This window comes from Pyrus communis, chromosome 10 (assembly GCF_041283825.1).
Source record: "Pyrus communis isolate YQ-2024b chromosome 10, ASM4128382v1, whole genome shotgun sequence".
Taxonomy (NCBI): Eukaryota; Viridiplantae; Streptophyta; class Magnoliopsida; order Rosales; family Rosaceae; genus Pyrus; species Pyrus communis.
This window is the reverse complement of record NC_142574.1, coordinates 17,710,177-17,780,944: the sequence shown is the minus strand read 5'-3', so window position 1 is coordinate 17,780,944 and position 70,768 is coordinate 17,710,177. Positions and strand designations below refer to the sequence as shown.

General features: G+C 36.9%; 5 protein-coding genes and 3 pseudogenes across 11 annotated transcripts; 4 read left to right on the top strand and 4 right to left on the bottom strand.

Annotated features, from left to right (window-relative positions):
• Nucleotides 1-4,265: 4,265 nt before the first annotated feature.
• On the top strand, nt 4,266-10,566 carry LOC137728252 (translation initiation factor IF3-1, mitochondrial-like; annotated as a pseudogene). Its single transcript, XR_015952637.1, has 8 exons — nt 4,266-4,604; nt 5,055-5,133; nt 5,979-6,077; nt 6,669-6,722; nt 7,162-7,230; nt 8,278-8,340; nt 8,430-8,741; nt 10,052-10,566. The product of XR_015952637.1 is annotated as a translation initiation factor IF3-1, mitochondrial-like (transcript).
• Nucleotides 10,567-16,222: 5,656 nt separating this feature from the next.
• Nucleotides 16,223-25,448, top strand: LOC137727956 (uncharacterized). 2 transcript variants are annotated; one of them, XM_088677298.1, is made up of 14 exons: nt 16,223-16,549; nt 17,036-17,704; nt 21,261-21,342; nt 21,448-21,504; nt 21,776-21,831; nt 22,368-22,602; nt 22,790-22,873; nt 23,137-23,211; nt 23,829-23,912; nt 24,178-24,242; nt 24,314-24,497; nt 24,658-24,746; nt 24,819-24,933; nt 25,018-25,448. In XM_088677298.1, the coding sequence occupies exons 2-14, from the start codon at nt 17,103-17,105 to the stop codon at nt 25,057-25,059; spliced, it is 1,770 nt and encodes a 589-aa protein (XP_088533424.1). In that variant the 5' UTR covers nt 16,223-16,549; nt 17,036-17,102; the 3' UTR covers nt 25,060-25,448. The 2 variants fall into 2 exon arrangements, with proteins under 2 accessions (XP_088533424.1, XP_068322920.2); XM_068466819.2 differs by having other exon boundaries at nt 24,314-24,554.
• Nucleotides 25,449-27,009: 1,561 nt separating this feature from the next.
• LOC137727926 (putative 26S proteasome non-ATPase regulatory subunit 3) lies at nt 27,010-30,704 on the top strand. Its single transcript, XM_068466793.2, has 9 exons — nt 27,010-27,258; nt 27,356-27,444; nt 27,605-27,795; nt 27,898-28,035; nt 28,145-28,281; nt 28,385-28,439; nt 28,513-28,623; nt 29,485-29,724; nt 29,922-30,704. The coding sequence occupies exons 2-9, from the start codon at nt 27,366-27,368 to the stop codon at nt 30,432-30,434; spliced, it is 1,464 nt and encodes a 487-aa protein (XP_068322894.2). The 5' UTR covers nt 27,010-27,258; nt 27,356-27,365; the 3' UTR covers nt 30,435-30,704.
• A 471-nt stretch (nt 30,705-31,175) lies between these two features.
• On the bottom strand, nt 31,176-34,457 carry LOC137729864 (uncharacterized). The gene is made up of 5 exons (XM_088677405.1): nt 34,121-34,457; nt 33,076-34,015; nt 32,734-32,812; nt 32,566-32,647; nt 31,176-31,627 (listed from the first exon to the last, which is right to left on the bottom strand). The coding sequence occupies exons 2-5, from the start codon at nt 33,203-33,205 to the stop codon at nt 31,487-31,489; spliced, it is 432 nt and encodes a 143-aa protein (XP_088533531.1). The 5' UTR covers nt 33,206-34,015; nt 34,121-34,457; the 3' UTR covers nt 31,176-31,486.
• Nucleotides 34,458-35,334: 877 nt separating this feature from the next.
• On the top strand, nt 35,335-42,117 carry LOC137727814 (putative ubiquitin-conjugating enzyme E2 23). 4 transcript variants are annotated; one of them, XR_015952236.1, is made up of 9 exons: nt 35,335-35,458; nt 36,283-38,345; nt 38,902-39,048; nt 39,486-39,977; nt 40,363-40,432; nt 40,515-40,654; nt 40,794-41,105; nt 41,395-41,699; nt 41,831-42,117. XR_015952236.1 is itself a non-coding variant. In XM_068466646.2 (8 exons), the coding sequence occupies exons 2-8, from the start codon at nt 36,315-36,317 to the stop codon at nt 41,644-41,646; spliced, it is 3,444 nt and encodes a 1,147-aa protein (XP_068322747.2). In that variant the 5' UTR covers nt 35,335-35,458; nt 36,283-36,314; the 3' UTR covers nt 41,647-42,117. The 4 variants fall into 4 exon arrangements, 2 of the variants coding, with proteins under 2 accessions (XP_068322747.2, XP_068322746.2); XR_015952235.1 differs by having other exon boundaries at nt 35,336-35,458; nt 36,272-38,345; XM_068466646.2 differs by having other exon boundaries at nt 41,395-42,117.
• Nucleotides 42,118-42,678: 561 nt separating this feature from the next.
• LOC137727816 (transmembrane protein, putative (DUF1279)) lies at nt 42,679-44,537 on the bottom strand. Of its 2 annotated transcripts, none has more exons than XM_068466648.2 (2): nt 43,918-44,537; nt 42,679-43,038 (listed from the first exon to the last, which is right to left on the bottom strand). In XM_068466648.2, the coding sequence occupies exon 1, from the start codon at nt 44,384-44,386 to the stop codon at nt 43,931-43,933; it is 456 nt and encodes a 151-aa protein (XP_068322749.2). In that variant the 5' UTR covers nt 44,387-44,537; the 3' UTR covers nt 42,679-43,038; nt 43,918-43,930. The 2 variants fall into 2 exon arrangements, with proteins under 2 accessions (XP_068322749.2, XP_068322750.2); XM_068466649.2 differs by lacking the exon at nt 42,679-43,038 and adding an exon at nt 43,574-43,795 and having other exon boundaries at nt 43,918-44,527.
• Nucleotides 44,538-45,646: 1,109 nt separating this feature from the next.
• Nucleotides 45,647-48,458, bottom strand: LOC137727526 (transcription factor ABORTED MICROSPORES-like; annotated as a pseudogene).
• Nucleotides 48,459-57,738: 9,280 nt separating this feature from the next.
• Nucleotides 57,739-62,484, bottom strand: LOC137728251 (transcription factor ABORTED MICROSPORES-like; annotated as a pseudogene).
• Nucleotides 62,485-70,768: the final 8,284 nt, after the last annotated feature.

The window sequence follows — 70,768 nt, the reverse complement described above, 5'->3', positions numbered from 1 at the left end:
AGACCATGGAACTGGGATGGGGTCCGGGTCGGGTCGGGCTTGGGTTGTTAAGTTGGGTCGAGTTATTAAGTTAGGCCTGGGTTGGATCCAAGTTCTGGGTTTGATGGGTTGGACCGATTTTGGCTAATGGACCAAGGGTGTTGGGCCAGTTTGGTTGGATTGGGTTTTGGGTCGTGGATAATAGGTTTGGGCTTAGTTTGGGTTACATGGGTCAAGGGTTGGGCCAGGTCATTCAACTGGGCCCATATATTGGGTTGGGCTGGTTTTGTGCTGGGCTTGGTTAAATCCAATTGAACTATCGGTCGGGTCGGCCTAGTTGACTAGCAGGTTGCCGCACCCAACGAATGAGAAAGATAAATTTTGGTCGGGAAAATTCCTGAGCTTCGATCAAGGCCAACATTCCACCATTTTCGACGTATAAATACTCAAATTAAATTTAGGAAGACAAGCATTCGAAATATACCTATTGGAGACCGTGACATGGCCAGAGTTAGCCGGAAAACCACACGAAAGTCGTCAGATTTCTCACCGGAAACTGGGAAAATTTCCAGGGGTGTTTTCTGCATCCATTTTCTTCCAAACCAAGTACTAAGGTTAAAGACAAGACTATATCATCTTTAAAAAGAGAATTTGGATGGTCCCGAAGCTTACCTAATCGAAAAATCCGAGAACTCACTAGAGTTCTCCATTTCCAGTTTTTCTCTGATTTGAGTGCGGGTCCGAGAATTGTTCAATAAGTTTGGGCTTAGGGAGGGAGATGGGACGAGGTGAGGGTGATAGTGGTGCGGTTGTTGTGTTGTTGAATGTGTGCATGAATGTGTGTGTGTGGTGCTCGAGAAGAAGGAGATATATCAGAGATAAGAGTAAGAAAGATAATGAGAGAACAAGGAGAAAGAGATTTCTAGAGAGAGAGAAGTCACCAGAGAGAAAAAGGACACCCCAGAAATGGGGAGGGGATATGCCATGTGTCAACACATGAGTGGTCCAAAGTGGAAAATATCTTTACTATAAAAATACCAAAATGCCCTTATCATTTTGAATTTCGTAAAATCTTTGTTCTAGCTCCAAATTCAATTTTATTTACGCCCACGCGTTCGTAATGGCACAAGAATACGCCAATGAAATGGGTCTTACGTGACATGACAATGCAATCAACAAAAGTCAAAGTTTTTGCCTCAAATGGCATTTTTGTAAATTCGCACATTAAAATTATAAAAATTGTAATATTTGGGGACGGGTTGTTACATACATCATTCTGATGAACAGGGGGTTGGACCCACTTGAGATGTATATGGTTAAACCCAAATCCATAGTACCTTTAGGGTTACGTAAAAACGTCTTTAATGTCAATTCAGTTGTAGCGTGTAGGCACAGTGCTACATCTTTACCAATAGATCAATAAAGAATGAGATGTCTTTCCTTATCTAATGAGATAAGTACAATAAAGTGCAAGTTGAACTTAGATATAAAATTTCAGGTTCCCAAACCTCTTCAAGGGTCTCATTTGCACCTAGCATGTGAACATTCATGCGTGTACTCAAAAGCAACACATTTTGAGTGTGGTTTGATATATGGACTAGAATGCCATTAAAGCAATGCTCGAACTTCAGGTCAAGACATGAACAAGTTTACCCAAGGTACTCCACATCAAATTTTTATTTCAAGTGTGAAGCAGTTTTCTCATGCTCTTCTAGAGTCTTAGTGAGATTTATATGTCATCGATATAAACTGCAACTTTAGCAAATCCAGAATACTTCTTAATGAACATGTAAGTGGCATAGTTTATACCAAATGCGCCCAGATTGTTTCAAGCCATAAGGTGAACGCATCAATCAAGTTGAGAGGGTGTTCTATAGTCTAGAACTATTTGATTATTCGAGAATTTACATGTAAATCCGTGTATCAATATTCTTATGGACAAACCCTATAACTATATTTATATTTTCACACCCTGATCCCGAGATACATCCAGGTTCGACATGTGACAACAGGATGTAGAGGTGCGATAAGTACATACAAGATACATAAAGGAACCTAGAACTGATATCTTAATAAAGTGTACTAGTGGGGCCTCTCCTATATATAAATACATAATATTCGTACAACAAAATACACTCCTTCACTAGGGTACCATGCCCGTAGGCTCCCAAAATAGATAATCTAAAAGAATACAAAAAAGTGTATAAGGGTAAACTTATTGCTTCAAGCTCTCTGAATCAGCATTACGTTACTACCCCAACTTGCTCCTCGTATCTACTCAATCATGTATGCACAATCGCCCCTACACCATGGGAATGGTGCACCTAGCAAAACAAAACTCATATAAGCTGCAAAGCTCATACGAGTGGCAATAATCCAATGTATGTGAAAATAAAACAAGTCCATCGATCTCAATTTAGAACATCAATTCATAAAATCCTTTCTTTGTGAAAACATATCAAAACTCGTTGGAAATCTCGAAGGAGTCGCATAAATATCCATCGCCTTTTCTAGATTAACCCATATAGGTTCTCAATCCTGGCTTTCTTAAATCTACAAAAGATTAAGGCTAGAGTGACACAGTTCGGCCGAAGCCTACGATATGTAACCAAATAGGAAATAGTCCCTTATTGCAAATTAACCAAGCAGGAGAATTTTTAAAACATTACAAGGTAGTGGTCATCCATCACATATTAACCAAGCATGATCACTCCTAAAGTACGTATGAGCACCTAGCTACTGTTGTAGAAAAGAGTGATTGCTCATCGTGGATTAACCAACAACCATTAGAATAGTATTATCCCTCATTGCTGATTAACCCAACAGGACCAACCATGTACCACACTATGACATTGTGCAGACGCGATGCCATGTAACTCAATGACAGTAGGGTAGCGCACTAGGCCGATCACATTTCACAATCATTCCAAATAGGCATAGCTAAACACATTTCATTAAATAGATTGATGGCTAAATTTAAAAGCAACATTTCAATAGAAAACACATATACAAATTCATGCCATATCCACAAAGTATATTAACATGAGAATTTTCATGGGTAATAACATTATCACATATATTAAAGTCACTCAATTAAAGTCTGCGCCATATCAATCTAACACAAAGATCGAAGTGCTCAAATATGACCAATGCCTAAAACAAAGTACAAGTTTCATCTTAGAACTCTATAGATAAAGAATACGTAATTTTAGACCACTATTCTAAAAATATCCGCCTAGACCACTATTCTAAAAATCCTTGCCTAGGCGTTAGACACCCATTAAGTGGCGGTCAATTACGGAACTATTTATAGTTAACTTATACTTGCCACGAGGCTAACTTCATCATGAAACAGTGTAAACTGGCGAGGGAACTTAGAAAACCCTAGAATGGTGCAATGACGATTTGTCGTCAACAGAGGTCCGATGACCTAAATCTTTGCTGGGTTTTGTTGGAAATGTTGAGATAAGTTAAATTTTGATTGTATTTTCTTTCGCCATTGAAAATTTCATTCTGAATCAAAAAATTCCCGAATTTGAACATTTCCAAAAAGATTGGGTGGAAATTGAATCAAGATTCCAAAAATTTTGAATTTCAATATGACATTTCCAATATGTATCAAACTTAGTTCGAAATATTTTAATTTTTTCATAGTTACTTACAAATATGATGTATTTTGTAGTTAACTTATGTATTCCTAATCCATATTTAAGTCATAGTTTTTCTATTTAATCATGCACTTCTATATAAAAAATGATAAGAATACTAGTTTATTAATTGTATTTATATACAAGCATATACCAAATATTAAAAAAAAGAACAAGAAATTGTATATACAAAAAAGTTCAACAATATCCACAATCTCGTAAAATATATCAATTTTGAATAATGTTCTAAAAATTTCGAAATAACTCTAATTTGAAAATTTTTGATCAATCTAAAAATTCTGAATTGAAAATTTTACCATCTGTACAAAGGCATTTGGTCCCAAGAAAAAATTTAATTTTCTCTAGTGCACATTTAAATTACATATCTGAACAAGAATCTATAAATTCCATTACGTTAAATATCTAACGGCTCATTTTCAAATATGTTATTTAAATGTGCATTTTTAATGTGCACTAGAGAAAAAATGAGAAGTTTTGAATCCACTAAGAAAGAAAAATAAATCAATAATTCAGTAAAAAATGGGCCTACACCTAAGCCCATTATCCACAATTTAGTCTAAGCCGACCGTCTAATAACCGGGCCCAGTTTTAGAAGACACCCAATCCGCTTTTCTTTCCTTGCGAAGAAGACTTACCTCGAATCACCCTGTCAAGTTCTCTCTCTCTCTCTCTTTCTCTCTGATCTCAAGTGCCACAATTTGATATTTGTAACCAGCATAAAAAAAAATGGCGTTTTGGAGTTGAATCGGCCAGCCGAAGCTTTGACAGTTGTCATACTAGTCCAAGACTATCCCTTACGCCACTTTGATCAACCCCACTGCTTCACACTTGAAAGCATGCGTGTCAGAAATCCCAAGTTTGATCCCTCACAATAGACCTACTGATTTCGGTAGTAAAGTCAGGTTCTTTGCTGCTTCCATCTAGGTAATCGTTCCCGCATGGCATTTGATCATCTAGGTATTCTAAATCTTTATCCAGTTCTCTGGGGTTTGATTTATTTGATTGATTGTGTTTTGTGGGTCATTTGGATTTATGAAGATATTGAGGAATGAGTAATAATAATGCATAAATGATTAGAATGAGGTGACTTTTCACTTTGATTTGTAGATAGACATTAGGAATATGTTTTCTTTTTTTTTTCTTTTTTGAGGTGAGCAGTTTAGGTAGAATTTTACATTTGGTATCGAACTTTCCATCTAAGGGAGTCGAACCTGAGGATTACTATTAGACCGCAATGTTGAGTGGCTATTTGGTTTTTTGTTTTTTGGAGGTGAGCAGTATAGGTGGCATATTATTTGGGTTTATGTTTGGGGTAATTGGTGAGATATGTGGGTATTGATGATTTTGGTAATGTTGAATGATGTGTGGTCTTATTCATGTATTGTGCAATTTCAAACAAATACAAAGAAGGTAGAGCAGAGCACGAGCGATCCGCGTATGAATGAGAAGATTACTGCTAAGTTTGTTAGGCTTGTGTTGGATGAAGGTAATGTATTTTATAAGTGATTAAAGATTTTTGATTTTATGCTTATGCACTTTGTTTTAGGTGTTTAATGGTTTGCAATTATTTTTCTAAATTTTTTGGCGCAAATACTTGTATTAGGAGGAAGCAAATGGTATTCAGGCCAAAACTAACAATTTGCGAAGAAAAAACAGAGAAAAGGAATGAAAGAGAGCGAATGGAAAGGAGTATCAAATAGTTTGGTGCCATTGATTGTAGAGAACTAAGAAGAAAAAACTAACACTTGTTATTGGAAATCATCTTCCAGTGAATCACCGCCAGTCTTGTGAACTGGCAGTTCTAAACTAAATGCTCAAAGGGAGTGATAGAGTTTTGAGAGTTTTGAAACCGTCAAAAGGAGAGAGGAATGGAAAAATTGTCCCTGTTACTAAAAGATGGTGGTTTCAATGAATTATGAGTTGTATTGGGGTGGCGTAGGATTGTAGGAGTGTAGTGGACCACTATTAGATGCCATTCTAATTTATTTATGTGTGCATAGCATTTTATTGTCTCAAGGCGTGAAGCTTTGGAACGGGCAATGAAACTCGACCTTGATTTAGTTGAGATAAACAATTTTAATCATGTAACAATGCCTAATTTCCTTCATATTAATGATCATTTTTTGTTTCTTTTTTTACTATACAAGACAGAGAGGGGTTTTTTCATGTCACTTTCTTCGTCATTTGGTCTATGATATTTAAGTCTATGATCCATATCTGAATGGATAACTTATAAAACATTTTTATTCTATTGCAGATTGGATTGATCTACTCTGAAAATAAGCTAGTTATCTTATTGATTACCAATAATTTTTGTTGTATTTTCCACAGGTTGAAACCAGGGCCGATCCTCCTGTTTGTAAAATCATGGATTTTTACAAAGAGAAGTACAAAAAGGAATTAAAGGAGAAAGAGAAGCTTAAAATTAAGGTAGGTTATGGTGTATATTTATGCCTTTGCCTTTGATGTTAAAGTAAAAAAGTATATGATAAGTCTTTCTCCATCTCTCTCCCTCTCCTCCTCTAACTTTAGAATCAAAAGAAATCTTTTATTTGGGTATAGATTTGGGATGATAGTATTTTTGAAAACATTGTGTAGTCCATTTCTTTCTTGCTTATATGCAATTTGTGTTTAAGTTACTGAGTTGGGAGAGGGAAAAAACATCCCATATTCTCAACAATGTAAAATTTGCACTACTGATCTTTTAATGGCCATGATGATACTAAAAACTGGTCACAAGTATAGTAACATTGGTATATCGATACCTCCATTCATTACGCTCTATAGAGTTAAATAAGCATTATACCTTAGATCCACTAGATGCCAATATGGACTTTAGTTTTAAGTTAAATCTATTGAAAACCCATATAAGTAAACTGCATATCGTTCCAGCGCAGTCCACTTCTTTCTCGCCCCTCTATTTTTGTTTTTGACCTTTTCCTAGCCTTTCCTATGACGTGCTAGAATTTTTATTTTGGTGATGTGATGATAGTGTTTTAATCAGATTTGTAATCTATACAGTCCGACAAGACTTTGCGAGCAGATTCTAAGGAAGTGAAGTTTTCTCCAAAAACTGTAAGTTATCTCTTCAAGTGCCTTGTGTTTTCTTTCACCATCAATGTATACATCTTTGAGCGAATGTCATTTTTTTCAGATTAATGGAAAATATGTTGCTGATGTATGGGTTGTTTAGAGATAACAAGAAAATTGAACTCAAAATAAAGAATTTTTATTATAGCACCTTTTTATTCTTATAATTAGATTTAAACTAAGAGCTAAATATTTCTCTTTATAATACTTTATAAGTATTGGCATTCGTTGCTATACCTAGGATATATAATATACAGTGGGTATGCATGCCATCTCGCTGGCTGGACCATTTTTGGGTTTTCTTCATTCTACGCTTTATTTTTTCATCTCTTGATGAATATGCTGATTATACTTTAGTATCAATGTAGCAATGTTATGATTTCAAACAGATTGGGAGTTCTGATGTTACTACTACTGATTTTAGGAAGCTAAGGACTTAAAGATGAAAGTTGATATGGTGAAGAGATTTATGGAGAAAGGTTACCGGGTGAAGGTACTTATCCCTTTTCCTCTCCTTGTAAAAATTACAAATGCCTTCAATTACCTTTTGCATCAGAAAAATCCTATTTGACAATTCCAATAAAATATCTCAAAGATGGCCGACCATTTACACATTCTTCTGAAACTTTGCATCACTTAAAAGTTCAAATCCAAATAATTGTATGTCACAACTTTCTATAACTTTTAGAACTTGAAGTTGAATCTTGTTAAGATTTTGCCTGACTTGTTTGGATTTGTCGGTGACCTCCTGTGATCTGTTAATGTTGCCTAAGATCAAGGTAAGATTTATGTAAAGGTAAAACTGAATTTGCATAATTTTCTCAATGCTCCGGTTCAAACGAAATTTCAAATATCAAGGTTATAAAGAAAAACAATGTCATGATGATTCTATATGCACCACTCTCTTTAATGGAGGAGTTAAAGTGAGACTTTGGCATTGGGGGAGATGAATGTGCAATTTTTTTTCCAAATTTCATGCTTGCTATGGTAGATGTTGTGTATTGGTTTATTCAAGTTTTCCTCAAAAATGCATTGCAAAAATAGAGAACTACATAGCTTGTTCACTTAAAATTGACTCCTAAAATAGTGAACTATGAATGCAAAAGGGGATTTGTTTTGTTTAAAATCTACACATTATTATCACACAACGAGCTTTTGAAAGAGTTTATAGGATCTTTGATAACAATTTGACCCTTTTAAAAAGTGCCAAAAGTTACATGCAAGCGAACCCTAGAAGTTGACCCCAAAAAAAAAGCTGACCTAGAACATAGAACTGTTACATGTTAATTTCTTGATAAGATCAATTTCTAGATATTTTGCTTATTCCATTGAAATACATATGTATTTCTCTAGTTTTATTTATTACTACACCTTGTTCATATGTATATTTGTCTAACCGAACACCTTGTCGATTCATGGGATAAGTTCTGTTGTCTTACTAAATACATCTGTTGAACATGGATTTATCACAGCATCCTTAAGTTAAAGTTACTAGAATTAACTAATATTTACCTGATTGTGTTTTATGGATCTGAAACAGTGTATTGCCTCGGATGCTAAGAATAAGGAGTTGGGAGAATTGTTTTCTCGTCTCACTGTGTTGGTATTGCTAGATGCTCTTTTGTCATTGTTTTGTATTCATTACTGTTTGCCTTCCTATTCTCCCACTCTGAGTTAAACGACCATTTGCAGATAGAAGATGTAGCTCTCATCGAATGTGAGCCAACACTAGGAAAAAGAAAAGAGGCATTTATAATGGTTAAGCATGTGAAGTTTGGTCCATCAAAGAAGGGCGGTGTAATAAAAAAAAAGGCTGTTGAAAAAACTATAGCCTTGATGCTCAAAAGAAGGGTAGTGATGATGCAAGTGGTGTTACTTCACAAGTTGATATTCCGACTGTGCCACGAAGAGCCTCCTCTCAATCAAATATTAGTGATCCAGACATATTGCATGTCACACCTACAAGAGCGCACACAGCTCCACTGCCCTCACAAGAGTCTTCTTGTAAGACTCAAAATAAATACGAAAATAATGAGTTAAGGAATCCTTACTTGCCAACAAGAGGAGTGGATAATAGGGACCCGAGAATGAGAGAGCCCCATACTTCTCAAAGAACAAGGACACCAACAGACTTGCCCTTCTCACCAACAAGAGGCATGGATAATAGGGGCCTGGGAATGAAAGAGCCTCACACTTCATATCAAAGAATAGGAACCCCGACGCCACCCTTCTCACTTAGATGAATGCACCTATATTTAGAAACTCGAATCCTCCTCCTAATGATATCCCCAAGCAAGAACCATTGAGTCCAAATGATCCCTGTACTCCAGGACTTGGTTTTGGGATATTTAGCAATCTGAAAGGTGATGCTCCCGTTAGACAAGGTGTATTAGAAACTCTCCAATCAAATTCAAACTTGCGCGGTTCAAGATCTGATAGTAGCCAAAGACCAGGCACAGGTATGGACAATGTTGGATAGCGAGGATTCAGTATCTTCAGTAGAGAAAGCTCAAGTGAGACCCCAAACAGGATACCCAAGCCAAACTAGGATGCATGCATAATATTTATATATGATGAAGTGATGATTATTTAAGAAATATATTATTATTTGTATGGTTGTAAAATAATTAGTCATTGTATTAACCCATTATTTTGAGATGACCAGAGAATTATCTTCCCCTTAAAAATTTAGATGTTGTGCCTAGTGGGTTTGCCAAATGAAATTTTGAGATGATAATCTACATAATTCATAAAGTAGGCAATTTCTGCAATGCTTTTGGTCTTACATGTTTGTTTATTTATTTAATTAATCTTTATTTTCATTTCTTTCTCTATCATGCTTGTGAAAAAGCTTGAATGAAAGGTTTCATATTCATTAATCTTTTGCATGTTAATAAACTGCAACTGGAATCTGAATCAGTAAAATCGATTCTTGTCAATAAAATGAAGGATGAGTGTTCGATGATTATTTTGATGTGTTAAAGAGCATCTTCACCTGTTGGTGGAGGGTAATGACAATTGGAGGGTAAGAGCAATAAAAATTGTCCTTGCTTTTCACTTTAAACAGTAATTGTTTTTGTGCAAGTTCACCAATTTGGAAGAATGAAGGGCAAGAGCGATTACTAGGCTTATTATAATAACACCTAACATATTGTTAAATAAACCCCACATACTTAGTACACCTCACAGTTGCTTTTTTAATTAAAAATCATCTTAATACACCTTACTTATTTTCCCATAATACCTCACAGCCTATGTTATCTACATGCACACCACTTTTTTCAAATATTATAACACTTAATTTTAATTTTCAGGGAGCGTGAGGCTTGAGGCATAATGTCTTGGCCACGAGGTCGAAGGTGGTGGTGATGGCATGAGCGGCGGCTGAAGTTGCTGCAGCTTTCACTGCTCATTAAATTGGGAATGGAGTTTACTGCTTCACCATCTGAATCACACACTAACATCTTAGAAGTTAAACATCTTTATGGACACCTAATTTGAATTTCCTCAAGAAAGAATCAAAGCGAAGAGCTTTTTATATAAATTTGGTGGAGGAATCGAATGAACTGTTTCGGCGAATTAGATACAACGAAGAAAAACAAAATATTCTTGGAGAATTTTTGACATACTAAAAGGTGATTTTAATACAAAGAACTTGGAAAAGGCTTTGTGTTTGTGGTTTGGTCAACTTGGTTTGACCTGTACACAGATAGATACCTTTAAAACACTAGAAAGCATCTTGGTATAGTGGTAGAAGTGCACAAACTTGATGATTTTTCTGAATTTATTGACTCATGATATTTATAATGAATTATGGGATTGAGTAGAACTTCGAGGGGCCATTGCTTTTGCTCTCACTCTGGAATCAGTTCATGGTCTCTTAGAAGGACATGGCCAAACTTAGGGTTGGTTCGGTATGGTATATCGAATTGAAAATGTGATCCCGAATTCCGAACCCCAAACTGACCATTTTTGGGACGGGAATCCTAAGACCGATCCAGAATCAAAATTTTGATATTCCTGAATTTCAGTATTTCGGAACAAATCGGGACTGAATTATGATTTTGGGTTTTTGGGTTAAAGCATTAGATATTGGGCGTTTGAGCTGAAATTTAAGCTTTTGGCCTGAAATTTTGTTAGCCCAATTTCATATCAATAGAATTTTGAGCTATTTACTTTATACCAATTTAAACTTTCATAGCCCTAATTGAAATACCAATTGTTCTTAAAATATAATTCATTCATATCAGTTCAAATTGATGTTCCAAAGTTCTAGACTACTTAACTTCATACTTATATTTCTATATATTCTACTATCAAACTACTTAAATTCAACATTCAACATCAATGCAACAAAAATAAAATAAGTTAAGTAACAAACCCAAAAGCAAAAACATAAGTTACAAACCAAAATTCCAAAATAGAATAAGTTAAGTTACAAACCAAAAGAAAAACAGACACTTAAATTAAGTTCATGAAGATTGTTTTCCCCTTATGCCCCTTGCTCTTGTTGATGGTTGTGGTTGTTCCCTTGTCGTGCTTATCGTTGTTGATTATTAACCCTTTCCCCCTTCTTGTTGATTGAGCTTTTCCCTTTGATGTTGATGGTTGAGCCTTTTCCCTTGAAATGGGTGCTCATGGAGGTAGTGATTAACTTTGACATTGTTGAACTTCAACTTGAGGTGGTTGAGGAGATGGAGGTGACATTTTATTTCCTTGTTTTGGATTCTCCTCCTCACCTCCCAAATTAGGCGTCCCTAAAACAATAATCCACAAAATATTTAGATTGAATCATAACAATAGATAATGAATACTAACAAAATAAAAAGGGGAAATTAAATTCTTTACTTACTTTTTTTCTAAGTGGTCAAGTTTCTTGTAGAATGTGAATTCATTGAGTGTAGGCTCTTTGTGGAAACAAAATATATTCCCCCTAAGTCAATCACTAGTACACACTAAAGCCTCAACTGTTTTAGGTGTTAAGGAAGATCTAAAAAGATCGATAACTCTCGCACCAAGACTAAGGGCATTCTCACTAGTAACGGTGCTACTAAGAAGAGCAAAAACATCATAAGCAACTTTACTAAGAGTGTGATATGTACCATTATTTCCTTTCCATCAATCCAAAAGATTGAAACCCTCATATTTAGGCTTTGATGTGGATCATTAAAACAATATCAATTTCATTGGCTATCTCATTTTGTTGTGTCGCCACTCTCTTTGGTTGGATCTTCCTTGTCATCCTTTTCGCAACATCAATCTCTACCACATCTTCCCCATCATCAACTCCAACACTTGATCTTTGCTCCACATTTGAAATACTATTACTAAGGCTGCTCCCTCCTTATATGCATTATACAACTCAGTTATATTTCTTTTAACCCATAATTTCACCTCCCTTATTTTGTCTCATCCATAACCGAGAGCTCTTCTAGATTTGTCTCCAACATTTTGAATTTGTACCTCGGGTTAAGTGCTTGGGCTAGAAAGAGAATAGGGTTCAACTTTTCAATGTCATTCCAATATTTGTCAAACTTGAGTTTCATTGAAGTAGCCACACTTTGCAAAGTGGCATTAGAGGTGTTTAAAATTTGTTATTCAATTTCCACTAGCAAAGCAATCACTGTGCTAAGTAATAAGTTTAATGTTGGAGCAAAGGTTTCACTCAAGGGTTGCAAAGCATCATAAAACTTTTTGAGAAAGTTAGCAAACTCACCAACCTCTCCCAATCATCCACCCCCGAAGGACCCACTTGATTGGCCTTGTTGTTGCTACCATAGTGGTTATGTCACAATTAAGAATCTTATGTTGGACGTTGGACCATAATCCAACGGTTAATAGGTCTACATAACTAATTTAAGGAATGCTTGGAATATAAATAAGATTAAGATTTAGTTGATAGCTATAGCTTGTACCCCTAGTAAAGTTAATATATTGTGGATTTCCTTGGGGAATAAGGGCTCCTAATTCTATCCTATTTGGAATGAGATTTGGTGTATCAAATTATCCTTTTACTGCAAGGAATCCTAATGACATTATTATGAGAAGATTCATTAGGGTTAAGTCCATATAAATACAAGGCTAAGGTCCTTACTCACAACACACAGAAACTCATATGAACACCCCATTAGTTCGAGTATAAAGGAGTGTTGAGTGTGCAGAAGACTTTGGTCAACTAACATATTATTCCACAGGATTCCTATACGATTTACACCGAAGGAGAAGTCCATGGTTGAGCCTATTCTTCACAATTCTATCAAAGATGGTTCATCTTTCCTACATGCCATGTTGACTTCGAGTACTTTATCAATTGAGCATAATTTATGGATTCTTTTAGGTTTGTGTTTTTAGTTGTATATGAAATATATAAAGTCTAACATCTTCTTCCAAATGTATGGTAAATATTGAGGATATGTTCTCCCTAATAGATAAGTGTAAAGTAATACATTATCTTCCCCTTTGTTAAAATACTAGTCATGAATTGAATCCGAATTCAGCACTTGCACAGATGCACATTGAGGGCCAGAGACCTATCTTTTGCCTTATTTTGTATGGTGTAATCATTGAGGTTTGTATCATACTATAGACTTTGGAAAACTGTATTTATAATTGAAGGACCAATAAAAGTATAGAATACAAGAAATAAAGTTTGGCCATTTGTAAGGTTTTAATAATATACTAAAAATAGTAACGTCGTTAGTTTTAAATGAGTTTGTGTAGTCAACGATGCTCCTTGTTGCAGCCTCAGTGTCCCCTGTAAGGGCATTCCCTCATATGCGATTCTGTTTAAATACATTAAAATTTCATATCAAATCCTTGTTTATTTACTAAGAATCGTACACCTCAATTATTTGCTAAGAATCCTACAACTCAAGATCAATATTATTCTTGTGCTTTAATAAAGATAGGTGTTAGCCTTATACTTCAATCAATAAAGCTTTTAATTTTGACAAAAAATAGCGACTAGGATTTAATCAATAAAGCGTATGTGGGGCATGCAACATTGTGTAGTTTCATTTGTCTTATGCTTTAATCAATAAAGCTTTTAATTTTGATAAATTTTCTTTAATTATGCATGTTATTATGGATGTGTGTATCCAACCCTATTTCGTGTTTCCAATTCCGCCGTTAACTCAAGTGCCTCCCTTCAAATGACAGCCAAATTTGCTATGGTATGAGAACCGCAGGCGGAAGAGGCAACTAGCAGTTTTACAGTAACATACATTATTGCTAACAAAAATGGTGACTGGAGGAACCTAACAAAAAAAAAAAGTAATCCCTAAAAAATGAATAAGAACGGAGAAGCTTAAATAACGCAGCAAAAGTATGCTTAAATAATTATCGATGTCATTGAAATCACTAAAACAATGAAAAATATGAAGTCTTGCCTCATGTGAAGCTTCTGAAACATCTATTTCGTGTTCTATTCGTCAAAATAATTTTTCTCAATCAACATACTTATAGTTTTATTAGTTAGGGTTTGTTCAACAATGGAGGGTGGGAGGGGTTTTAATAGTTGAAGATAAATAATATGTTATAAGTGATTCGGGGTGTATTTATAAATTTTTTATTTTTTTAAAACCTAATAAGGTCAACCAATGAAGAGGGGGTGATGTGTCTTATATGTACAAGCCCACCTACATATAGCACGAGGCCTTTTGGGGACTCACTAGCTTCGGATTCCATCAAAACTCCAAAGTTAAGCGAGTTCGGGCGAGAGCATTCCCAGGATGGGGGACTCCCTGAGAAGTTCTCGTGTGAGTTCCCAAAAACAAAACCATGAGGGCGTGACCGGGACCCAAAGCGGACAATATTGTGCTACGACGAAGTCAAGACTGGGATGTGAGCAATGATGAGCTCTAAATGAATATATGCATGCTCATATAATTCAACCATTTCAATCACATAATAACTCACATGAACTTACCTGCGCCTCTATAGGATCATTTGGCATAACCACAAATCTCATCACAATGCAATATTTAAATATAACACATTTAAATCATAGCATGCTATGCATAATCAATTTAAAACATTTCTGAAAAATCGTAAGGTATACACACAATAAAAAGGAAAAATACCCACTCACCCTTGTTTTTTGCCCATCCAGGTTCCAGTAGTAAAGTTTTCATACCGACGAGGATTATTGGCAAATCTTGGGGTAGACGATTACCATCGATGGTATAATTCTCATCCTATTTTACTGTACTATACTTATGCTCTATTATCACGTGTGAAATGGGTTCATACCCGTTCAATGCGCACTCTTGTACTTAGGCACTTTTAGGTTTAACTTTATTCACATCTTCCACATCAATACACTTTATGGTTTCGTCACCTTCCAGGTGTCTGCCAAAACAGCTCGATTCGGAGTCCTAGTGGACATCTCAGGTCGGGGTGTGTCATTTAATATTAAAATTTAATGTGGGGTGCATTCAATATTATGTGATGCTAATATAAAAAGCCCGATTACTAGTCACAAACATATTATTTTTTTTAATTTTTATTGTTTCTTCGTCTTATCCCCAAAACCATTATCATAGTAAATTTTTAGGTAATTTTAAATGTTTAATTTGCAAGTTTGTTTAATTTTGTAAGTTTTTAAAAAAAATTTAATTAATTTAAATTTTTTGGGGTAAGTTTTATGATTTTTTTTAATTTTTTAGAGTTTGATTAATCTTAACCTTTGAATTGAATATTTTATTTATTTTTAAATCAAAGGCTCACAAAGAGCCATGGGGGTGAGGAATTGGGAGTGCTGGTGAACAACTCATGGGTTGGACAAATCTAGGCTTCATATGAGGCCCCCCCTGTTTGTTGGGCTTCAAGTAGGGCGCAAGCCCTTGGAATCGTTGAAGGGGCATCTGCCCTTGCAACTGCCTTTAACCTAATTGCCTCCTATTTTGTAAACTGCTAGAGGAGTTTTTTTTGGGATGAAAGGTAACTTAACCCAATTGCCCTTGCAATTGGGTAACTGGTGGAGATGCTCAAATAACAATTCTCTATGACATGCGAGTGGATTATATTCTGTCTCACATGACATGCGAGTTATCCATTCATTATTCTTTTTCTTGAGGAAGTTAGGAACTACGTACATAAGAGGGAGCAAGATTCGAATTCCTTTGTAACGGAGGGGAAGACGTCTATACAAGCCGATGAAGCCTTTCAGTGGAGAACGTGGTAAAAGATTGTCTCAGTCCATCTCAACGCAGTAAGTTTTTTTTAGCTTCGGACGTTTGTGCAGCGGTGAGTTTGACTAGTAAACACAAATCCAACCGAACCGTGTTCAACCTAACACAATTCGTGTAGTGGTTTGTTTGACCAATAAACCAATCAAACCGAGCCGTGTCCAACACAATTCAAACCAAATAAAAAGTTTCATCTCAATTATGAAGGATAATTCTAGACATAATTAAAAAGGAAAGAGTGCGGAAATCACTTCCCAATTCCATATAAAAATTGAAAGGATCATTGGGCCCTATGCTAATCCACGCTTTATTCAAGGCTCCGAACCCGGTTAAAACAAAGCAACCTAATGAGACCCGGGTCCCCATTACACATCACGTGCCTCCCAAATTGTCAGCCCTTTACCAGTGCACATACAGTTAGCCCTAGCGCGAGCGCGAGAGAGACACCCTCTCAAATTCAAGCTCGGACCAAATCCTCTAACTTCTCAATTCAAAACCACACAGAGACAGAGTCACACAGCTCTTCCTTCGTCCGCGTCCGCGTCTGCGGCTCTGCAACTGCAATTCTACTCTTACTTCTTCTTCTCCTTCTTGCTGTTTCTTCTACTCGTAGCTCCACTGGAGGTAAAGATTTCGAGCTCGCAGTAAAACCCTAACACCATGTTTGTTTATTGATTTATTTAGGGTTTGGGTTCGGGAGATGGTAAAAGGAAAAAGTGGACTGTTGGTGCAGGTTTTGCTGCAATTTTGCCACTGTTGGAATTCAAAAGGCTGATAATTTGACTGTAATTAGTTGCTTTAATTTTGTTTTAATCTGCTTTTTGAGTGTTGTGATTGGTAATTTGAAATCTGGTAAAGATAAAGGTTTTGGTTACTTCAGTTGTTAGGTGTTATAAATCTGGACATTTGATAAATTATAGTTCCATGAGAACTCAGTTTATTGGAGATATGTTTCAAAATTTGATTTTATATTGGGTTATTCGGTTTGTGCAAAGTACAGAAACTATAGAGTTTAAAATGTTTAAATTTGGTTACTTTTGGCTAACTGCAGGCTTAGTGCTTAGAAGCTCATTGTTCTGCTCAGTGATTTTTTATTGTCGATTGTTGCAGATATCGCCAGATCTGAGGTTTATCTGTGAGGTTTTTTGTGCTACATTCTGATTAGACGACAGGTCTGATGGATTTTGATGAGTATGATTATTTAGAGAAAACGGTTGAAAATCCTGAACCCCCGAAATCAAAAGAAACTGTGAATGGTGGTGAGGAAGCTTCAAAATCTGGAGAGAAAGGTCGCAGCCGAAGTTCAAGGCATAAAGGTCATGAGAAGGGTCACGATGAGGAGCGTCACTCAAAGCGTTCAAAATCAGGAGATGAGTCCCATGAACGTGGTAATCATAGGCACAGAGAGAGGGGATCTTCTCGTCACCGCTCACAGTCCAGAGACAGAGAAAAGGATCGCCACAGGAGTAGCCGGGATCATAGAGGTAGGGAAGACAGAGAAAGAGAGGAAAGAAATGGTAAGGAGAGAAACAGGGAAAGAGACAAAGAGCGGGATCCCGATCGTGATAGAGACAGGAGAGAACGTGACCGCGAGGGTGACAGGGACCGGGAGAAGGAGGGTGACAGGGACCGGGAGAAGGATAAAGAGCAACCACGTCAAAGCAGGAGCCATTCAGAAAGGCGTCGAAGTGATCGGGATGAAAGAGAAAGGAGCCGGGAGGTGGAGCATAAAGAAAAAGATAAGGAGAAGGATTTGAGGGAGCGGGAAAAAGAAAACAGGTATTCTTTCGATTCATATAGTTTAGCTTTGTGGCAGTTAAATTCTCTGTCAGACTATAGAATTGATTTTTGGATGACCATCATCCTTTGTAGCAGTGGAAATTATTGATGGCAACTGGCAAGTCATTGCATGAGCTTATTACTATTAGTGCTATTAATCGCATGGAGGAATGATATTGCTTCTCATAATAATGCGCCTTATTTTGGGAGAGGATGTGTGGGCCTATTTATAAAATGTTGGATGGTGCTCTCCTTCTGTTCCCTGTTGATTTAGACAATAGTTCCTATGAGAGACACAACGCAGCCCTTTTTTTAGATATGCATTTTGAAGGGATTGCTCTTGGTAATGCATTAGTGCTTTTCTATTTTATGAATCAGGGATCTAAGGGATGGTAGCATTAGCAGTCCAAGAGTATATTATGCTTTTACTTGAGGATCAAAGAGTATAACATGCTTCAAAGAATAATGCACCTCTAAGACCAACTCCAATGGTTAGGGTTAATACCTAATTTTTTAAACCAGAAAATTTAATTTCTAAGCCGAAACAAATTTTTTCCTCCAATGGTTTTGGCCTAAAATTTTAGCACGAAATTATTAAAGAATGATTTTAGCCAAATTTTATTTTGGTAACTTTTTTTTTAAAATAAAATTTATGTAGATTATCCTAATTTACTTTTATGAACATTTTCACATAAAAATATTTAAATTCCAATAATAAATGAAAAATCACTAAACCTACCTCATTCTTACACATGTGCACCAAATGAAGGAACATGAAAAACCGCACAACCTACCCATTCGTAAACACAAATACATGTGGATAGAAAGCAAAAAAACGGAAGACTTGTTTGACAAAAGTGAATTTTGTGTGGGTGTTTGAACAAATACATAGGTATTTATAGAGTTTTTGGGTGAATTTTGATTTAAATAATTTTTTTAATTGTTTTAGCCGTTGGATTTACTTTTGGGTTGTTATATCTTTTTATTGTTACATTTACTCATATTTGACCTCAACCATTGGATTTATTGTATTTAGAAATTTGATATAAATAAATAATAAATAAATAAAAATAAAATAAAAAATTTGAATCTGGACCATTGGTTGGACATCGTCCGATAAAAAAAGTAGTTGTTGGTATTTCCGCAAGTGGCTGAGTTTAAAACTCAAATTTTGAGTTTTAACCCAACCATTTGAATTGGTCTAAGTATGTTTGATGCTAATTTTGGACCTCTGAAATTTCTTGGAACAATGTCAGCTGTCTCTTTTCTCAATTTGTTGAAATTAGGATCATGGACCAAGCACTCTTCAACAAGTTATGGTGGAAAAAATTTGTGTAAATCTGTTATCAAGGCCGAAGAGGCATTTAGTGAGAATCCTTTGTCAGAATTTTGTTGGTGCAATTTTTGGTACTAGTGTCTACCAAACCTTTTTGTGGCGTCAATATCTTCTAGTTTGCTCTTTTTTCTTCTTTTGTATGTATGCATATTTGTATGCGACAAGTTCAAACGGGCTGTTGTCCACAAATGACACTTTTGTGAATTACATGGGTGTTGGGACCTGTGACAGGCATCTGTATTTTCCTCTCCTCCCTTTTCTCTCAATTGTACATGCCATTTATAATGGGAGCATTTTTGGTTGTTGGGGTAACCATGTAGTTGCTCGCTCTGTGCACTTAAGTATCAATGTGACAATTTCAGAAAAGGGCAGATGGTTAGGATGGTTGTGTTTGTGTATTATATGCTATATTTGCTCTTTGTGGTGTCTCTGTGTCATCTCAAACCCAGGAATTAGTATTAGGGCTTCAGGCCAAACTGATCCAAATTACTAAATATGATTTTCTAGATTGAAGTTCATTCAAGTTTTTTGTTTTTGATGTTCTAAAACTGAAGCTGGTGAGCTGCTTTACATTTATAGTGTTGGTAAGAACCTTGGGGAGAAATTTATCTGCAAAAAGAGAATCCTGTTCATTATAGGAACATTTTAAGTTAATGGAGACGTTGTCTGCTGAAAAAAGTTATGTCTGGGTGCATTTTGGTAACTAACTTTCTTTCGTTTTGCTAAGTGGTCAACTCACTTGATAGTGAACCAATTGTGTACTTATTTGTAGTCTCTGATTGCTCTACAGTTTATTAAGTTGCTTGCCTTTTGTTTTTATTCAGCCTAGTCTCACATGGGTTCTGTGCTGGATGTGGAACTGTATCCATCTTGAACATATAATCACCTTTTATGTGCCCTAGATTGTTATTTCTTTCCTCCCAAGTATTTCCCAGCTTGGATAAGTGGGTTCATGCTATTGTTTAAATGAATATTCTCAGTTAGTCATACTTAGCTTCATAAGTTACTTATATTTAACAGCCTTAGAAATTCTGAATATTGAACACTAGATTCTGGGAACTCGCAGATACGCTAGAGCAATCATCAGATGGTCTTTCTGGCAATTGGGCCAGGCACAGCTCAGGTCATGGGCCTTAAGTGTTTCTTCTAAACTTTCTGGACTCTATTTAGAAGCTTGCAATGCAAGATTGAGGGTTCAATGTTGGAGAATTTGACCATGGTGGTGATGTCATGTAATGCTTTTCGTTATCGTCTCCTTCTGAACTCCGTTGCTTAATTATATTTATTCTGTTGCAGAAATGCTGGTAGGGGGAGAGATGGGCTTTGCTTAGAGAAGTATCTCATCTTCTGGTGCTTATGGGAAATTCAGTTTTCAGTGGTTACAAGATTGGCTGTCATTTTTTTAGTGTGTATATGTATACTTATTCACGTGTTTGAATGCTTGCCTTTAGGGTTTAGGCTGACCTTTGCAACCTTTGGAAATTCTTTTTTTCTTTTTGTGATCATTGGCTCTGGAGAGGACTTTTGTAGCTTTGCAAGCTTAGATACCTGCTATTATCTTACCCAATGTGCCTGTATATGTACAAAAAATTATACTCACATACAAGCTTTTATTCCCTATTTTGAGAAACTTATGCAGATTGCTCATCTTACAGGCCTCACCTTTGGGTATTTCTTGTGCTCTCTTTGAGAGTCACATTTATAAAAATTGCATCATTTTAAAGTAACGTTTTGGGTGACTGCAAATAGATTTAGTATGTGTTTTCAGTTTATTATAGGGTTATTACTTTGTTCTGTGTGTTTGTGATTCTCTATCTGGAATAATAGCTTCTAACAGTTTCCAAATAATTGCAACTAGGTCCTTTGGTACCGCCATCCATACAACTTGATGGTGCTGTTTCATTTAACATTATATTGTGTATAGAAGGTACTGATCTGTTAATCCATTTTTTGAAGTTGGATTGCATGCATTACCTGCTTAGCAATTAACACCAAATATACGAATTTCACTCAATTGACATATTGTACCCCAGATTGGTTTTTATTATATATTAAATAACAGATTCCTTTCTAGGTATCATTGAGGTTGTTTTCTCTGCCAATCAAGGATACTTTATGTTTGATCTTTACATGTTCTTCTTTCTTGACGTGTTCTCCACTCATTAATGTCTTGTCAATAACAATACCATTGTTTGTCAATTTCTCATTTCTGTGCTGCAGAAGACATAAAGACAAGAAGGAAGAAGGGACAGAACCAGAGTCTGATCCTGAGAGAGATCAAAGGACAGTATTTGCTTATCAGGTATAGCAAATGCGTTGGTATATGCATTCTATTGTGTTATCTTGAACTTCTATCTCCCAGGTTCGTATATCATAACAACAACATTTTGGTGAACAAATTTGACAGATTTGTTTGAAGGCAGATGAAAGAGATGTATATGAGTTCTTCTCAAGGGCTGGAAAGGTTTGTTCATTTCACGTCTATCTATATCATGTTCATATAACAAATCATAGATGGTAAAGCTTCTACACTATATAGCTAAAAGGGACTTGATTTAGAGCGTTAACTTGTATCAATTAAGAAGTTTCTGTTGATTTAGTCCTTGCTTCAACTTAACTGATAACCGGAAACCCATAATGATTTGATATTCTATTTATGTCATTCTGTGGCTGTGGCTGTAGTTGTAAGTGTATATCTATCACTGTTTATCTAATAGCTGTGATTTGTGTTTCAGGTCCGCGATGTACGTCTTATTATGGATCGCAATTCAAGACGTTCGAAGGGAGTTGGGTAGGTTTTCTTCTATCTTGGTGGTAAAAGCTTTGGTCGTTAAGAGAAGTTCACTTTAAGAATAGAATTACTCATTTAGGCACTGTAGGGTTTAAGACGGTGCGAGAGTTTAAAGTCATTTGGTTTGTTGACAAGATGCTATGGTTACATTCTATGGTGCAAATAAAACTATCCTGTTTAAAATCGATTGGTCTCTGTTGGAATTTGGTTTTGGAATGGCTGCCAGTTCTTCCTTCTCAATGGGCGTACTTTCCTTATTTTCAGTTTCTTGTTCAGTACACGGCTTCATTAGACCATTCACAATGTTAGAATTTTGTACCATCAACTTGGAAATTTATGGTGATACAGATCTCCTTTGTCTAAATGCAATGCATATGGTGTAGGTTATTCTGACTGGGCATATGATCATTAAAGGACATTTTTCTCTCCCCTTATTTGAACTATGTTTGGAACTTGCAGTAAAATCTAGCTTACATGTTTCTGTATGTGGCAGTTAGGTTTAAATCATTCAAGATCTAATGTTGTCTAGTTTGTAGGTATATTGAGTTTTATGATGCGATGTCAGTACCTATGGCGATCGCACTCTCTGGTCAGCCTCTTCTTGGTCAACCAGTGATGGTGAAGCCATCAGAGGCTGAGAAGAATCTAGTTCAGTCAACAACTTCTGTTGTCACTGGACCAGGTGGGATGATAGGCCCATATTCTGGTGGAGCTAGAAGGCTGTATGTTGGAAATCTCCATACCAATATAAAAGAAGATGATCTCCGCCAGGTGAGTAGTTATGTGACTTGGTTCTCATGTTGGCATCTCATTATGTTATATAATTGAGCTTGCTCTTTTTGATAATTCTTTTGAGCACTTTTGTTCACAGTTCTTTTTTTCTTTGGAAGTATTGCTGTTTTTTTTGTATTTTGGCTCGGTGGAGTATTTCAATCTTTAATATTTGTTATTTATACAGGTTTTTGGAGCATTTGGTCCTGTAGAACTGGTTCAGTTGCCTCATGATGAAACTAACAACTGCAAAGGTTTTGGATTTGTGCAGGTCTGTTTCACTAGAACTTGCATCTTAACCAAACGTGGATAAAAAATGAATATATCTGTCTGTATGCTGGTTCGTTATAGGAAATTAGAATTGGCTTTAACCAACCAGCCCCCTCTGGAAGAAAAAAAAACGTCTTATTTGAGTTATTTTTTCCCCTTTTACTTATTGTAGCATAGCACACCAATTCCTTTCCAGCTGTCCGTATGATTTCTTGCAAGTTTATTGGATAAATCAAACTCATTGAATCAGTTACTTGCATGCAGTTTGCACGTCTTGAAGATGCTAGAAATGCTCTGAGTTTGAATGGACAATTGGAGATTGCAGGTCGTGTAATTAAGGTAATGACGCTTTATCATATTGTTATTGTACTTCTTTCTCCAAAAGATATGCTTGTGTTGTGAACTCTTTCCAAATTCGTCAATTAGGCTGTTTGCTAGTTCTTTGACATCCTGCCTCTGATGCTTCTAGTGGTATGAGTGGTGCTTGGAATGTTAGTTCATCTGATCAATTAGTGATGCTTATACAGTGTGATCGCTGTGAAATAGGAAAACTCAGCAGGCGCGATAGCACTGAGCTCGTGTTTTCTTAATGTGCACACTGAGTAGCATGTAAATAATGTTCACATTAATGTTGAACGCAATTTTTTAGATAAGTACAAGCACTTGTTGATGATACCATTAATATTGTGACTATTGTCTTAAACGAGTGCACAAGTGTTTATCCTTTTGTGATTGAAAATATGTGTAGTGGTGATGTATCAGTGACTGCCATCATTTTAATTTGAACTGGGTGGATCAGAGTGACACTTAGACGATTGCTTTAGATTCAGTTTTCCAAAAGAAGGTCATTGCATTGGTATTTAACTACATTCACATACAAATTTTGTAAAAGGATGAGTTAACGTAAACAAATATTATTTGGAAGTACACTTACCGGAATACTCATTTTTATTTAGGTGTCAGCTGTTACAGACCAAGCTGGAATGCAAGATCTTGGAGTAAATGCTGGTGATTTTGATGACGATGAAGGCGGTGGCTTGGTAAGTAATATTGCTCATTTCCGATGGCTGTGTGTTTGATAATTCAAAGTAACACACCATTCATGAGTTATGTTAATGTTTTACTGGTTTCGGCACTTTTTCCCTTGTTGCTTTAACTAGTAAGATGTACATTGCCTCTTAAGGGATTGTTGACATCAGCACTACAAAGCAAAGGCCAGTTTAGAATAGAACGAGATTACTAAAGAGTATCTGCACTGCATAATTTTTTGCTTGACCTAATTGAATTGTTTTGATAATTTTACAGTCATTGAATGCCCGCTCTCGAGCAATGCTTATGCAGAAATTGGACCGCAGCGGAACTGCATCAAGGTTTGTCTTTTTTTTGCACGCTGGTGTACTTTGATTTGTTTTCATTAGTCTTACATTGTCTTTGCTTGCAGTATTGGTCCCTTAGGCACAACCGCTGTCAATAGCGCTGGTGTTTCCTTACCAATGGCACCAATCCTGGGAGCTGCACCTGGAATTTCTTCTCTTGTTCCTCCCATTACCTCTGTTCCTGGTTTTGCTGGACTTGGTATTGCAGGGCTTCAAATTCCGACAGCTACTCTTCCATCTGTAGATACAGTAGGTGTTCCAAGCGAATGTTTACTGTTGAAAAATATGTTTGATCCCACAGCCGAGGTTGGTGGTTGATTCCTTTGATAAGTACAGATTTTTCTAATTCTTGTTTAAATTTACTTCGTACCATTCTTTGAATTCTTGTCTCGGTTTTGTTTTTGAGCAGTCGGAACCAGACTTTGACTTGGACATCAAAGATGATGTTCAGGAGGAGTGTTCAAAATACGGGAAATTGAAGCATATATATGTGGACAAGTAAGTTTTGTTTGCATTATTTATATGGCCCTTTCACTCTAATATATATCTCACATTCTTGTTAACAAGCAGGAATACTGCTGGACACGTGTACTTACGATTTGAAACTATAGAAGCTGCTTTAAATGCTCGACATGTTCTCCACGGAAGGTGGTTTGCTGGAAAGATGATCGAGGCAACGTTCATGGTAATTTCATATTTTTGGCGGCCATATATGTTATTGCTTTTGCTTCGTATTCTCATTTATGAAAATGTCTGTCCATTCGTGCAGTTGCCTCAGACCTACGAAGCTAAATTCCCGGACAGCAGATAGGATAAAATATGCAGTGCTGAAAATTTAGAAAAAGTAGCCGGTACACCCCGTTGGTGGTAGCCTCTGAATTTTGGGTCCAATTTTCATGTGAGAGTACTTCAGTGAATCATCATCGGGGCTTTGTGTGAAAGAAGGATGTGATGGCTGAGAATTACGTGTAGGTTACTTTGAAATTTTTACAGCCAGTGAGAAGTGAATTTACAGATGCCCGTGTTTGCAGACCGATGGCTGCTCTCGTTTGTTGAATTTTCGAGTGTTTTCGTTCCCTTACTAAATGGATGGGTGCTGTAACTGCTGTTACTAGATTTGTCTTGACTAAATTGAATGTACAATGCAAGTGTCTTGAAAGATTCGTCTTGACCATCTAATGTAAAGTGAAAATTGCTCTAGTTTTTGGGTCAGAAAAATGGGGTACATCAAAACTTGAAGGAATTTAAGGTACCTCCAGCGTACGCGTTACCGTTCAATACTGCAGGATTCTTGGTTAAAAGCGCAATCCCACCTCCAAATACAACGTAGAAGTTTTGCATATGCATATGCATTGCTGATCCATTTCAAGTATTCTTATGTGTCAAACCAATTTTCTCTTTATACCGGCGATAGTTTAACCTAAATTAATCTCAACTACAGAAATCTAGGTCGGCTTGTATGACAATCATATTAGTGAAAGACCATTGCTTGTCATTTGTAATTTTATCATCATATACATATAGCAAATGTCAGATATGAAAGATATGTGTGTGTGTGTATATATATATATAAGAAACATTTAAGGGAAGGGATTCCTATTTTTTCAAAAAACGGGGATTAGTTGTAGGGTTCACACCACATCGAACCTTAACAATCTGAACCGTTTATTTTTCAAGTTGCACCTCATAGATCATTCTTACAAAATATTAACCAAATTGGAAATATTTAAGACATCTAATTAAGTTCAAAGAAATTAACAAATAAAACAATAAAGTTTTATCTTAAAAATTAAATAGGCAAATGGTTTCGGATTGAATTGAGTTTTTGCAAGAATGATCTATGAATCGAGACTTACAAAATAGACGGTTCGGATCATTAAAATTCAATGTGGAGTAATCCCCACACCTAATCCCTATTTTTTGAAAAAAAAAATGGAGATCTCTTTGTATAAAGGGCCTCACATATATATATAGTTTAGTGATTGCTTTCATTTTCATCATCAACCGTATCCTCCCCACTGTTTGGGGAAACATTACCAAAGGCAATGTTTGCGTTGCCGGGGACTCGCTCCACCCCATGACACCGGACATTGGGCAAGGCGGCTGCGCTGCGTTAGAAGACAGTGTTGTGTTGGGAAGGTGTCGCGGCGAGGCCTTGTTGAAAAGCTTAAGGCAAGAAAGGAAAGATAAAAGTGAAGAAAGAGAGGAGGAATATAAGAGGATTGAGTGGGGGTTGAAAAAGTATACCAATGAGAGGAAATGGAGAGCGTTCGTTTTATTCAGGGGAGTGGAGGAAAAATTATGAAATTCTTCAACAAATATTTGGCTTTAAAAGCATTCAACGTTGAGAATGACGGTGTTGTAATCATTATAAAAACAATTTTGTGTGCTCAATATTAGTTATGAGAATAACGATTTTGTAATCATTATAAAACCAATATAAATGAAATTTCATTTATTTCTAGCAGAGACAATATCGACATGTGGGTGGACAAATTTAGTAAATGCATTGCTCTCACATGTTTGGCAAAATTACAAAACCTAATGGACGCGTTGGATGGCAAGTGAATTTAAACTTGAACACAAAGTTCAATGTAGAGGTAATTATTTTTAAATTACTTGAGTTACACGTTTGTTACTTTTTATTTTTCCTTCATGTTGGGCTATTTGATTGGGCCTTAGTAGTTTTAATATTGCACCAATCCAATAACTATCAGTTGGGCTTTTTCCATATAAATGAAATTGTCTCAGATTCTTGTTTAGAAAAGTAGATAAAAACATAAAAGAAAAGAAAAATAAGGAGAGAGAGAGAGAGAGAGAAAAGCGACGCCGTATGAACATCAGCCTTCTGTTCCTCTCTCTCACTCTTCCTCGTTCTCTCTCTCTCTCTGTCTCTCTCTCTCTCTCTCTCTCTCTCGCATAAACTTGCAGAGGAGGAAACCGTAGCAAAACCCTAGTTCCTCCGTCGCCAAATCGATTCCGATCAGCGCGTGCCACCGCCAAATTCAAGGTAAATTCGCTTTATTCATACTGCAAATTTCAGCTTTCTCGCTTTAATCTTCGTTTCATCGTTCGTTAAATCCACGTTCTGTGTAATCTGGAAACAGTCACTGCAAGATGACTCAAGACGTGGAGATGAAGGAGGTCCCGGCGCCTTCCAATTCAGTTTCTTCGGCTTCTCCGTCAACACTACACAGTAAGTCTACCATCTGCATCCATAGTATTATATGTACATATATCTGTAAAACCCTAAATTCCCCGCATTTTTTGTATAGTTTAAGTAAGTTAGTGGTAGCTTGTCGAACTGGGTGTGTGGGATTTGACTTTAGACTTTCAAATTTTACTGGGTTTGTTAGATTTGAAGGAGATTGCTTCACTCCTTGAGACTGCTGCTTATACCCGTGAGGTTAGGCGAATTGTGCGTGCCGTTAGGCTAACGATGGTGTTGAGGCGGAAGCTGAAGGTTTCTGTGATTTCAGCATTCCTCAATTTTGCCCTTACACCAGGATCTGAGGTTCATAGCCGCTTATTGTCATTTCTTCCCAAGGTGATTTTGGATATACCGTATTGAATTTTGGATTTGAGATGGTGTATTTGATGTTCTTGTTTAGTTTTGAGCACTGTGAAAGTGGAACATTTGGTTGTACAGGATGATGAACAAGATATGGACGTTGATACCGCAACATCTGCTACTCAAGTTCCCGCAAAGCATGCCTTGCCAGAGTTAGAGATGTACTCCTACTTGCTTGTGCTCATTTTTCTGATTGATCAGAAAAAGTACATTGAGGTGAAGCAGTATACTTGTAACATGTTATTACATCTCGCTCTGGATAGTTTACTTGTTAAAAGTTGAAGCTCATATTTTTTGTGATAACATTGAACTTGCTGCCCTTTAGGCTAAGGCTTGTGCCTCGGCAAGCATTGCTCGTATTAAGAACTTGAATAGGAGAACCATTGATGTTCTGGCATCCAGGCTGTACTTCTATTACTCCCTTAGCTATGAACTCACTGGTGATCTTGCAGAAATTAGAGGGTGAGTTAAATGCTATCGTGATATTTAGGTACAAATGTCTTTGTTTTCTTTCCGCGTTTCTCTTGTTCCTTTACGACTAAATTTTTCACTCATTCCTTCACAGAAATCTCCTGAATCTTCACCGGATTGCAACTTTGCGCCATGATGAGCTGGGCCAGGTAATTTTTTTATATTGTAAGCTACTGTTCCTGTCCCACTGTTTTCTTACTCGTGGATAATAATGTGATGCAGGAAACACTTCTTAACCTTCTGCTTCGCAATTACCTCCACTATAACCTGTATGATCAGGCTGAGAAACTGAGGTCCAAGGCACCCAGATTTGAGGCTCACTCAAACCAGCAGGTCAGGCTCAATTATATGAATCTGTAGCTTTAAACTATGTATCTAGGATCACAATGAATGTAAATGTATGGGTCAGTCTTTTTTTTTGTAATTTATAATCAACTTCTAATCTTATGCATGTGTGTAATGAAGGTGATGCGACATAGGTACTGTGAGAAGTTTTTGGTGACTTGTTTTTTCCTTGAGATGGGTGCTGTTTCTTGAATATTTTGCTTTCTTTAGTATTTATTTGGGTTCATTCGTATTTTCTGACTGCTTCATCTCTCTTTTAATTCTTATCATAGAAAAAGAAAGATGTATTGTGATAGCATGCTGGTCTATCTTGTGTTTTTGCATTCTTGAACTTTCATTCATGCTTGTTATCAATGGATCGCAAAGCTTCGATCTATTTCATGTCTTAATCATATTCTTGTAACGTGTTGGTTTAGCATGTGGTTTTGCCTTCTTCCATGGTCAATCATGCTTACTATCAAGAACATTTTACTGCTCTGTTAGCACGTTGCAATTTGTGTATAAATTCCACTCTTCTTTTGTGTCTATATTTCAGAATGTTTTAAATTAAATGTTAATGATTTCTGTTCTCTTGGGAATAAGCTTAGTTATTTCTGAGAGGAAAGTATACAATTTCTTCACTTCTCTTGTTTTAATCTTTCCTTGGCAACTTTAAGGGAAACAAGGAGGGTCATTGGGAAGTATGTAGATTTTACCACCAGACTGTTCTCATAAAGTCAATTTATACTAGCTTAAAACTTTGTGGTAGAGGATGTATACATGAGAGCAAAAGCATCTATTTCCTCAGTTGTGGTTCCTCTCTTTCTAACTGCAAGATGCATATTCTGATTTGACAATATTCTCTTGCAGTTCTGTCGGTATCTCTTTTACCTAGGAAAGATCAGAACAATTCAGTTGGAGTACACTGATGCAAAGGAGTCCCTCCTGCAAGCTGCTAGGAAAGCCCCTATAGCAGCCCTGGGTTTTCGGATTCAATGCAACAAGTGGGCAATCATTGTGCGCTTATTGCTTGGAGAAATCCCTGAGAGAACCGTTTTTATGCAAAAAGGCATGGAGAAGGCTTTGAGGCCATACTTTGAACTAACAAATGTAAGTCTGGATTTCTCGAAAACCTTCAACTCTGAACTCTAAACTTTACTCTCTTATCAAGTTTGAGAATAATGATTTCTGTTGAATAGTAGTAATGCAGTATGTGATGCTGGGATGGCCTCCTTGGAATCAACTCCTGATTAGGCCATGAGCTTTTTTCTACTGCTGGTTTTGATCAAGACAATTTGTTTTTTCAGGCTGTGAGAATCGGTGACTTGGAGCTATTCAAAAATACTGCGGAGAAGTTCTCGAATGTATTCAATGCAGACAGAACCCACAATTTGATTGTTAGGCTGCGACATAATGTCATAAGAACCGGGTTGCGTAACATCAGCATCTCTTATTCCCGCATTTCTCTGGTTGATGTTGCTAAAAAGTTGCGATTGGACTCTCCAAACCCGGTTGCTGATGCTGAAAGCATTGTCGCCAAGGCAATCCGAGATGGTGCAATTGATGCTACCCTGGATCATGCAAATGGATGGATGGTGTCAAAGGAAACTGGGGATATCTACTCTACTAATGAGCCCCAAGCTGCATTCGACACGAGAATTGCGTTTTGCCTTAATTTGCACAACGATGCAGTGCGAGCGCTTCGATTCCCGCCAAATTCCCACAAGGAGAAAGAAAGTGCTGAGAAGAGGAGGGAGAGGCAACAACAGGAGCAAGAGCTTGCAAAGCACATAGCTGAGGAAGACGATGATGAGTTTTGAAGCAGTTACATCTACGCTCTGTGCAATGCTCTCAAAAAGCTATCCGCGTTTCCTTGAAAATGTCTATCAAGAACATTTTGGTTCCTTGTCTGATTGACCCGGGATAGTGCCTGTTTCCGTTTATGTTAAAGATTTGTTGTGTTGAGCCTGAGCGACCTCTTTCAATCATATTTTGAGGTTGCTTGTTTCATTCCGTTATATATGATACGAACATTGAATATTTGACATTTTTCACCAGACATTGAACATGTTTATCAGGTTGCCTTGGTAGTGCCTTCTTGCATGCTGTCATTCGTTCTTATGTGATTTTGGTTGACAAAATCTAAAATTATGTGATTTTGGTTTGACGCATGATGGAATACACAATCTATTTCTAAGGGATGTGGTTCAGATCATAATGAAACTTTTCGTGCTAGTGGTTGAGGACAGATTACAGGTCCGTATGTCACACGATACATCTTGAGTTCGATTCATGGCGTTGGTGAATCACACGATGGTAGAATGCCTATGTGAGTCTTCCCGGCCCCCATAAGGGTGGACTGCTGTGGCGTGCTTGTCAAGTTTCCCGTGCCCTTTTCTTCTTCATCCAGCTACTCGGTTTTAACATGTTTACAACCCTTTTTCTCCTCTTCGTTTTGATACGTGCCTTTAGAGACGGAGATGTCTTAATTTGCAATTTTAAATGAATGTACAAGTTGAAGAAAGCCATAACTCAATTCGTTGCAATCCACAAACTCGGCATTTAAAAATAAATCTTGTGTTAAATTACACAGAATGATCTGATTTACACAAGTCGTTTGAATATCATATCGTCAATCTTTGGTGCAAAGTGCCAAATGTTACAAACTTTACAATATGTTGGAAAGGAAGAATCGCAAATGGTTTCATCTCTAGTAGAATTGAAGTGATGCAATTTCTAATTCTAACGTCTTTCGGGATACAAAACATATGAGCCTATCTAATTCCACTTTGCAGGTGAGAAATGTGAATGAACTCCACCCATTCAATAAAGAGAGACTCAGAAAGTTCAGTTACGATCCTGTCTTGATCATTCACCCGGTTGAACTCAAGCCAAATGACTTGACGATTGTGCTTACCCTTTCTGCAAACGTTTTTGAGGTTATCTTTTTGCCTGGCTCATGAAACGGGTTTGAAATTGCATCCACATAAGCAGCATGGAATCTCCTGAAAAACTATACCACAAATCGACCAGTCAGAGGGATCACACAAACTTTGTTGCATGTACAGACAACAGTCAGTAAAGATCGCATATATACAACATACTTAGCATTTACAAAAACTAGTAACCACCTACACTATGAAAATGGCAGGACAGGGTATTGTAACCGATTTAAACAAACAGAGCAATCCAAACAATTCTAGAATGCATACTCTCGAGAAACGTAACAGCTGCCTACTGTTATTTTAAGAAGTACATGATGGCAGGAAATAAACATGTTAAAGTTTGGGAAAACTTGTAATATATGCAATTCTTCTCAACGGAACTACTGCCACAATATTTTATATCACTTATTCTCGCGTCTCATTAAACTATGCATGAACTAAGGTGGATTAAGAGGGATTTCAATCTCTCAAAACTAGTTGAAGTCAGACATTCGAATCAAATTTTAATCAATCTTCAGTGTACAATGTACATAAACATGGTAAGGACATTCTCTCACTGGAGGAAGCAAAGTGGAGATATCAATTTGCAGTCCTCTGGCTATGCGCTGACGGGAAAAAATTTCAAACTAAAACCTATAATATCCATTCGCCGCTCCAATGACAAACGAAATCTTGCATTTGTCCTCCATGACAAAGTAAACAGTACATACAACTATCAGTCTAATTCCCGTTAAATCTACACAATCCCCCTAAGTTCCAATACCCTAAATATCATAGGGAGTTCCATTTCTTCCTATACACTTGCATCCTCAGCTTACTATTTAAGTCGTTTCCTAAAAAACGAAAAAAAAAAAATCTTGTTTCAAATGGATGCATATAAACATAGCCACTAACATACGTTTAAAACATCGTAGGATTGATGAAAAATTGCTGAGAAAAATCTATATCATGTTCAAGTTTTCGCAAAAATTGTTTTTTCGGGAAGTTATTCAGAGCAAATACTCACATTTTTAACATCTGCATCCTTGACATCAAGATCGGTAGTTACCAAGATAAACTTCACTTTCGTATTAGTCAAATAGCCATAACTGCAAACAAAATCACCATATAAGAACACCAAAGATCAATACATTTATGCTAAACATACCCAATAACAAACAACAAAAGTACTCACACTTTGTAATTCTCAGTTGGATAGAGCAAACCCAAGAATGTCTCATTCAATGTCGGTCCGGACTTTTTCGGATTGTTCACTACAAAATCACACAAAAATGCACAAACTTTACATAAATTCTAACTAAAATGCACAAACTTCACATAAATTCTAACTAAAATACACAAACCCAACAATCAAAGGCCTAATTTTCAGCTAAATAAAGCAGACCCAAAGATGATTTCAGTGTTTCGTGCATTTCCAATTCGATCAACAGAAAAACCAAAACTATGTAGCAGAACCAAGAAGTGAAATTTTCAAAAAGTACCGGAGGCCCAGATCCGAATTCTGAAATTTGTTTACCTCGCTCGTCGACGACGTCGAGGGAGCAGTGGACGATGTGGCGGAGCTTGAGGGCGTCATCGGCGTCGGTGAAGCTTTGAATGTAAAGTGGGTTGTTCTGGTGGCCAACGACGGCGACGCAGACGATCATCTTCTCCAGCTCGGCTTTCAGTTTGTTTGCTTCAGTGGCGACAACGATATGATGCCGCGTTTCGACGTGTCGCGGTCCCGGGAGTTAGTTATGACGTCTTTTTAGTATATGTGTAGTGGATCTGGGCTGTCTACATCTACCGGGTCTTTTAACTACATTTACAGCGCATTGTTTTGGGCCTCAGGCCCATTAAGAAAATTTAGAGAAAAAAATAAGATTAAATATTCTGAGTTCAAATTTTATGAACGACTCTATGCCTGTTTATGGTTGCCCATTGCCTTGAGGTGATAACGTTAGCAATAATCCACGCCAATTGTTTAAAGAGAAAAATAAAAGTCAATTGGTCTCCTCCATTTCCTGTCCATCGTTCATGCCTCAAACGTTTACTTATGACAATAGAATGGTAATTTGCTATCTAAGTTACCTGTTGACCTTGAAGCAATCCTCCCTTGCAAGAAAAGGCTACCTTGCCTAGTCAGTGAAACTCTCACACATATCTCTCATTGTCCAAAGAAACCACAATCAATTTCTTTTCTTATAGTTTTCACGCGATAATTAATATTGAGGTATTTTAATTCAAGAACCAAATTCAAATAAGAAAAGTAATTACGTACTCATCTCAACAAATTCATTAATAGAGACTGGCCAATTATAAACGTTTAGGGGTCATTGGCTTAAATTAATGTTCATGGTGGAAATTGGATAATTATAAAAAGTTCAAGAGATAATTGTTTAAAATTAAAATTTATGAGAAAAATTGGCACATAAGTTTGAGGAGGAAATCTGCGAGTATCTTATTAGTATTTGGTACTTTAGACGTCGTTTTAGAATGGAACGAAATTTGTTCAACAAAATCATGATTGATGTTTGCAATCATGATTCATACTTTGTGTAAAAGAGGGATGCTTTTGGTGCTAAATTAATGGTATTCTCTCAAAAGACGTGGAGAGACTAATAACACCTTCCTCCATCTCCCATGCTATCTAGATTAGTTTCTTCATCCCTCCTCCAACTGTCGACTCCACATCGCAGCGGCGTCGGTGGTGAAGCGGCTTGGCAATTGACGTCGCACTCCGCCTGAGTGCGGAGGACGAGTTTGGTGCAGCCTTGGACTTGAAGCTTGCAGACGATGACTGATCGGGCAAGGCCATGGTGGTCCGTGGACATGTAAGGATGAGGTGCCTGCTTGTCTACTTGTTGACAGAGAAGATGAGTGCTTGGATATTTGATGAAGAAGAAAATTGGAGCGTTCGATTAGGCAAATAGCGAGTGTTTGGCTAATTACGAAAAATTGTGTAAAGTGCCAGCTGTTTTAATATTATTGGTCCCCTTTCCTCACATCAAATGGTGGGAATAATTAGTCATCACATTCTTTGATATTAGATTTGGTGACTTGTCATTTTCTCATACTTGTACGTTTGTAAAGAAAATTATACAATAAAATACACAATATTCATAAATTGTAATTTGAATACAACATGACATTTTCACATCAATCTTGTTAATGAGATTCTACTCAATTGATATGCGATTATTTGACCCAAAAAAAAAAAATGTGATTAGAGGGGGTGAAGGTATCTTTGTACATGTCTTTTAGAAACTCTAAAACACAATCCAAGTATATCACTTCTTAGCATGTAGAGCATCTAACATTCGAGGTTTTATATTCAATTTTATTTTTCCTTACCATCTCTTGTCCAATTATTTGGTTTTAAAGATCTAAAAATGGTGTTGCGTTATCTTTCTTGTCAAGTCCCTTTTTATGTTGACCATTGTTAATATGGGCGAACAATATTATTATTACTTTTTTGGTCTTAATTCATAAAAACAATAGATGCTTTTGTTTATTCTAGGTATAATATCTTGTTAGAGTGAGTTGTAAAGTTTTTTTAGTTACAAAATTTAAAAAAATATAGAAAACAACAGGTTCAAGTTCGAATTCACCTCCTCAAATAATTTGAAAAAGAAAAAAAAAATCTTGAATTGAAAGAGAATTTAAAATATTTGAAAAAAAAAGAGAATTTAGAATGTCATTATTCTTTTTCTTAAATGGAAGCACCTCCCAAATCAACGACTTCCGAATTACGAAAATACCCCTTACGTTTCTTCCAGCTCCGCCCCCTGGCAATATATTCTCCGTGACACAGGTTTAGAACCTCTGTTCAAAAAATCAGCAGGCTCTTCTCGTTCTCTCTCTGTCGTCTTCTTCCTCCATCAGAGTACCTCTCACCCCGAACTCCCAGATTTCGTCAGGTAAATTCTCATACAACCCCTTCCTGCAATCATCTTATTACAAATCGCTCCAAATTCCATTTCTTTGATTAATTTTCATCTTTTTTTCTCATTTCCATCCGATTTCAAATGGGTTGGATTGAAATCCATGATAAAACAAACAATCTAACAAATATGCTATTTTCCATCGATTTGTGCTATTACGCTTTTTCCAGTTTCATTGTTTTTGAATTGAGTGTTGGGTTGGTCTGCTAAATGTGAGCTGCTGTAGGCTTTCTAAGCTGCAATTTTATTGATAAAATTAGTTTTTTTATTTACCCAAATCATCCTATAAGTTTTTGAATCCGATTGGACTATTGGGTTCTACGTTTTTATCAATTTGCGGATTTGTTCATGCCTATAAACTTTTCTTATCTTAACGTGATTGGAGTCTGATGCTAGTATTAAGTTCTTATGTTGGATGAATATCATGTATTCGACATGTGTCTGTTTGTTGAGTTAGTTTTTCGGGTTTGAAACTCTTCGGTATCGACTTGTAGTGTGGTATTGATTTTCCATCTGGGAGATAGTCAGTTCATTGGGATTATGTATTAACTCTGTTGTAATTAGACTCTTTTTATAACTGGAGCTTTATAAAGCAACTCACTTTTTCGGTTAAAGTAGTAATCCGTAGAACTCTATAGTTGCCCAGAAGCTTTTTGAAGGTGGAAAACATGGGTTTCGCTTTATGATTAAGTTGATAATTTATCAATGATAAAAATGTGTTTCCTTTCTCTTAAGAAGATGATAAATCTCAAAATTTTGCTATCCGTTTGGGTTGTATTATGATTTCAGCTTGACACTAGGTACCACATTTATTGCCTGCTGTCAGTTTTGGATGGGAACCAAGGAGCATGACACTGTTTTTAAAGATGACGAGCCTACTACTATTGGCCACGATAATACTTCGTTGAGCCAGGTTGAGTCTTCAACAAGCGCAGTTCTTTGTGATTCAAATGTAAATATTGAAAGTAATGAAGTTAAAAGGTTAAGTGAGGTTGTCAGCAACATTAACAATACCCCATATATTTATAGACAAGATGTCGTGAGGAGCAAGAGTGGTATGACTGGGATTGTAACTGAGGTTGCTGGTGATTCAGATTCTGATAGTAGCATCATTGATGAGGAGGATGATGATGAAGATGATTACTACGATGATGATGAGAATGAGGAAGAAGGTGGTAATAACAATAATACTACTCATGGGAATAGTGACAAGAACAAAAATGGTAGTAATGATAAGACTGGTCCCCTTCCTGCTGACCAAGTTCGAGTACTTTGGATGGATGAGACAGAGTCAACCCAAAATATTAATGATGTAACGGTTGTTGATCGAGGGTTCGTACATGGGGATTTTGTTGCTGCTGCTTCTGACCCAACTGGGCAAGTTGGTGTCGTGGTGGATGTCAATATCTCTGTTGATCTATTAGCTCCTGATGGGTCAGTCATAAAAGACCTTTCATCCAATGAATTAAAACGTGTGAGGGAGTTCACTGTGGGTGATTATGTGGTCCTTGGTCCCTGGCTAGGTAGGATTGATGATGTTTATGATAATGTGACAGTTTTGTTTGATGATGGTTCTGTGTGTAAAGTTATGAAAGCAGATCCGATGGACCTGAAACCAGTTTCCAAGAATATGCTTGAAGATGTGCATTTCCCTTACTACCCAGGGCAGCGTGTGAGGGCAAGGTCATCAGTTTTCAAGAATGCTAGGTGGCTATCTGGCTTGTGGAAACCTAATCGCGTGGAAGGTACTGTTACTAAGGTTACAGTTGCTTCAGTATTAATTTATTGGATAGCTTCTGCTGGCTGTGGGCCAGATTCTTCTACTGCACCTGCTAAAGAGCAGGTTCCCAAGAACTTGAAATTACTGTCTTGTTTTACGCATGCAACTTGGCAATTGGGTGATTGGTGTCTTCTCCCCTCATCAGTGTCATCGTCTTCCCTTCCTTTAGACAAGGGATCATCAGAATTAGAACTTAATGATTCTGTAAGCAGTGAGTTAGAACCTAGTCAAATGGGTAGTAAGTGTGATTCAGAAGAGAGTGCGCTAGATGAATCAAATGGAAATCATGAATCCATGGAAATCGATCCAGTATCTGTATTAGATGGAAACAATGGAAATACTGGAAGGAATACATCTGTTGAATCTAGTTCCTTTAATAGTTCATTGTCAGTTTCAAAGGAGCCTGTTCATGAAACTTGGCCTCTTCATCGCAAAAAAATCCGCAAAGTTGTGGTTAGGAGAGACAAGAAGGCACATAAGGAAGAAAATTTTGAAAGATCCTTTTTGATTGTCAATACCAAGACGACAGTTGACGTGGCATGGCAGGATGGCACAACAGAACTTAAACTGGACTCAAAAGATTTAATTCCGCTTGATAGTCCGGGTGACCACGAATTTGTTGCTGAACAGTATGTGGTGGAGAAGGCGACTGATGATGGTGATGATGCTTATGAAGCTAGGCATGTTGGGCTTGTGAAAAGTGTCAATGCCAAGGAGAGAACAGCTTGTGTAAGGTGGTTAAAGCCAGTTTCCAGACCAGAAGATCCTAGAGAGTTTGACAAAGAGGAAATTGTGAGCGTCTATGAGCTTGAGGGGCATCCGGATTATGATTACTGTTATGGGGATGTTGTTGTCAGATTATTGCCAGTTTTTGTCTCTGCACAAACTGCTTCAGGTACAGAATTCGATGAGGAACCAAAACAACAAAACGGACCATGCGAGCTTAGTTCTGCTTCTACAAAAAAAGATCTATCTAGTGATGAAGCTTGTTTGGACTTCTCAGATCTTTCTTGGGTTGGAAATATAACTGGTCTTAAGAATGGGGATATTGAAGTTACATGGGCTGACGGGATGGTTTCTATGGTATGTTCATTTACCTGATTTCAAGTTATCACTCTTGTTTTCTTGTCCACGCTTTGACTGTCAATCAACCTAAAACTTTGTATCAGTAACTTAGATTTGATTAGATTGACAACATCAGCACTATTACTTCTTGGTTCTAACCTCTTCTCTGCATAAAATGGTTCAGTTTAATGTTAAGGGTGGCTTATCTTTTATTGGAATTGTTAGTTATATTGATTAGGATGAAAGAATCTAGTCAAAGGGATGTAAACCATGTCATATAAACTTTTGATCCAAGAGAGTATGAGAGGAGTAGAAACTCATGGGAAGCTTCTGATGGTAAGCAGCTGCTCGAAGAATGGTGGGTGTAAAACAAAATTGGGATCTTTTTTGGATATTTTGGTTTGGATTATTATTTGATCTCAAGATATTTTCTTATTGGTGTTTTACCTTGCTGTGGCATAAGGATAACTAAATTTGTGCTTGCTTGTTTTGCAGAATTTAATCATATTTTAAAATTTGTGGAAGTTTTCCATGTATTTCTGATGCAGTTAATCGATCTTTGTTATGTTACTAGGTTGGACCTCAAGCAATTTATGTTGTTGGCCGAGCTGATGATGATGACTCTATCGATGCTGGAAGTGATGTTAGTGATGCTGCTAGTTGGGAAACGGTTAATGATGATGAGACGCCTGCACTATGTGCCCCTGCGATCACAGAAGAGGTTTGTTTCTGTTTGAAATAGCAGTATATTTCACCATATTTACAATCCAATACCTGCCCAAAGAATAATTACATTGTTCCATGTATTTCAAGATGATGTTTCTTCATCTGGGAGAGAGGAGCTTTGGGCCACTAGGCCTAATTGTAATCCTCCCTCTTTAAGAACATGAGTTTTTGAGTTTATTGTCTCTTAAAGTATTATTACAGTGACAGACTGGGTACTTGTATTGGGGGAAATTGATTCTGATTACTTGAATTCATCATACTGGGAAACTGATTTCTTTTTTTCTTTATGGGAGTCTGACCAATCATATGGTTTTTCTCCGAGATGAATTTATTCTTTTCGTAGAGTATAAATTGTTGTATAGAGAAGACGTTAAATATACTTTATTTGGTTTGATTCTTATTGTTGACTAAGATGAGAAAATTGATTTTCAGGAAGTCCGGCTACAAAATTCCTTTGGTATGAATTTTGAAGCAGAAGAAAGTGGAGAGAACAATTCTGGAAGGAACCCAGCATTGTCTGTTCCCTTGGCTGCACTCAGGTTCGTTACCAGACTGGCGCATGGTATATTCTCAAGGGGACAAAGGAATGTGGATTCAAATTCTTCGGATAATGAAGGTGAGGGCGAAGGTGAAGTTGAGCCTCGGGAAGTGGAAATTTCTCAGGGAAGAGATCATGGTGAAGATTCCAGCTCTCAGAATTCTAATGTAGTGGATCCTTATGGTCTAGAAATAAATAGGGCAGAAGAAGAGACAAATGTTACCCCACAGGCTGCAGAAATGTTGGATGCAGCAGAAGTTCTATGCAACTTAAACACTGAAGAATCAGATTCTATAGAATGCACTAAGGATGATGCTTGCAGTTTCAAACGCTTTGATATTGCCAAAGATCCTTTGGATCATCATTTCCTTTGTGCAGCTGGGCAGGTGTTTTTTCTATTTCATTTTCAACCCGAATATTGCTTTGTATTCTTGAAGGATTCCTCTTTCTGTAGCACGGAGCTACTATAGATTAGGTATAGTAAGCTATAGACAAGGATACATTTTTTTTCCTAAGAAAATAAAATAAGGCGGTTAGGATATATTTGTCTATTTGATTTTCCTGTTTCTTTTCCTGCTATATATTTGATTTGACATACAAGAACTAAGGAACTGGAAATTGTTATCCACGACTAAAGCCTGTCATTTTATTCTGACCTTGTTAATTGGTTTAGTCATTTTGTTACATAATGACCATATGTGGTTGTTGAGTTATAAAACAAGGACTGTCCTCAGACTTCTAACCTGTTTTCACATTAAATGATACTTACAGAATACCAGTGGAAGAAAGTGGTTGAAGAAGGTTCAGCAAGATTGGAACATCCTTCAAAATAACCTTCCCGGTAAGGGTTCAGTTTCTTATTTTGACGATCACTATCTGTCCCATATTAGAAACACTTGATTTTAACAGTAAATTTTAAGCAGATGGGATTTGTGTACGAGTGTATGAAGACCGAATGGATCTCTTGAGGGCAGTTATAGTTGGGGCTTATGGGACACCGTACCAAGATGGCCTCTTCTTTTTTGATTTTCACCTCCCTCCAGAGTACCCTGATGTTCCTCCGGTTAGAACTACTTTTTATTATTTATTAATCTTTGGTTCCGCTATCATTTCTTTTTTCTTTCTTTCTTTTTATTACAACATTTTTTGATGCAAGGAAAGGCATTTATTCCTCGTTCTCTGAATGGATTTGTGTGTTACAGACAGCATACTATCATTCTGGTGGCTGGCGGATAAATCCAAATCTATATGAAGAAGGCAAAGTGTGTCTTAGTCTTTTGAATACTTGGACTGGCAGAGGGAATGAAGTATGGGATTCAAAGTCTTCTAGCATCCTTCAAGTTCTTGTTTCACTCCAGGGGTTGGTGCTAAATTCTAAGCCATATTTTAATGAAGCTGGCTATGATAAGCAGGTCGGGACGGCTGAAGGAGAGAAAAATTCATTGTCCTACAATGAGAATACTTTCTTACTGAACTGCAAGACAATGATGTATCTTATGCGGAGGCCACCAAAGGTGATGCTTCCCTTATCTTTGTTTAATTTAATTTTGCCTGGTGATAGGGGTCCTATATTAGTTGGATATTACTCAATCTGTTGATGTATTCTTTTTCATTCGAGTTGGGTGCATTACAAGGCATCATGAAAAATATTAATTTTACTCGATGTTTTGTTTATATTTGCTAAATACTTGGCGAACGCTCTTTATGTTTTATGTTGTGTGGTAATTTTACAAAGAAAGTCATATTTGTTGCATTTATCTTTGACTCAATAATGTTTATTAATAGTACTGTTGGCATGTCTAGGACTTTGAAGAGCTCATCAATGACCATTTCCGGAGGCGTGGTTATTATATCTTGAAGGCCTGTGATGCATATATGAAAGGCTATTTGATTGGTTCTCTCACTAAAGATGCCTCTCTTAGTGATAAGAGCGATGTAAATTCAACTTCGGTTGGTTTCAAGTTGATGTTAGCTAAGATTGTGCCAAAGCTTTTCTCGGCCCTGAGTGCGGTTGGAGCTAATTGTCAAGAATTTAAGCATCTGCAACAATCGTAACACAGGCATGGAGATTCTATTTGCCAAGATCTCGGATCCATCAAGCCGAAAAGGTCAATCCGTTTTGATCAGTTGTTATTTTCTGAAGATTTCGGATACTTTGTCAATGTAGAGGGCTTTCCCGTTCTATTTGAATTCATTTTTTTTTAAACTCAATAGAAACTGAAAGCCTGTCCCATTTTAGGTTAGAATTCAGCTATCCCCGGGCGTATATACCTGGTCATAAGGCAGACTATCTCCTGTTTTAGGCATGGCGGCGTTTGTCGGGGCAAAGTTGCCGGCACTCCCTGTATTTTCATAAACGATGTTGCCATAACTGGTGGTAGCTTTTGGCAGGGGCTTTCTGCTGTTGCAAAAGCGACCAAAGATTTGCATTCGCTTTCCGTTTGGTCCTTGTTCAGAATTTGTATGGATTGAATTGATATTATATCAGATTAACTATGTGAATTGGCTTCTCACCATTCATTTCAACCCTTTGCCTCATTTGTTCTGGACTTCAGCTTTATGTTCTTACTCAACATTGTAAATTAATCAAGATTTGATTTGAAATCGAAGATTTTCGAACAATTTTTTCACTTTTAAGAATGCTGATGCCTGATATCAGTTGGATTGAGCCATCTGTATTCCAAGAACAACTTGGGTAGAATTGCAGCCACATCATCCGGAGGGCACCTTTCACGCAAGTGACCCTTTCTATTTGGTCGCTTAATGGGAATGTTGTTCTGGGTCAATGTGAGAGTTGCTCTAAGCAAGCATGAGATGCGGCAGTGCTTGAACGGCTAGATTGAGATTGTTAAAATCCAACCGTGAAACTTGGCATCCAATGCACCAGTATATTCCATACACCAATGCATTGTAGACTTTTCGTCTCATTGCCGTGTAATTGTACTATAAATTTAAATTAGATTGTTATTTAGGTGAAAGACTAATGGATGTCATGTTGGTTTGATTTCCATAAAAACTCCTCTAAATCCTATCATTTTCGAACAAACATCTAACTCGTCATTCAACAATCTGTTAAAAACACCAGAATTATGTCCAAGCGAAATCATAAATTTCTGTAACATAAGTAATTGAGATCCGAATGAACCTAACAATCCTGTTCAAGCTAATCAGCATAACTTACATGATGAGATTTGCACAACACTTATATTATTAATAACAAAAAAGAACAGTATACGATCAAAGATCCAAATCTGAATAGACAAGACAAAAATAACAATAACAATAATAAAAATCTCCTCACTGATTTGCTAAGGGTGCGATCACCACTCTTCTGCAATGCTTAAACTCAATCTACTTTCACTACTTAGTGCAAACTTTAGGATTCCATGTGATGATTTTGTCGGTAATTACTATAACTTCCTTGGTTATTAAAGTTCCGTTGCTCCCCTGATATGCCACAAGAAAGATATGTGAGTTTCATGCAAAAGTTCCCCAGCAAGCAAGAAGATCCACATTGCTATTCTAGCTGAGGTTAGGCTTAGTATTTCACACTATAAATCTATGGAAGGCTTATCCGAAGGCAAAAGCTTGCAGGAACGTTGAATCACTGAAACAAATGAGAATTCACTGCGGAAAATGCAGCTTCTTCACAATTTATACAGTACCATTGGAAGGTGGAATGTGCCCTAGAACTAAGTGCCTGAATTATGGATTCTATACAAATTTGAGTTAGAAGTTCAGGAATTTAAAGATGAAGATGAAACAATTGCAACAGATTCGAATTACTTAACAATAAGATGCTACACCAATTCGTCCTCTGATGGTTTAACGGTTTAACCGCTCTTGAACACCACGCAGTTCAATGTTAACAATTACAAGTCACTCATCTCATTTCGATCTACAAGAACCTAAATTTCAATTAATCAGAAAGTATCATCACTATCGTAATCATTCACAGCTACTTAAAATCTAATACGCCGTCTTAAACTTCAAAAAGCTCATCTAATATCCAATTTTTCTCAGCAACAAACTTGTACACCCAAATTATAGTTCAAGGCTTAAGCATTTTCAGAACCACACCACTATTCTATCAAGCTCTCGCCTTTTCAAAATACCGCCTTTTATCCATTCCAAATAAGGCACATCGAAATCAGTTGTTCAACTTCAATTCTCACCCAAATGCTCCCAGTCATACATACCATTGCTAAATCAAAAATTCAACATTCAATTGCCATTTTTATGTTCACTTTCATCTCAATAAACATCAAGAAAACGAAAATTAAATTAAAAAGGAAAGATAAATAAAAAGCAAGGATAAACAAGTACCAGGCAAAGATGTTCACAGACCGCCGGTCTTGATGAGCCTTCTCCTGGCCAAAAACCTAGCCACGGGAGGAGTAAGCGCCAGAGTAATAGGAACCCGAATCGGGAACAGAGCCTTGTTGCAGAGCAAAGCTAATGCCAGAGCACCACCAGTCGAAGCCGCGAGCTCAGCCGTCCGACTCCTCTCCTTCTCCACAACCACAGCCGTCGATTGCCCATTTTCCGATATGGGTCCGGCCCGAAACTCCGACCCATCGGAGATTACAGGTGGGTTCTCTGGGTTTTCGTCTTTGGAGGACACGCTCCCCATGTGAAGCTTGTCCAGCAACGATTCGACGTCGACGTTGTTCTTGATGGCGACATAGAGGCCCGTGATCGAGGCAGCTGAGACTGAGAAATGGACGCCAAGTGCGACCTTGCCGTACTTCTTCAGGAGCTCTTTGAATCGACCGCCGGTGGCGACGGAGGCCATTGATGGAGAAAATAAAGATGGGATTTTTTGGGGGGAAGTCGGTGAAGATTTTCTGAGAAGGAGGCACTAGGGTTTCTGGTAATCTGGGTTACTGGGTTTTCTTAACTTAATTTTGTTGTTTGGGACAAGAAAGATGGGATTACTTGGTGATGGGTTAAAGTCTCTCAGTCTGTTTAATGGTTATTGGAGCTGCCAAGTGGTTGGTTATGGGCCTCACTCTGCCTTTGTTGGGCCAATTGGTAATGTCCACAATCAAAACTTCATGCTTGATCCCTTTTTTTCTTCGGCCCTTAACTTATACTTAATAACCCATCTTTAGAAAATTTGGTTTTTATTCCTGGAGAGAGATATTCATCTAACCTAAATTACAAAAGGGAAAATTTGAATTTGGGTGTAAAGATGAGAGTGCATTGTTCCAGTCAATTTAGGTAAGCTTTTTTTTTTTTTTTTTTTTTCTTTCAAATTATTTTTTTGGACTTACTTCACGTCATTTGAGTACAGTCGCTTGTTACATCTAAACGTACTTTTTAATGCTTAGAGCATGAGGTAGAAAAAAGCTTAGTCTCAACATCAGTGTCGTGGGGTCTCTGGAAACTGAAAGTTAAAAATTTAGAAACTCATGAAAGTAGTTTTCACTTTTGATTTAGTTTCTTTTTTAAAAAAAAATGTGAAAATAAAAACTAAAAATTGAAAACAAAATAGTTATATCACTTGTTGGTTTCGGTTTTGAAAAACTAAAAAACAAAAATGTTATCAAATAACTCTAAAAGAGACTTTAGATTTCACATAAATGGATAGAATGTGAAATTCAGTGTTTTGGTGGCGACTCCCATGCTTTTTGTGTGTGAAGCCCCGATGTCGGAAACACAGATCATTGTAATGTAATTTTAGACATGGACTAAGCTTGATGAATAATAATATATCAAAGATTAAGCAATTGTTGATAGTCATATAGTGATATAGAGTTGATATAAAGAAAGCAATGCTTCTGTTAGTTTAAGATATGTAGAATCTGTCCTATGAGATTGTGCAAAAAACTTGTACCTTGTACCAATGTGAAAATTAACCAAAAAACAAAGTACTGAAAAATGCTTTTCCCATACGAAACAGTGGTGCTTTATGCTTCATTAGGAGGATAGTGCAAGTGGAAGGGACTAAAATGGTGGTTGTGGAGGTGTTGCTGGTGCTGATGGTCGTCCAAACCAATGCAATTCTCAGCCGGTTTAGCCGTCTCACTACGCCGTATTGATGGGTTCCTTGTTAGTTCCTTGTTAGCTCTAGCAACGAGTCCCTCACATCATCAGCTTCAACCATCTCACTATCCTTTTTCTGGCAACCAAAAGAATGAACGTCATCAGATTAATGCTTGCTTAAATTATATGGTACATGTTACAAGTCCCTAATTTTTCTCCCAATATATTTTCTCAACTCTCTCACACAGGTAAGGCGAAGGTGTACACGAGCTTGCCTTATCTTACTCGAGGAAAATCTTGAACAATGGATGCATACAACATCACGCTCACAAAAATAACCCCTCACGTACTGATTATGTGACTAAGTAGTTGAGACGAGGGGTTGTGTACATTCGTTGTATACTGAAAAAATTGTGAGCAAGAGTTGGAAAAGAGTAGAGAATAGAAAGGGGCAGTCATTTCCTCACTCCCGTTTTCTCCTTTTGCTTTCCTCCCATTGTTTTTGTCCCTTGGTTCGACATTAATTTATTCAGACCAATGGCTAAAAAACAGGAGGAATGCAGGCGGAGAATAGTAAAGTGCGAAAATCACTTCCCATAAAGAAAAACTTCAAGAAGAAAAAAACCCAAAATATGTACCTCCATCTGTTCTGTCTTGTGATCATGGACAGCATATGAATAATCTTGGCTTTGTTTCAAGATGCTGCAGTCTCCTGGTGTTCCAAAATGAAATCCATTTGAAGCTTTATGATCATCTTGATGATCATTAGTTTTAGGCCTAATGAGATCAACTCCACTTTGGCTCTGAATCTCTGATTTGATATTGTTGTTAGCACCATCATCCTCTGCATGATCTTCAAGCTTATCTTGGAGCTGTTTAGCTTGCTTCTGCAGTTGTATCACATATTCAATGGCATCCCCAAGAATGGACAACCTGTCCAACTGTGAATTAAAAAGGAGTTGGCATTAGATAAAAGATAGCATTTTCAGTGAGCCAATTACTTTTATAGTTAAGTTGTATTCTAATTTCATCTAAACTGCGGGGAGGGAGATTCAAACTTGGTGTGGAAGAAAGAATGATACATTTCCCTAGCCAACTTGACTATGACCAGGTCTGCCTATGAGTCTATCACTTGAGGTTACTGAAGAGTTCTTTCTTTTCATATTGTTTGTAAGGCATGAATCGATCCAACACATGAGCGAAGTGAGACATGATACAAATCAAATGGGATTTCAAAAGAAAAGATGCAAGATGATGCAATGAAATGGGGTACCTTGAAAATAATAGGAACCAAAGACCTAAGAGCATAAAGTCTGTCACTAAGCTTCTTCCTTCTTTTTCTCTCAGCAATAAGGTTTTTGGATTGAGGCCCTTTCCTTGTCCTCCTTCTCTGATATTTTACATCCTCCTCCTCGTCAATCTGATCACTGCAATCTAACATCAAATCCTCATCTTGTCATTTCGCCTCATGTGTATTCGAGTCTTGCTCCCCGTTGCCTTCTTACAAATCCATGTTTGGTACTAATGCCACAATATATTGCTGCATATCTATATGTTGTTGCGTCTCACTCGTCATGGACCTCTGCATTGCTTCCATCTCTGAAATCCATTTTCTACTGAAGAAATATCAATATTATTCTTGGTTAGGTTTCCTAAGTTATAATCAGTAAATTGCTACAAAAGGTTCATTGGAGAATTGCTTGTTCTCTCCATGGATGCGTCATATGGCTGCAGATTTAAATTCTCTAAAGTAGTTTTGAATGAGAGATGGTCTAAAAATTGCTTCGAATTAATTTCACTCATTGTGCGAGTACCAGTTATGTTAGTCAGGGCTGCCTCCTCTAGTGAGATGCTGCATTGGGCTGTGACAAAATCAACAGCATGCTAATCTTCAAATACATGCAATCACATAAAACAGAACAATAAAAAAATTTGCAATGCTAAAGACTTCCGAATGCTTTCTTTAGCTAATACTGATTGATTCACCGCATCTTTTTTTTTTCGGATAATGATGGCTGTACTTTCTTGCTCATGAAATGTGCACAAAATGCAGTTAGATATACAAATGAAAATTAAAGATACCGGAAACATTACTTGTTTTGTAACAAGAAGCTCGATTAGTCCTCCTGGTATTGGAATCAAAACCATGGTCCGAATAGTTTCCTACAAGTGTAATCACGAAAGTACGACCTCGATATTAAAAGGGCTTTGTCTTTTGGATATAGGAGAAAGGTAGCAGAGTGATACTTGCCTCTTAAACTCTAAAGTTCTTTAAAATGTGTTGTTATAGAAGTTTAACCAACTGGGTTGGTTTGATATCAAGGTCTCTGCATAAATCTTGTTACAAATTTGGAGTACATTTAAACATGATTCAGTTTTATTAAAAGTCCAAATTGACAGTCTGACACCATAACCGCTTTAGGGAGAAAACTTCCTATATACAGAGAAAAAAAGGATGAACGAGAAAAAGGATGAGCGAATAAAAAAGTACATACCTGGAGTCTAGGGGCATGGAAGAAGGCATTTTGGCAAGAAGATCACACGATATGATTCTTGGATGCTGTAACATGTTATCCCTACATGCAAGGACTTGAGGGAAAAGTTCTTGTCCAGCATCACTTTGGGTGATTTCAGTCCCAACACAGCAACAATCACTCTACTCAATAAACCTTAAAATAAACCTCAGAAAGTCACCAACACGCGCGCGCACACACATATACATATATATTGAGACAGGAAGAAGAAGAAATTGAAAGATTGATAATGTAGTTATAGTTTCTTAACCTTTGGTCTTCACTTAGTTTCCAGAAAACACAACAGTCCCAGCCTTTCAAACCCACAAGGGATCTAAGCCTCTGGATAAGGTTTGGCATGATCATCATCACCGCCTGTAACGATGGAAAATACAAAAGCGAGTGGAAAACGCAGAGTAAACTGGTTTCAAATTCCAACTCAGAATCTTAGAGTTGAAGAAAGTTGGGTTCCAGTAAAACCAACTGGTAATATGTGAGTAACTCAACCTCTTATAAGTCCATGCAAGGCCCCTCCTCTCATTAATGTGAGACTCATTCTCAAGACACCCCTTCACATGTGGCGAATTTACGAGCGGACAACACAATGGGGTGACGTGGAACACATGTGGCCGTTTGGCTTCAGACGTGGGACAACGTTGCTCTGATACCATGAAGAAAGTTAGGGTTCCACCATAAAACCAATTGACAATATGGGGAGTAGCTCAACCTCTTATAAGTCTATGCAATAAGGTTCCTCCTCCCATCAATGTGAGACTCATTTTATCACCCTTTTTGGTCTGCAGCAATTAATTCCCCAAAAACAAAATTCTATTTTGTGAAGAAGATACATACCTTTACTCGAGAGCTTCCCAGGTCACTCGAGCAGTTCTCTTGCTGGCCAAAAAAGACAAGACTGATGCAATAAGAGAGCCATTGATCCAACTAATGATCATTTGATCCTGCTGCATCTAGGAGGTATAGGCAGGATTGACAGTTGCAACACTAGGCAGGTCATTAAGGGGACACACCAAGGTGCCATCAACATACCCCATTACATCTTGACCCTTGAGAATAGGAAGTATTTGGGCCAACCACAATGGGTAGTTGGTCCTATCTAGCTTAATGTTTACCATGGTTGTCATGGAGGAAAAAGGATGGGTAGGATTGTTTGGGGGGACGGAGATGGAAGATTGAGGAGGAGCATTGTTGTTTTCAGCCATTAGAAGCGAGGAAAAAAAAACAAGGATTGTTGTCGTTGGACAGTAGGGCTCAATACCATGTAAAACTTGGAACACAAAGCTTTCACTTCAATTGCATACCCATTCAATCGTGGGATGCATGTATTTATAATCACTTTCAGATTACAATCATGGTTTGAAATAACCCTACTTACATGAAAGTTCAAAATTCAAAAAGTACAAACTGAAATCTACAAAGATTACACACAGCTTTAGTTACAAGAAATAATTCAAAATGAAGTCCTACAAACAAGGAGATAAGACTTCTAAGCACATCACAACTTCTCAAGAGACGTTGGTGGTAACCAACTGTTGACTTCGTCTAACAAGAGTACAGGTTCAGTTAGCAGCAATATTTAACTGCACCATCATCATATCCAAAACTTCAGCAAACTCAGAAGAACAAAACAAGCATTCTAAAACCTATTATATATTTTTGGAGCTTTCAATAAAACCAAGATCAAAACACATTTTATATGGAGAGAACTTGGTAGGTGAACTGCAGTCCATTCATGAGAGAGAGAGTGAGCTCAATTATTCACTAAATAATCAGTTACTAATTGTTTTTATTTTCTATATTTGGATAATTAAGGAGGATGGCTGGGTAATGATGGGAAGAGCATAATGCATGAGCTAATATAGCGGGCAAAGTGGTAACTAACATTGCTAAAGTTTTTCATTCGTTTTGGTTTGGTATATATATGTATTTGCTCATGTTTCAACTACTCCCAAATGCTTTAAACTAAAAACGGAAATCATATATATGTGAGCATTTCATTCAAATAGTTTTGCGAAAGAAATGTGAGCTAGCTCTGTTTGTCCACAAAGTTACGAAATTGAGCCTAATTAAGGATATGAAGCCCTTCATGCACTCCTAGTGGCCAAATAATTCACAAAAACTATGAGCTATAAACTCGCGGTTTATAGTCGTTTTTGCAAAGTTTCATAGAAACTTCTACAAAATCATCATAAAACTTATATCGTGTCATTTTTGCCGCAATATAAGTTTATAAAAAAAATTCATCCAGGATATTCCAGAAAATTTCTAGCTCTTGAAGGGCCTTGCTAGTAGTTTTAGTTTATTTTTCTCTTTTTCCAGCCTAAAGTTTCAATAAAAATAATTATTGGACTCAACTAAATGGAAGACCCCTTCTAAATGGCTCATAAAGTTTCCTTAATGTGCAAGCAAAAAATATAGTAAAAACCTAACAATGTCGTTCTTCACAAAAATTATGAGCTACAATTTGCTGTTTTTAATCTATTTTGCTAAAAACTTTTTTGTGTCTTGTGGGACTCAGAAAATGATAAAATTGCAAAAGATCTTTCTAAATGTCAACAATCGCATTGTGCACAAAAAATGTAAGGTATAATTCACGCTTTTAGATTGATTTTCAAAGTTCTTTAAAACTACACCAAAACCTAATTTTGTGATATTTTTTCTACATCATAAGTTGGTTAAAATTTATCAGTATTCTAGCCCGCACCAATGTTTCAATTATTAGTTATTTTTTCAACTTGAAAATCGAACAAAAAATACTTATGGAACTCAATAAATAGTACCATCTCTAAAGGTGTCAAACACCACATAGACATATAACGGTAATAAATGACATACCATTTATTTCAATCGAGATGTCAAAGATGACATGAAAAAGAAGGCTAAGGCCATCTCCAACCGAAGGCTAGCCAGATGGCTCGTTTTAGCCCTCTAACCCTCCAAGAAATTAATATTTTAATGAACAGTGCATGGCCATATTCCTGACCATCTCCAACCGAGGGCCAACGGGTCATAGGGCTTGTTTTAACCTTGTCACAAAAAACCGTCTCCAACTGAGGGCCAAAGGGCTATAGTATGGAATGTGAAGAGTTGAAATAAAATGAGGTAAGATAGTATGGAGTAGTGAAAAATAAGTGAGAAATGGTGTAGGAAAAAAATTAGAAATTAAAAAAAATAATAAAAAAAAAGTCCAAATAAAAATGCTGTTGAGCATAAAAACAAAAAGTGGGTTGGGACCATAAAAAAAAACTAAGGCCTAAACCCTAAAGTGGGCTGGGCAATAAAAAAGAACAAAAAAATAAGAAAAAATTGAAATTGGGCTAGCCAGCCGGTTGACTATTTGGCCCTTCTAGATTTTGTGGGACCCACGAACCTTCTGGCCTAGCCCTTGGTTGGAGACGGTTTTTAGACCTTTTTTTTGGCCTTCTGGCCCTCTGAACCCTTTGGTTAGAGATGACCTAAGTTGATATGGACAAAGAGATGTCAAATTTGAAGCTGTCTTCAAATTTGATTTTTGCTATTTCCAAAGGCATTACACTTGCCTTATCTTAAATACTAGCATATTTAAATATTATTTTATTATTTTTAAATGAACAACGACCCAACTTTTATTATTTTGTTTTGTTTTTTTAAAAAAAAAAAACATAAATGAAGCAATAAAATTTGGCATACCAGGTATAAGGAAAATATTGACAATATGTCAAATTACTAAGTCAACCATCAAATTTAAATTTGATTCTTTGAATTTGACATCTCCTTTGGAGATGCTCTAAGTTTGCTTCCAAATGGCTTATCAAAAATTTCTTCTACGCACGCAAAAAAATCTTACAAGAACTCACCAATTGCATTGTTCATAAAACTTGTTAAATTTCGAGTTTGAATTGTTTTTGTTTTTGTTTTTGTTTTTGTGTGAATAAATAGTTAATTTACGAAGTTCTTTAGGTTTACATTTTACACTTATGAGACTCAGTAAATCAAATAAAATCATTAAAAAAAACTTAACCAAACATGCATATGAGCTTTAATCAATGATGAAATTGTTTCAACGGCTTATAACATTTTACTTCGCGTTAAAATATCATGTGAAAACTCAACAATTGCATTTCTTAAAAAACTTTTGAGCTATAACTCATGATTTTCAATCAGTTTTCGAAGTTCGACTAAAACTATTATATTCTTGTCGGATTAAGAATTCAGTAAAATAAGCTTATGAGACTAAATAAATAATATGATGCTTCAAAGTGGATTCTGATACTATAATTTACTATGCACATAAAGATCTTACGAAAACTTAACAACCAATAAAAAGTCAAACAACAACAATATGAAGTATTAAAAATCACCATTATATATTTAAGACCATACTACGTAATTATTATTGTAAATCAAAGGGAAAGAAACCCAATGGGCCTAGTCCAATGTTACACATTAGTTAGTAGATTTTGACTATGATCAACTAGTTATATGCGGAGATGGTGTTGTTGGTAACTTGGTAATGATTATGCTGATGGTCATGATAAAAGTTAACAGTGGTTCCACAATGCTTAAGTCTTCATCTCAGGTCACCCCTTTTAATGGATTTTACTGACAGATTCCGAGTTATCTCCAGCATAGAGTCCCTGAGTGATTTAGCTTGAACTATTTCACTGTCATTTTTCTGTATAAACATTATATTTTTATTAATAAAAATATAATAAGATGCTTTATTAATTTAATTTATATAATGTTAATTACCTGTACTTTAAAGACATTTGAGACAAGGTTTTTCAAGCTAGTCACATTTGCATAAGTTACTTCCAATCCTAAAGTATCCAATGCCTCCATCAATCTCACAAACCCTCCTGGCTTGTGCTCACATACTAGTCACAGAAAATTTATTCCTATCTAACCGAGTTACTTCCAGTTGTGACCGCATTGAATTTCACAGTTTTTTTTTATTACCTAAGAGAGTGTTGGAGAGTTGACTTTTGTAATTAGCTTAGTTACCTGTTTGGGTCCTTGTAATCAGGATGTAATTAGGATAGATATTATTTGGTGTTTCTTTCCTTGTAAATCAATCTTGTACAATATATATTTCCCTCCTTGATGAGAAGAATAATATCAGAAAATTAAACCCCAAAATAAGCCCTAATTAGCATGGTATTAGAGCAGAGATCCTAGGATTTTTGCTCTGCCCGTTCCCTCAAGCAAACTCGTCCCTCCCATGGAGAACTTACCACCACTCCACGGTGGAAACAATTTCATCCTAACCGATCCTACCCCCATACTAAACACTACAACCCTAAACACTACTACCTTAACTGACCCTACCATGAATCCTCCTATTTCGAGTTCTTCCGACATGCCTCCGAAATCCTTAGGTAACTATGGTTATGCTTTTAATATGAATAATTGTGATACTCAGTCCGATTGGATTATTGACTATGGTGCCACAAATCATATGACTTATGACCCCACCGATTTATCTTGTGATACTGTTCCACTTCGACGAAATATTACTAATGATAACGGTGTCACCTCATCGGTAACTGGTGCTAGCACTGTACGCCTCACGCCTACCCTCTCTGTGCCGCATACACTACTTGTACCTTCACTAAAGCATAAATTGATGTCTTCTGGCTAAGCTACTGAGCAATTGAATTGTTGTGTACTATTGTATCCGAAGTTTTGTCTTATTCAGGATATTCTCATGAAGGAGATAATTGGTCGTGGTACTAAGAGGGGAGATCTCTATTTTGTGGACGATGTTAGTACAAGAAGGGTCAAGCTCACCCAAAGAGCCGTTGATCACAAACGGCATCAGATATGGTTATGGCATCACCGTTTAGGTTATTCGTCTTTCAGTTATTTACAGCATATGTTTCCGAATTTATTTGTTGGTTGTTCGGTTTCAGACTTTAAATGTGACACTTGCGTACTTGCCAAGAGTTACCGTGTTTCTTATCCGTTGAATTCTAATAAAAGTGATATTCCTTTTGATCTTGTTCATTTGGATGTTTGGGGACCATTTCCGATTACTACTTCATCTAGTATTAGGTGGTTTATAACATTCATAGAAGATTGCACACGGATGACATGGTTGTGATGTGTTGCTGGCATTTAAGACGTTCCACACCATGGTTCAGACACAGTTTTCTACTAAAATCCGGATTTTGCATTCTGATAATGGTGGTGAATATGTTAATAATGATTTTACACATTATTTAACTAATCACATAATCCTCCATGAGACTACTTGTCCTCAGACTCCTCAATGGAATGGGGTGGCTAAGCGCAAAAATCGCCATCTATTAGGAACAGCTTGATCTCTATTGATTAGGGCGAATGTTCCCCGTTCTTCTTGGGATGTTGCTCTTCAAACTGCCACTTACCTTATCAACCGCATGCCATCCAAAGTATTGAATTTTCTTACACCTTTGCAAGTTCTTGCTACATTCGTGCCTCTACCATCCGTTTTGATGCTCCCACTGTGAGTGTTTGGATGTGTTGTCTATGTTCATCTACATAAAAATCAACGGACAAAACTTGACCCATGTGCTCTCCGTTGTGTTTTCATGGGGTATGGATTACATCAGAAAGGGTACCATTGCTACCACCCTCCTTCATGTCAGATGTCTACTACCATGGATGTTACTTTTTCTGAGTTTGAGATGTATTACTCTTTGGCTTCTTCCAACCCTCCTCTTCAGGGGGAGACACTACATGACGAGCAGGTTTGGACTATGGCTGCTACCACTAATCTTCCGCTGCCACTATTAGCAAAGCTCGTAATGGCCGCACTGCCAGCCCAGCCAACAGAAGTAGCATCGCTGCTCATAGAACTAGCGGCAGGCACGGCAGTGCTGTGCTCACCCACGGTAACAGTGCTGCCACTTGCCGATCTTGAGACTTTTACTGATACTATTCCCCCTCGTCTCAAAATATAGTACCACCAAATGACCATACTCCAGAGAATATTCCTAAGGTAAGATCTACTATCCCTATTGATGTATCCGATGTTTCGAATTATCAGTTACCTTTCAGGCAAAATTGGGGAAAGCCACCCAATCAATATTCACCGGAAACAACGAAAGACTCTAAATATCCCATTGCCAACTATATGTTATCACATAAATTATCAGAACCCGGCAAAGCTTTTGTACAACAAATATCCAATGATAGCACACCAAGTTCATTGAAGGAGGCACTATTTGATGATCGATGGACCAAGGCAATGGTGGAAGAAATGGATGCACTTCAAAAAAATCAAACATGGGATTTAGTTCTGCTACCCTGAAGAAAGAAGAGAGTGGGATGTTGATGGGTGTACACCATCAAGTACAAAGCTAATGGGTCGATTGAATGATACAAAGCATGATTGGTGGTCAAGGGATACACTCAGACGTATAATGTTGATTATACATAGACATTTGCTCCAGTAGCAAAGATTAATACGGTAAAAGTGTTACTTTCGTTGGCGGCTAACTTGGATTAGCCATTACAGCAATTTGATGTGAAAAATGCTTTCTTACATAGTAATCTTAAAGAAGAAGTGTATATGGATATTCCACCTGGTTATGCATCGGTTTCACAACCCGGACTGGTGTGTAAGTTGAATAAGGCATTGTATGGATTGAAACAATCACCTCGGCATGGTAGGTTCCGGACAGCTATGAGGAAGTATGGGTTCAGGCAGAGCAATTCCGATCATACACTTTTCTTGAAATGTCAAATGGGTAAATTGACGGCCCTTATTATTTATGTGGATGATATGATTGTTATAGGTGATGATAAAGAGGAAATCTCAAGGCTGAAAGATTACTTAGCAACTGAGTTTGAGATGAAAGATCTTGGTGGATTGAAATATTTCTTAGGTATAGAAGTAGCTCGATCTAAACAGGGTATATTTCTATCTTGAAGAAAATATGTTGTTGACATGTTATCTGAAACTAGAATGCTTGATTGTAAACCGGTTCTATAGTCCAAAATCACCATCTTGCCGTGCAACCTGATCAAGTTCCCACTAACCGAGATCGTTATCAAAGGTTAGTTGGGAGGTTAATTTATTTATCTTATACCATGCCTGATATTGCATATGCAGTAAGTGTTGTTAGTCAATTTATGCATTCCCCGAGTGATACGCATATGGGTGCGGTTGAACGCATTCTACAATACCTAAAATCCTCCCCAGGTAGAGGCATCATGTTTTCCAAGAATGGTCATTGCCGGATAGAAGGTTATACCGATGCAGACTGGGCAATGAATATTACCGATCGACGGTCCACATCGGGTTACTTTACATTTGTGGGGGAAAATTTAGTGACTTGGCTAAGTAAGAAACAGAAAGTGGTTGCTTTATCAAGTGCAGAGGTGGAATACAGGGGTATGGCAAAAGGAGTATGTGAATTATTATGGCTTCGGAGGTTACTCGCAGAACTCGGGTGTCCTTCAATGTCGGCTTCAAATTTATTTTGTGATAATAAAGCAGTGATTGATATCTCACACAACCCAATCTAGCATGATCGCACAAAACATGTGGAAGTTGACAGACACTTCATTAAGGAGAAGTTGGATGGGAATATTATTCAATTCTCATTCGTAAAGTCAAAGGATCAATTAGCGGACATCTTAACTAAAGATGTTGCCAGTCAAGCATTTTACAACTCTCTCGTCAAGTTGGGCATGAACGACATTTATGCACCAACTTGAGGGGGAGTGTTGGAGAGTTGACCTTTGTAATTAGCTTAGTTACTTGTTTGGGTCCTTGTAATCAGGATGTAATTAGGATAGATATTATTTGGTGTTTCTTTCCTTGTAAATCAATCTTGTACAATATATATTTCCCTCCTTGGTGAGAAGAATAATATCAGAAAAGTAAACCCCAAAATAAGCCCTAATTAGCAGAGAGCACTCCCAATATACATCCAAATTTAAATGAACATAAGATTTTAATTAAGTGTGTACCTCCATCCTTTCATTTACTGGTTTGTTTGCAATGAAAGTTTTAGCTTGACTCAAAACTTCCATAAATTCGATCGTGGTTTATAATTATAGCTTCCATACTTGTTTATTTGTGATGGTCACGATTATGACAATTGTAATGACAATTGTAATGACAATAATGATAGGGTTAATGGCGGTTATGATTGTGGCTGTGGTGGCAATGATGGCAACAACGTACAGTGGCAAAGGTGGTGGTGATAAGGTTAGTGGTTGTAGTGGCAGATGGTGGCAGCCACTTTATTCTCTAAAGAAAACATGTGTATAGGAAGATAAATAATGTCATTTTTAAAATTTAATGAGAGTATTATAGGAATTAAAAATATCCATTTTCTACTAAATTGTGGGCTCTGCGTGTGTGTCTTGCGAAGTTCTAAATCACAAAATATTTTCGCGTTATTTTCGAGAAGTTCTAACTTATTTTTGCTATATGTTCGAACTCCGCCTCCACCAATAGAAGAAAAATCAACAACATGAAGCATTTAAAATCACCATTATAATTAAGTTCGTACTGCATGAAGTGAAAGAAACCGAATACGCACGCCTAATTAATTGATACATGAATTGAGTAGATAATGATCAACTAATTATAAAGATGTTGTAAGTGGTACCAAGAAGTATGGTAATTGTAGAGGTGGTGCATGTTATTGCCTTATTGATAATGATCTTGATAGAAGACCATGATCATCACCTTAAAAATGTTGGGAACCAAAGAGCGATTTCGTTAAGTTTCTTCCTTCTCTTCCTCTCAGCCACAAGGTTTTTGGATTGAGGCCTTTTTCCTGTTCTCCTCCTATAATTTGTGCCACCGTCGTCATCAAATTGATCAGTACAATCTGAAGCTGAATGATTTGCAGTTCTTCCACCCTTGTGTTTAATTGAGTCTTGATCATCAACAACTTGCTGCTCCATGTTTTCTGTTCCCTCATTAACTCGAATATTATTATGCAATTTGTGTGCGTCACTATCAGCTCGAAGCCTCACCTCACCCAAAGACTCATGTGAACCTTGATCAAAATTATAGACAATATCATTGTTACTATTTTGGAGGAAATTCATTGGGAAAGTGCTGCATAGGTGGATTCGGTCAACTGAGATATCGCTTGGCAAATTCGAAATGTGATCCAATGCCATTGCGGGAAAAACAGGTTGTTGCTGGAACCTATGAATGTTGTTCAGATGATCATTTCCTTCATTTTCATCTACTAGAAATGCGTTTGTCTTATGTCACTGCTCATGTTGTTTATATCAACAGTGAAGCTTGTTTTTGTGCTTGCATTGAGCAGGATGTCTTGCTCATGTGAAATGTTGCATTGGACAGTGATAAAATCAATCACTTGTTGGTCTTCAGAGACCTGTGAAAGTGGGAAAAAAAAAAGAAAAAAAAGAAAAAAAGAAAAAGCGTATTAATGAACACTTACAAATTGTAATGTGTGAATTTGTTAGTTGCTGGCAAAAACTATTGTGACACTTACATACCCCATCTCTCACAAAACTTATGTAGGACACAATGTTTCATGTGATTGGTTCATATCATGTACACAAGAAATTCTAGCATACAAACGTTTGCATACAACACCCTTGTATGTGGATCTAACTCAGGCTCACATTTTGTGTGAGAGGTGACACATACGGATACACATATGCAAGAATTTCTCCACATAAAAGTCTAAAATAACAAATTAAAAGGAAGGTTTAGAAGTGAAGCATCATACATATCATACATCTTTAGAGGCAAACAGCTCAATCAACCCTCCACTACTTGGAACCAAAACCCTAGTCTCATCTCTTTCCTGCAAAATATAAGTGATGAGGATGATAGAGTTACACAGGCAACTATTATTGGCACTTCAAAAATTTAATTGTGAACTTCTCATTAGACTATTTTTCTTACTAAATATAGAAAATTTGGAGTGCACTATTAGATTTTTGGAATGTCAATAACAATTCCCCACATATATGCTCGATAAGGAGGAGATTTTTTTTTCTTATAAATATCTAAAAGAATTGGACGACGACTATATCATAGCCTCTTCTGGCCCCGAAAGGGTGGATAACTATAACCTACCACTTGTTGTTCCCCTTTTTTTAAAAAGAAAAAAAAAATCTAAATTAGTAGAGTTTAACCAAATGAGCTGTTTGAAATTAATGCCTGTGCACAAATCCTTGCAAACACAACCTAGTACTAATTATAATTGATTAAATGATTAAAAAATACAAAAATTAAGGCTAATTAATATTTATAGTTACCCAGAGTCTAAGAGCATCTCCAATAGAAAAAAATTCAAATTCTAACACTAATTTTTTCCTTCATAAAAATGTAACTGGAATGAGTGAATTGACTATAGGAGATGAAGTTGTCGTAAGTTTTGGTTAGATAATTTGGTATTTATAGGAATGATGAGAGAACAAAATGAAAGAGTAATCCAAATTGAAAATATTAATATTTTTATTTTCCTTTTTAAAAAGGAGGACAACTGGTGGCAAGCCACAATTATCCATCCCCTTCAAGGGCCGGGAAGACTCATAGAGGCATTTCAGCCTCCTCCTAGCCACAAGTACGGCTTCCACACCAGCAACGGGTTTCGAACCCAAGACCTCTAGTTTTTAATTTGAAGGAAGCCTCGCACTCCGTTATTTACTACTGGGTCATCAGCTCGTGGTTAAAATATTAATATTTCAACGGATGCATTATGAAAAGAGAAAACAAAAGAATTTGAAAACCATCATGAGAGAGTAATCTAAATTAAAACGGTTATTTAATTAGAGGCATTGATTTTTCAATGGTAAAAAAAAATTGAAAAGCAAGAATCAATATGGACCCTCCATACACCTAGTATCTGGCGAGTCCCTATACTTTAGGGACTCACTTTCCGATTCATTGGAAATTCATTGTATCCCTATATTTGTTTTATACTCATTTTATACGGTAGCTGTCCCTATATAGGAATTCCACTAGAAATGCTTTAAGGGCAGAGAAGAAGGAAGCTGGGCAAGAAGATCACAAGAATTGGTTCTTTAAGTGCTGCATTATATCCCTGCATGGAACAACATAAACTGGAAAAAGAAGCTCTTGTCCTCCATTTGTCTGAGTGTTTCCATTAGTCCCAGAAAAACAACAATCCATCCACTCAATGAATCTAAATTAAAATATAAAAGAATCTGTAAATTTGTCACACAAAGAAGAGATAGAGAGATTAATATTAACTTAATTACAATTAGCAACAGATAATTAAAGGGGTTTTTAACATAAGTCCTAAAAAAAGATTGAAATTTAAAAAAAAAAAATTGGTGTTAGAATACATATTGATTTTGATTCTCTGAAGTGTACTTTAATTAAAATTAAATTTTTTTTTTTTTTAATATCTACATATTAAAATTTTGATTTTATTAATATGCACATTTTAGTTCTTTTATTTATAAAGAAATCTAAATGAGAAAACATAAAAAGAAATTAATGACATAGAAATATGTAAATACATAAGTGTACAAAAATGACTGTATCGAAATATATTAAATTGGCTTCTTTATACCGAAATGTTTGTACCTTAATATATTATAATGAGCATAAATGCTTGTACGGAAATGTATGTATCAAATGTTAGTACCGAAATGTATTACATTAAATTAACGTACCTAAATGTCAATACTAAAATGCATGTACCAAAACGTATTCTGATTATGAAATAACAAAAATTAAAAGTGACCGAGATGTGAGGGAAAAACTTTTGTTTAAAAGAAGCCCATTCATGAACAAGAAAATTACATCGCGATTGAGATTGTATCTCGATGAAACAATACATCAATGAAAAGTTAGTTACATAATTTTAGTAATATTGTTTTTATAGATAAACAAAACAGGCCAAAACCCATCTTTTTTTAAAAATGAAAGCGTTAAGATTTAGCAAACCTATTAAGTTAGGTATTTAGGGTGGTCGTATCAATCATATAAAAAAATTTCATATAAAAATTGTAATGTACTCCAAAATATTTTCTAAATTTTTTAATTAATATATATATATATTATATCTTGATCGATAAAAAAAATTAATGCACCTCAATGTTAGTATCGACAGATAATATACCGAAAGATATTGAACGAATTAATGTAACTATAAATGAAGAACACAAATTGTATCGGAATATATTTTATAAAAGAAAGGGAATTGTTTTTAGCACTCCAAAAATCTCATTATACACTCTAAACTTTCTATATTAGAAAAGAAAAATACACTTGTGAGGAGTGTAGAGTGTAGAATGAGATTTTTGGAATGCCAATAACACTTCCCAAAAGAAATTAGTTTACATAAATGTCTGCAACAAAATTTATTTTAATGAATGAAATGAAAATTAAGAGTAAATGTAATTAATACATTACAAGTACGAAGAAAAAGAGAAATAAATTAGGTGATTAAATGCAGTGGCAGAGCCAGCATGAGGTCATTGGTTGTCATTGACCCCAACAACTTAAAAAACTTCGAATCCAGATCTTCTTATGAGGATTATAGGGATTCGTGAATCGTATCCGTTCATTGTAAATCATGCTGTCTGAAATTATTTTAAATTTCTTTGTTTAAAATTGAACACAAACAGTATCTGACGAAAACTGACTGTACGATGTACGATGAATGGACATGATCCACGGATCCTCACGAAGAGGATGCAAAGAGGATCCTGTTGGAAAATTTTCATGTATATTTGTTTGTGTATTGTATTTGACCCCTATAAACAACATTATAACCTCATCCTTCTACTTCTTCTATTTTCTCCTATCATATTTGTCTTTATTTTTCTCTCTTCTTAATATTTGTTTGTGTATTGTATTTGACCCCTATAAACAACATTACAACCTCATCCTTCTACTTCTTCTATTTTCTCCTATCATATTTGTCTTTATTTTTCTCTCTTCTTGTGTGTGACTCTATTGTTTGCATCATGTGCTCAATGAAATACTTTAGTTGAAAAGCCTTGGCTTTCAACATTACTTCACAATATCCTACATTCACTCTTGACAAGCCTCTACAAATAATAGTAGTTGTCGGCATATGTTGCATAAACTTTCCACATATGTTGACTAGAATTACCAAGTGCCTACTAGATGCTCGACGAAATGGCTCAATGAAGCTTTTTTGTTGATACTATGACCTCATTATTTGAAAATCCTGGCTATGCTACTGATTAAATGTACCAAGGGATGAAAATTAGATTTTCTATTTTACGCAAAGAAAAAAGTCATATTTTCTAAAGATTAAAATGAAGTTTTCTAGGTACTTGAGTAATTCCTCTCTTAATTAGCCTTCGGTCTTCACTCAGTTTTCCATAGAACACAATAATCCCAACCTTTCAAACCCACAAGGGGTCTAAGCCTATCAATCAGATTTTGCATAATGATTTTCATGCCACCTGCAAAATAATATGATTTTGTGAAAAGAAAATAATCGAAACATGGAATTAATTCCAAATTGTTCCAATAGAGAATTAATTTTGCAGAATCAACTAAAATTTGTCATAAATTGGGAATTCTTCAGAATGCCCCAAGTTATTTTTTATTTTTTATTTTTTCCCTTACAACAAGTTTAGTCCACTAACAAGGACCCAACAAAAACAAACAGAATAACAATGCAAACCCTACTTACCTTCAGATGACGATTAGTATTTCTTGCTTCCAAGACCCTTGCGGCTCTGTTTTCAATGGGAAACAGAAAGAAACTAAACCCAGCAAGCTGACAAGAAACTAAGTTGTCAATATTCTATTTTTGTGCAAAAACAGTTGAAACCTTCCCCATCTCTCAAATGTTCCTTTTTATATATATGTTTAGGGCTTGGCCAGCTAGCTACCTTGGTTTGGTGAACTGCAGCCCATAAATGAAGGAGAGAAATTTGTTTTTATTTCCTTGTTCGCAATCAAGAAAATAAGACATTTTAATTCAACATTGCATCGACCACATTTCTTAATCGCATAAACTAAACTGTACTACGATACTAGTGGGCTTATTTTAGTAACCATCGGTACTAAGACATATATACGCATCAATTGCCTCATAATATGGTAAATCATTAGTATCTTTGAAAATTCTAGTGTGCCTAATATCATAGTCGCTTGAGAATATGCATAAATGAATTTATTGAAAATTCAAGCATCTTTTGGAAAAGGGTAAATTACATTTTACCTTTTCAGGTTTGGGATTGATTGCAACCTCATACAACATCTTTAAAATATATCAATTTCATACATTTACTTATCATTTTATTTCAATTTCATACATTTGTTAGAAAATTTGTTAAGTAAACTATTAAGTGATGACGTGGTAAATATGAGATCCACATTTATGCTGACATGACTACCAAATTTATGCATTGTGGTAAAAATAATAATTTTTCTATGCATTAAAAAAATAATAATTTAATCATAATATTAAATAATAAAATAATTAATTAAAGAAAAGTTGTTTGAAAATAACCTAAAACCCATGTCTTTCCCAACCCTAGCCGCATTCACCCAAATTCCACTTCGCCGCCATCCCCAATAACCTCATCACCTTCTATACTCCATCCCCATCTCCTCGTATACTCCATCCCCATTTGCTATGTGCTTGTATGCAACAAGAAACTTCCGTCGCCACCTCCATCCCCATCTAGTAGTCCGTCTCCAACAAGTCCATCAACAGAAACCTCAACGGCTCCGCCCTCCTCGATGCCACACTTGTCTCTGCCGACTACGCATTATTTCCCATCTCTTCTCCCACCTCATCGGCGTCTTCCGTGGCAGACGATGCCGCCATGGCAGCTTCGGCAACCTCTTTCGCCACTATAGCTTTCTACCGTCAATCACCGTCTTTGGTGAGTCTGTCGCGAACCGCACAGAGCTTCAACGCGAGAACTTCGAGGCACGGGAGTTGTCCATATCCACCTCATCGGACGAAATCGAGGCGTTGAGGCTGAAATGGGTGGTGCCCCGTCGCCAAATCAGCCTCTCAAACTGCTGAGTCATGTCGAGATCAAACTCGGAGTGACGTAATTGACCAAGTTGCAACGCGAGTTGTGAGATCTCGGGTTGTGGTGGTGGTAATTGGAAGTGTAGTAAACAGACGTATAGGAGGTCTAGGAGTGTGAATTAAGCAATACTGGGTTATTGGGGACGAAGAAAGCATCCTTCACCCCCGATCCTCTTTTTCACTTTTAAAGTTTTTAATTATTAAAAAATTTGAGTTTTTTTATTAACTAATTCTTTTATTATTATTTTTATTTACTTGGTACAAGGTTAGCAGTTACATCAGCACAAATGTAGTTCTTATATTTGCCAAGTCATCACTTAACGGTTAATTTAACAAATTTTCTAACGGATGTTTGAAATTGAAAAAAAAAATAGAAGTAAATGTATGACACACCACGACCTAAGTCGAGGCATGCTGGCCATCACATGAGGGTGACGAAGCCATGTGCACAATGTGGAAGTGATAGTGATAGAAAAATATGGATAAATAAAAGCCAACTAGCTAATTTACACTAGACTAGCATATCAGTGCGAGTGAAAGTGCTTAGAGTGTAAATACACACACATAACCATAGCGTAGGTATCAAAATGCAGTCCAAAAGTCTAATTACTAATTATACAGATCATAAAAGAAACCCTACATTGGTGGATGCCTGTCAGAACCGTCGTGGAGTCCTCGTGAGCCACCAACACGAACTTCTATCTAGAACCTAGAGGGGCGCAAAACAGAAAATGTGAGTGGGCAAAAACAAAAATTTTTAAAACCATTTCTCTTTCCAAAAATATAATAACCCCTCACCGTAAAACTCGTATAATTCCCAGAAATAGTACCATATACGTATATAATAACCTTGCTCGAAGTAACAAGAATCAGATATATGCCATGTCAATCATCTCAACCATAAATAAGTAAGCCAGGTGGAAAGAATCAATATAAAATAAATATATCAGCCAGAGTCACTTAACGTGACCTGTACAGCTGAGTTCATAACTCATCAGTCAAGTACTGCACACAAGTCGGAACCACCAAATGTGGTATGTACGACAAGGTAGGTGTAAATGAATACGCTCAAGTGCTACGATCACGTGAAGGTTATATGAAGTATCGCAAGTCACCTACGAATCGAAACTACCTAATGTAGTATGTACGACAGGCTGGCACCTGCCTTGGATCCAAGGTGAGTGTGGTATAGGAGATGAACGATCACGTGAAGGCTAGGCCCTGGCCTTAGGCAGAGCATTAACACCGGGGTGCAGGATATTAATCACCAAATGCAACTCATCATAATCATACACATTACCATCGCTACCATTAATATACTCACTTGAAATTTACCTGAGCGTCCATAGCGTCATGCAACATTATGCAAAGCTATACTAAATTCATATGCTAAAATATAAAGCAATTATGACATGGTATTTTAAGCGTAAAGACCATTTAAAACTATTTCTGGGAAAATGTAAAGCATATATATGTATATATATAGAAAACCAAAAGCCCACTCACAGGTATGTAGTCGGGCCGTAACCCCTAAGTCTCGCCTGGCTGCGCTCACCTATATGTGAAACCATTATTTTAACGTCAATTTTAAGTACATAACCAAAACCGTGTAATAATTTCTCATACGTTGCTCAATTGAGGTATTTGAATATACCATTATGGCCTACTCAACCCCACGAGCATCCCTATATTTTTAGAAAAAAATTTCGACGTCCCACGCAGTCACACGAGCCGGCCATGCGTAAGCATGTGCCTGGCACGCTGACGGTAACCCTAACGCCGTTAAGGAATATTCCATTAAATAATAGGATATTCTGTTAAATATACCTGACGTCGTTAAGAATATTCTGTTAAAGTTGACGGAATATACTCTGTCTTCTCCGGTGATTCGCCGGAATCCTTCGTCGGCGGTCGTTGCACTCTCTGGTTTTTGGAAAAACTTTGAATCTCAATATCTCCATCGTTTCAATTTATATCAAATTGAAGCCTTGAACTAGAAGAACAAGATCTTACCTTTCAAAGGTTCTAAAATCAACGGAATATGGTTGGAAAAATCTTTCGACCGTCCGTCTAAACCTGCATCTCAATAAACCCGAGTATTTCCACGTCAAAACTACTTCAAAATTGTTCCCACATACTAGAGAAGTTAGAAAAATACCTTCTTAGGTCTCAAAACTAACTAAAACCTTCGCGATTGCGTCGGTGAATTTTGCACTCCTCACCGAAGCTCGAGTATCTCGAGTTCGTAAATCCTCTCCTCCAACCAAGGGTACGACTCGACTTGTGGTATAGGGAAGCACGATAGTGTTATCCTTACACTCGATCTGTGAGTGTGTGACGATGTTTAAAGGTTAGAGGGTTTGGTCGTACGGACGTGAAGAGAGTCCGAGAAAGGAAAAGAGAAACGGGAAGAAGGGCTATCTGTGTGTGTGTGTGGCTCATGGAATTGGGCAATTTTAAATTGAATCAAATCCTATTGGGCTGTAAGTTTAGGCTAACTATTTGGTCCAAAAACAACCCTACAATTTTAATTGGACCCAAGAAAGTAGGAGGTGAAGTAATTGGTCCATTTCCTTAGCCCACTTATACATCCACCACACATCGTTTCAAGGGCAAAATTATCATTTTCACGTTTTCGAAGATAAAATATGTTTTAATTTGGGATGGGTCATCATAACCTACCCCTTTAAGAAAAATTTCGTCCCCGAAATTTTTTGTACAATACATAATAAACCACTAATATCCATAAAATAAGGGCGGATACATATCTCGCATACAATCATTTGTTTCCCAAGTAGCCTTGTCCACTGAATGGTTTCTCCATAAAACTTTCACCAAGCAAACAGTTTTGTTCCTTAGAACTTTATCCTTCCAATCCAAAATCGTCATTGGCTCCTCGTCATAAGTCAAATCTGGATTAATTTCTAATGGCTGAGGCGGTAATACGTGTGACGGATCAGAAGCATAATGGCAAAGCATAGAAACATGAAAAACATCGTGTACTTTCGCCAGTTCTAGAGGCAACTCAAGTCTATAAACACCTTCGTCGACTCGCTCGGTGATCTGGTAAGGTCCAATGTAGCGAGGACTCAACTTACCCTTTTTACCAAACCGCAGTACGCCTTTTCATGGAAATAATTTCAAAAATACCCAATCTCCCACATTATACACCTTATCAGTAGCCTGTTTGTCATCTAGACTCTTTTGTCGATCTTGGGCCTCTTTCATGTTAGCTTTAATTACCTGAATATTCTGGGTAGTCTCATCCACAATCTCTGGGCCTACTAAGGCCCGGTCACTAACTCTGATCAACAATGAGAAGTACGACAAGATTTATTGTATAATGCCTCAAAAGGTGACAGCCCAATGCTAGAATGATAGCTATTATTATAGGCAAACTCCATCAAATCTAAACGCTTAAGCCAAGCGTCGTCGAACTATAGCACTTAAGATCTCAACATATCTTATAATGTCTGGATGGTTCTCTCAGATTGCCCGTTTGTCTACAGATGATACGTTGTACTATAAAGTAATCTCGAACCAAGAGCTTCCTGAAATGCCACCCAAAACTTAGAAGTGAACCTGGGATCCCAATCAGAAATGATACTAACCGGAACCCCGTGGTATTTAACGATCCCTGCTATAAATAACTCAGCTAATCGGCTTAAGGAATAGTTTTCTCGAACAGATATAAAATGTGCTACTTAGTAAGCCGATCCACTATCACCCAAATGCCATCATCATATCCATTTCGCGTATAGGAAGCTTGTACATGAAATCCATAGTGATATTTTCCCATTTCCATTGGGGGAACAAGAAGTGGCTGCATCAATCCAAAAGGTTTTTTTCTTTCAACTTTAAGTTGCTGGCAAATTGCACACCTACTCACATATTCAACGATCTCTCTTTTCATGCCCGGCCAATAGTAGAAAAGTCTAATGGTGTGATACATCTTGGTACTCCTAGCATTCATCGCATAAGCCAATATATGTGCTTCATCGAGAATATCTTTCTTTAATTCTGTAATATTCGACACGTACATTCGACTTCCCTGTATAAGCATGGCATCAGATTCCTGAATTCTGAGATCTTTCTTCTTTCCTCGTGACATTACCGCTGTTAATTCTTGGGATTCCTAATCCTCTGCTTGAGCCTCTAGCACATGATCAATTAAAATTGGTCTGACTTGGAAACTAGCAAGCAAGGCTTCTTCCCGATCCATCACCCCGAAATCAACTCTAGTAGATCTCAATTCTGTAAGAAGAGGGATATGGCAAGCATATAAAGCATTAAGTTAACCGTGTGATTTCCTACTAAGTGCATCTGCCACCACATTTGCACAACTAAGATGATACTCAATCGTGCAATCATAATCACTGAGTAATTTTATCCATCTCTGCTGTTAAAGGTTAAGATCTTTCTGGGTGAATAGGTACTGAAGGCTTTTATGATCTATGAAAATCTTGTACTTTTCTCCATATAAGTAATGTCTCCAAATCTTCAGGGCGAAAATGATGGCTGCTAGCTCAAGATCATGGGTAGGGTAATTCATCTCGTGTGGCTTCAACTGTCGCGAGGCATATGCAATCACCCTACCACACTGCATTAATACGCAGCCTAAGCCATTTAAAGAAGCATCATTATAAATCTCAAAATTACCACTGTCGTCTAGAAGTGCCAAAACAGGTGCGTAAGTGAGACAATATTTTAGCTGCTGGAAACTCTGCTCACAATTATCATCCCACTCGAATTTAACATCTTTTCTAGTCAACCTCGTCAGTGGTAACGTTATAGCTGAAAAATGTTTAACAAACAGTCTGTAATAACCTGCTAGGCCGAGGAAATCTCGTACCTCGATGACGGTTCGGGATTGCTCCTAATTTTCAACGGTAGCTACCTTTTGGGGGTCTATCTTAATACCCTGGGCTGATATTACATGCCCCAAGAATGCCACTTGATTTAACCAAAACTGGCATTTGCTAAACTTAGCACATAATTGGTGTTCCCTCAATTTCTTCAAAACCAAAGTGAAAAGTCAAGTATGCTCTGCTTTAGACTTAGAATACACCAAAATATCATCAATGAAAATGATAACAAACATGTCGAGATATGGTCTAAATACTCGATTCATTAGGTCCATAAAAGCTGCAGGTGCATTAGTTAACCCAAATGACATCATAAGAAACTCCCGAGCCCTAAATGCCGTCTTAGGAACATCTTTACTTTTGATTTTTATTTGATAGTACCCTGATCTCAAATCAATCTTGGATAACACGATGGCCCCTCGAAGTTGATCAAATAAATCATCTATACGCGGCAACAGATAACGGTTTTTAATCATTACCCGATTCAGCTGTCGATAATCTATACATAACCTCAAAGTTCCATATTTCTTCCATACAAATAAAACTGGAGCTCCCTAAGGTGAAGTACTAGGCTGAATTAAACCCTTATCAACCAACTCCTGCAAATGGCTTTTCAATTCCCTCAACTTTGCAGGAGCCATTTGATAGGGAGTTAAAGAAATAGGATCTGTACCTGGAAGTAAATCAATGGTGAACTCCACTTCTCTATCTGGTGGTAATCCAGGTAAATCGTCAGGAAATACGTCAGGGAAATGCCTAACTACTCGAACATCTTCCACACGAATAGGAGTATCATCATTCAATACCACATGTGCCAAATACCCCTGACAACCTTTCCTCAATAACCTTTTTGCTCTCACGGCAGAGATAATGCCGTACCTCAGTCCACTATGCTCGCCCACAAATGTAACCACAGGAAAGCCTGGTCGATTAAAAGTGACTATCTTCTCATAACAATCAAGCTTGGCACGATTGTAGTGTAACTAATCCATGCCCAGAATAACATCAAAATCAACTATATCTAATGGAACCAGATTAGCTGGCATAACAATGTCTTCCACCAAAACAGGACATCCCTGATATACCCAACTAACATAACACGTCTCACCTCTAGGCATCGAAAACTCTAACTTATACCCAAGAGGCGTAGGGTAAGGTTGCGTCGTCTGAACGAACATATGAAAAATAACAGAGTGTGTAGCCCCATAATCAATTAATATTCTAGCAAAATGGCCAAGGATATTTAACATACCCATAATCAGATCGGGGTTGTTCTGAGTATCATGTAAGTTGACATAGTGAACACGACCTTGTTGTTGTTGTCGTCCTCTACAATCTCTGTTAGCTTGATTTCCATGTCCCTGTGCACCTCATCCCTGACCAGGCTAGTTAGGCTACCTCGATAATCCTGCACTGCTAGAAGCAACTTCAATATTCTGAGACTGTTATTCGGGATACCATTGTGGTCCACCAGCTGAATACAAAGGATATAGAGTATAGCCTCCTGGGTACTAGGGATAACCTCCCTGATGATACGAGTCATGTAGATACTGATACTGTTATCTAGAATATGGAGCTATATCACCCTGATAGTGATATGCTCCACCATAACCCGTTTGGGTATAACCACTGGACCCTGGAATCTGCTGGATAGGAACTGGTGGTGGCAAGGCAGATGGTTAGGATTTCTACTGGTTTTGTGGGCACTGGATAGCCCGATGTCCCATCTGGCCACAAGTAAAACATCTTCTGTTACCTTGCCTACACTCCCCAAAATGTCGATTGTTACACCTACGGAAAAATGGACCACTAGAACCACTAG

Bases quoted from the DNA above. Each gene is read 5' to 3' on its own strand.
- LOC137727926 (XM_068466793.2), top strand. From the start codon at position 27,366: ATGACTCAAGACGTGGAGATGAAGGAGGTCCCGGCGCCTTCCAATTCA. The intron at 27,445-27,604 runs GTAAGTCTACCA...TGGGTTTGTTAG, and splicing joins TTCTCCGTCAACACTACACA to ATTTGAAGGAGATTGCTTCA. The intron at 28,282-28,384 runs GTGAGTTAAATG...ATTCCTTCACAG, and splicing joins GATCTTGCAGAAATTAGAGG to AAATCTCCTGAATCTTCACC.
- LOC137727816 (XM_068466648.2), bottom strand. From the start codon at position 44,386: ATGGCCTCCGTCGCCACCGGCGGTCGATTCAAAGAGCTCCTGAAGAAG.
- LOC137727956 (XM_068466819.2), top strand. From the start codon at position 17,103: ATGGATTTTGATGAGTATGATTATTTAGAGAAAACGGTTGAAAATCCT. The intron at 17,705-21,260 runs GTATTCTTTCGA...TCTGTGCTGCAG, and splicing joins GAGCGGGAAAAAGAAAACAG to AAGACATAAAGACAAGAAGG. The intron at 23,212-23,828 runs GTAATGACGCTT...ATTTTTATTTAG, and splicing joins TTGCAGGTCGTGTAATTAAG to GTGTCAGCTGTTACAGACCA.
- LOC137729864 (XM_088677405.1), bottom strand. From the start codon at position 33,205: ATGATCGTCTGCGTCGCCGTCGTTGGCCACCAGAACAACCCACTTTAC. The intron at 32,813-33,075 runs GTAAACAAATTT...GTGATTTTGTAG, and splicing joins CGACGTCGTCGACGAGCGAG to TGAACAATCCGAAAAAGTCC. The intron at 32,648-32,733 runs GTGAGTACTTTT...TTTTGTTTGCAG, and splicing joins CCAACTGAGAATTACAAAGT to TTATGGCTATTTGACTAATA.
- LOC137727814 (XM_068466646.2), top strand. From the start codon at position 36,315: ATGGGAACCAAGGAGCATGACACTGTTTTTAAAGATGACGAGCCTACT. The intron at 39,978-40,362 runs GTGTTTTTTCTA...TGATACTTACAG, and splicing joins TCCTTTGTGCAGCTGGGCAG to AATACCAGTGGAAGAAAGTG. The intron at 40,655-40,793 runs GTTAGAACTACT...TGTGTGTTACAG, and splicing joins AGTACCCTGATGTTCCTCCG to ACAGCATACTATCATTCTGG.